At 42.9% G+C, this 72,024-nt stretch overlaps 1 protein-coding gene across 3 annotated transcripts; it reads right to left on the bottom strand.

Annotated features, from left to right (window-relative positions):
- Positions 1–26,294: 26,294 nt before the first annotated feature.
- Positions 26,295–29,020, bottom strand: LOC123066909 (zinc finger MYM-type protein 1-like). Of its 3 annotated transcripts, none has more exons than XM_044489893.1 (3): positions 28,110–29,020; positions 27,115–28,011; positions 26,505–26,633 (listed from the first exon to the last, which is right to left on the bottom strand). In XM_044489893.1, exons 1-3 carry the CDS (start codon positions 28,410–28,412, stop codon positions 26,604–26,606), a joined length of 1,230 nt encoding a protein of 409 aa, XP_044345828.1. In that variant the 5' UTR covers positions 28,413–29,020; the 3' UTR covers positions 26,505–26,603. The 3 variants fall into 3 exon arrangements, with proteins under 3 accessions (XP_044345826.1, XP_044345828.1, XP_044345827.1); XM_044489892.1 differs by having other exon boundaries at positions 26,506–26,642; XM_044489891.1 differs by having other exon boundaries at positions 26,295–28,011.
- Between the last annotated feature and the right edge of the window lie 43,004 nt (positions 29,021–72,024).

Raw genomic sequence — 72,024 nt, 5'->3', positions numbered from 1 at the left:
ATTTTTGCATTCTTCTAAGTTCATATGAATTTGTTATGAATTTTTAAAGTTTTGGTCAAACAACTTTGACCAGCTGGGAGGGCATTCCTGTGACTTAAAATGCTTTTTAGGGGCAAATTTGAGCACATCAAAAAGTTAGGAGTAAATTTGAGTAGTGGGTTCGAGTTAGAGGCACAAATGTGAATGTCCCTTTTATTTAGCCCCTCGCGCGTCGGATAAAAAAAGGTTTCCATGTTCTGTATAGCGCTGAGCCCCCACAAAATTGACACGTCTTGCTATGGGTTAGTTTTTGTAAGCTATATGAAAATGACTAAATGTCTATTTTGCCTCCATACAGAGCTATTCTAGTACCACAGTTCTACTGGTTATGAAAAACACGACTACGCTAGGTCAAGACGAGACACATCATGCATCAGTCTAGCTCAGGCAGGAGTCCATCAATGTAGTTTGCTCAGCAAAAATTATTTTGTTGTGGCGCCTTAGGAAATCAAGTCGTGAGGAGACCATCACATTTTCAGTTTTTGAAATGACCTTTTGAAAGTCCCTTCTTATCATGACATCACTCAGACATACTTTGTGAAATGACATTGAAAATCCTTATCTCATCCTGGCATTTGATTCCGACTTTTTTATCTCTACCACATTTGCATAATCTGATTGTGTTTCTCCCCTTGTAACGCACGGGCATATTTGCTAGTATTATTAATGAGTGTTGTATTCGACACAAGGCTGTTTGTATGTCGCAATCTTATGGACTTTCAACCACAATCAGATAGTTTTACAACCGATGATTTATGTACGAATCTTAGTACTGAGCATATGTTATCGCAGCAACGCGCGGGCTATTATCTAGTTACACCAATACTATTCCTCTCTTCTCCCCATTGTGACACTTTCTAGAGGCAGTCTATTATTAAATTAATGCCCGTCTGTAAAGAAATCTCTAATCATCTAGTTGAAAGAGGGACAGAAGTATCGATGTGGCTTGACCAATGGAATGGAACCATTATCTCTGAACAGTTTGCATGCTCGTATTCTTACACGAAGTTTGAGGATATCTTTGTTCATTCCTCCTATACTATTGAGGCCCCCAGCTTGATATTTATCATGCCACTATGCCCGCAAGCTCGCGCTGAGTTGGAACAACTTATAACCATCTGACCCACCCATCTATAATGTAAAGAGAAAAGAGAGGACGAGAGAATGATGGAATGAACAATCTTCTCATTGATTGAAAATTAGGGGTATATATGTTGGAAATATGCCCTAGAGGCAATAATAAAAGCATTATTATTATATTTCCTTGTTCATGGTAATTGTCTTTTATTCATGCTATAATTGTGTTATCCGGAAATCGTAATACACATGTGAATACATAGACCACAATACGTCCCTAGTGAGCCTCTAGTTGACTAGCTCGTTGGTCAACAGATAGTCATGGTTTCCTGACTATGGACATTAGATGTCATTGACAACGGGATCACGTCATTAGGAGAATGACGTGATGGACAAGACCCAATCCTAAGCTAGCACAAGATCGTGTAGTTCGTTTTGCTAGAGCTTTTCCAATGTCAAGTATCTTTTCCTTAGACCATGAGATCGTGTAACTCCCGGATACCGTAGGAGTGCTTTGGGTGTACCAAACGTCACAACGTAACTGGGTGACTATAAAGGTGCACTACAGGTATCTCCGAAAGTATCTGTTGGGTTGACACGGATCGAGACTGGGATTTGTCACTCCGGATAACGGAGAGGTATCACTGGGCCCACTCGATAGTGCATCATCATAATGAGCTCAAGGTGACCAAGTGTTTGGTCACGGGATCATGCATTACGGTACGAGTAAAGTGACTTGCCAGTAACGAGACTGAACAAGGTATTGGGATACCGACGATCGAGTCTCGGGCAAGTAACGTACCGATTGACAAAGGGAATTGTATATGGGGTTGATTGAATCCTCGACATCGTGGTTCATCCGATGACTTCATCAAGGAGCATGTGGGAGCCAACATGGGTATCCAGATCCCGCTGTTGGTTATTGACCGGAGAGCCATCTCGGTCATGTCTGCATGTCTCCCGAACCCGTAGGGTCTACACACTTAAGGTTCGGCGACGCTAGGGTTATTAGGAAGACTTGTATGTGATTACCGAAAGTTGTTCGGAGTCCCGGATGGGATCCCGGACGTCACGAGGAATTCCGGAATGGTCCGGAGGTGAAGATTTATATATGGGAAGTTGTCATACGGACACCGAAAGGTTTCGGGGGCATATCGGTATTGTACCGGGGCCACCGGAAGGGTTCTGAGGGTCCACCGGGAGGGGCCACCCTTCCCGGGGGGGCCACATGGGCCGCATGGGGCAGAAGCCAGCCCCTGGAGGGCTAGGCGCCCCCCCTTGGGCCCATGCGCCTAGGGTTGGGGGGGGGACCCTAGAGGGGGCGCCCCCTTGCTTGGGGGGCAAGTTCCCCCTCCCTGGTCGCCCCCCCTCTAGATCCCATCTAGAGGGGCCGGCCCCCCTTGCCCCTTCCCCTATAAATAGAGGGGTGAGGGGAGGGCTGCATACACAAGCCAAGGCGCAGCCCCTCCCCTCCCCAACACCTCTCCTCCTCCGTCACGAGCTTGGCGAAGCCCTGCCGGAGTACTGCTTCTCCACCAACACCACGCCGTCGTGCTGCCGTTGGAGCTGTCTTCCTCAACCTCTCCTTCCTCCTTGCTGGATCAAGACGGAGGAGACGTCGTCCGTTCCGTACGTGTGTTGAACGCGGAGGTGTTGTCCGTTCGGCACTTGGTCATCGGCGATCTGAATCACGTCGAGTACGACTCCATCATCACGGTTCCCTCGAACGCTTCCGCACGCGATCTACAAGTGGTATGTAGATGCAAACTCACTCCCTTGACTCGTTGCTTAGATGAACTCATAGATGGATCTTGGTGAAACCGTAGGAAAATTTTTAATTTTCTGCAACGTTCCCCAACAGTGGCATCATGAGCTAGGTCTATGCGTAGTTCTCTATTGCATGAGTAGAACACAATTTTTGTTGTGGGCGTAGATCTTGTCAACTTGCTTGCCGCTACTAGTCTTATCTTGCTTCAGCGGTATTGTGGGATGAAGCGGCCCGGACCAACCTTACACGTACGCTTACGTGAGACCGGTTCCACTGACTGACATGCACTAGTTGCATAAGGTGGCTGGCGGGTGTCTGTCTCTCCCACTTTAGTTGGAGCGGATTCGACGAAAAGGGTCCTTATGAAGGGTAAATAGAAGTTGACAAAATCACGTTGTGGTTATTCGTAGGTAAGAAAACGTTCTTGCTAGAACCCAATTGCAGCCACGTAAAAGATGCAACAACAATTAGAGGACGCCTAACTTGTTTTTGCGGCAATTGTCATGTGATGTGATATGGCCAGAAGTTGTGATGAATGATGAATGATATATTGTGATGTATGAGATCATGTTCTTGTAATAGGAATCACGACTTGCATGTCGATGAGTATGACAACCGGCAGGAGCCATAGGAGTTGTCTTTATTTTTGTATGACCTGCGTGTCATTGAAGAACGCCATGTAAATTACTTTACTTTATTGCTAAACGTGTTAGCCATAGAAGTAGAAGTAGTCGTTGGCGTGACAACTTCATGAAGACACAATGATAGAGATCATGATGATGGAGATCATGGTGTCATGCCGGTGACAAAGATGATCATGGAGCCCCGAAGATGAAGATCGAAGGAGTTGTATGATATTGGCCATATCATGTCACTACTATATAATTGCATGTGATGTTTATTATGTCTTATGCATCTTGTTTACTTAGAACGACGGTAGTAAATAAGATGATCCCTTATAATAATCTCAAGAAAGTGTTCCCTCTAACTGTGCACCGTTGCTAAAGTTCGTCGTTTCGAAGCACCACATGATGATCGGGTGTGATAGATCCTTACGTTCACATACAACGGGTGTAAGCCAGATTTACACACGCGAAACACTTAGGGTTAACTTGACGAGCCTAGCATGTACATACATGGCCTCGGAACACAAGAGACCGAAAGGTCGAAAATGAGTCGTATGGAAGATACGATCAACATGGAGATGTTCACCGATGATGACTAGTCCGTCTCACGTGATGATCGGACACGGCCTAGTCGACTCGGATCGTGTAACACTTAGATGACTAGAGGGATGTCAAATCTGAGTGGGAGTTCATTCAATAATTTGATTAGATGAACTTAATTATCATGAACTTAGTCTAAAACTTTTGCAAAATATGTCTTGTAGATCAATGGCCAACGCTCATGTCAACATGAACTTCAACGCGTTCCTAGAGAAAACCAAGCTGAAAGATGATGGCAGCAACTATACGGACTGGGTCCGGAACCTGAGGATCATCCTCATAGCTGCCAAGAAAGCGTATGTCCTTGAAGCACCATTAGGTGACCCACCTGCTCTCCCAGGACTGCAAGACAATTTGAACGTTTGGCAGACACGTGCTGATGATTACTCCCTCGTTCAGTGTGGCATGATTTACAGCTTAGAACCGGGGCTCCAAAAGTGTTTTGAGCAACACGGAGCATATGAGATGTTCGAGGAGCTGAAACTAGTTTTCCAAGCTCATGCCCGAGTCGAGAGATATGAAGTCTCCGACAAGTTCTATAGTTGTAAGATGGAGGAAAACAGTTCTGTCAGTGAGCACATACTCAAAATGTCTGGGTTGCACAACCGCCTGTCCCAGTTGGAGATCAACCTCCCAGACGAGGCGGTCATTGACAGAATCCTTCAGTCACTCCCACCAAGCTACAAGAGCTTTGTGATGAACTACAATATGCGGGGGATGGTGAAGACCATTCCTGAAGTATTTTCAATGCTGAAGTCAGCAGAGGTTGAAATCAAGAAAGAACATCAAGTGTTGATGGTCAATAAGACCACTAAGTTCAAGAAGGGCAAGGGTAAGAAGAACTTCAAGAAGGACGGCAAAGATGTTGCCGCGCCCGGTAAGCCAGTTGCCGGGAAGAAGTCAAAGAATGGACCCAAGCCTGAAACTGAGTGCTTTTATTGCAAGGGGAAGGGTCACTGGAAGCGGAACTGCCCCAAATACTTAGCGGACAAGAAGGCCGGCAACACTAAAGGTATATTTGATATACATGTAATTGATGTGTATCTTACCAGTACTCGTAGTAACTCCTGGGTATTTGATACCGGTGCCGTTGCTCACATTTGTAACTCGCAGCAGGAGCTGCGGAATAAGCGGAGACTGGCGAAGGACGAGGTGACGATGCGCGTCGGGAATGGTTCCAAGGTCGATGTGATCGCCGTCGGCCCGCTACCTCTACATTTACCTACGGGATTAGTTTTAAACCTCAATAATTGTTATTTAGTGCCGAGGTTGAGCATGAACATTGTATCTGGATCTCGTTTAATACGAGATGGCTACTCATTTAAATTCGAGAATAGTGGTTGTTCTATTTATATGAGAGATATGTTTTATGGTCATGCCCTGATGGTCAATGGTTTATTCTTGATGAATCTCGAACGTAATGTTACACATATTCATAGCGTGAATACCAAAAGATGTAAAGTTGATAACGATAGTCCCACATACTTGTGGCACTGCCGCCTTGGTCACATTGGTGTCAAGCGCATGAAGAAGCTCCATACTGATGGACTTTTAGAGTCTCTCGATTATGAATCATTTGACACATGCGAACCATGCCTCATGGGCAAAATGACCAAGACCCCGTTCTCCGGAACAATGGAGCGAGCAACCAACTTGTTGGAAATCATACATACCGATGTGTGCGGTCCAATGAGTGTTGAGGCTCGCGGAGGATATCGTTATGTTCTCACTCTCACTGATGACTTGAGTAGATATGGGTATGTCTACTTGATGAAACACAAGTCTGAGACCTTTGAAAAGTTCAAGGAATTTCAGAATGAAGTAGAGAATCAACGTGACCGAAAGATAAAATTCTTACGATCGGATCGTGGAGGAGAATATTTAAGTCACGAATTTGGTACACACTTAAGAAAATGTGGAATCGTTTCACAACTCACGCTGCCTGGAACACCTCAGCGAAACGGTGTGTCCGAACGTCGTAATCGCACTCTATTGGATATGGTGCGGTCTATGATGTCTCTTACCGATTTACCGCTGTTATTTTGGGGATACGCTCTAGAGACAGCTACATTCACTTTAAATAGGGCACCGTCTAAATCCGTTGAGACGACACCGTATGAATTATGGTTTGGGAAGAAACCTAAGCTGTCGTTTCTAAAAGTTTGGGGATGCGATGCTTGTGTCAAGAAACTTCAACCTGAAAAGCTCGAACCCAAGTCGGAAAAATGCGTCTTCATAGGATACCCTAAAGAAACCATTGGGTATACCTTCTACTTAAGATCCAAGGGCAAGATCTTTGTTGCCAAGAACGGATCCTTTCTGGAAAAGGAGTTTCTCTCGAAAGAATTAAGTGGGAGGAAAGTAGAACTCGATGAAGTACTACCTCTTGAACAGGATAGTAGTGCAGCTCAGGAAAATGTTCCTGTGATGCCTACACCAACTGAAGAGGAAAATAATGATGATGATCAAGGTACTTCGGATCAAGTTGCTACTGAACTTCGTAGGTCCACAAGGACACGTTCCGCACCAGAGTGGTACGGCAACCTTGTCCTGGAAATCATGTTGTTGGACAACGGTGAACCTTCGAACTATGAAGAAGCACTGGCGGGCCCAGATTCCAACAAATGGCTAGAAGCCATGAAATCCGAGATAGAATCCATGTATGAAAACAAAGTATGGACTTTGACTGACTTGCCCGATGATCGGCGAGCGATAGAAAACAAAATGGATCTTTAAGAAGAAGACGGATGCGGATGGAAATGTCACCATTTATAAAGCTCGACTTGTCGCTAAGGGTTATCGGCAAGTTCAAGGGATTGACTACGATGAGACTTTCTCTCCCGTAGCGAAGCTTAAGTCCGTCCGAATCATGTTAGCAATTGCCGCATACTATGATTATGAGATATGGCAAATGGACGTCAAAACAACATTCCTTAACGGGCATCTTAAGGAAGATCTGTATATGATGCAGCTGGAGGGTTTTGTAGATCCTAAGAATGCTAACAAAGTATGCAAGCTCCAGCGATCCATTTATGGGCTGGTGCAAGCATCTCGGAGTTGGAACATTCGCTTTGATGAGATGATCAAAGCGTTTGGGTTTTCGCAGACTTATGGAGAAGCCTGCGTTTACAAGAAAGTGAGTGGGAGCTCTATAGCATTTCTCATATTATATGTAGATGACATACTTTTGATGGGAAATGATACAAAATTCTTGGACAGCATTAAGGCCTACTTGAATAAGTGTTTTTCAATGAAGGACCTTGGAGAAGCTGCTTATATATTAGGCATCAAGATCTATAGAGATAGATCGAGACGCCTCATAGGTCTTTCACAAAGCACATACCTTGATAAGATTTTGAAGAAGTTCAAAATGGATCAGTCAAAGAAGGGGTTCTTGCCTGTATTGCAAGGTGTGAGATTGAGCTCGGCTCAATGCCCGGCCACGGCAAAAGATAAAGAAGAGATGAGTGTCATCCCCTATGCTTCAGCCATAGGATCTATTATGTATGCCATGCTGTGTACCAGACCTGATGTAAACCTTGCCGTAAGTTTGGTAGGAAGGTACCAAAGTAATCCCGGCAAGGAACACTGGACAGCGGTCAAGAATATCCTGAAGTACCTGAAAAGGACGAAGGACATGTTTCTTGTTTATGGAGGTGACGAAGAGCTCGTCGTAAAGGGTTACGTTGACGCTAGCTTCGACATAGATCTGGATGACTCTAAGTCACAAACCGGATACGTGTATATGTTGAATGGTGGAGCAGTAAGCTGGTGCAGCTGCAAGCAGAGCATCGTGGCGGGATCTACATGTGAAGCGGAGTACATGGCAGCCTCGGAGGCAGCGCATGAAGCTATTTGGGTGAAGGAGTTCATCACCGACCTAGGGGTCATACCCAATGCGTCGGGGCCGATCAAACTCTTCTGTGACAACACTGGAGCTATTGCCCTTGCCAAGGAGCCCAGGTTTCACAAGAAGACCAGGCACATCAAGCATCGTTTCAACTCCATTCGTGAAAATGTTCAAGATGGAGACATAGATATTTGCAAAGTACATACGGATCTGAATGTCGCAGATCCGTTGACTAAACCTCTCTCGCGAGCAAAACATGATCAACACCAGAACTCTATGGGTGTTCGATTCATCATAATGTAACTAGATTATTGACTCTAGTGCAAGTGGGAGACTGCTGGAAATATGCCCTAGAGGCAATAATAAAAGCATTATTATTATATTTCCTTGTTCATGGTAATTGTCTTTTATTCATGCTATAATTGTGTTATCCGTAAATCGTAATACACGTGTGAATACATAGACCACAATACGTCCCTAGTGAGCCTCTAGTTGACTAGCTCGTTGGTCAACAGATAGTCATGGTTTCCTGACTATGGACATTAGATGTCATTGACAACGGGATCACGTCATTAGGAGAATGACGTGATGGACAAGACCCAATCCTAAGCTAGCACAAGATCGTGTAGTTCGTTTTGCTAGAGCTTTTCCAATGTCAAGTATCTTTTCCTTAGACCATGAGATCGTGTAACTCCCGGATACCGTAGGAGTGCTTTGGGTGTACCAAACGTCACAATGTAACTGGGTGACTATAAAGGTGCACTACAGGTATCTCCGAAAGTATCTGTTGGGTTGACACGGATCGAGACTGGGATTTGTCACTCCGGATAACGGAGAGGTATCACTAGGCCCACTCGATAGTGCATCATCATAATGAGCTCAAGGTGACCAAGTGTTTGGTCACGGGATCATGCATTACGGTACGAGTAAAGTGACTTGCCGGTAACGAGACTGAACAAGGTATTGGGATACCGACGATCGAGTCTCGGGCAAGTAACGTACCGATTGACAAAGGGAATTGTATATGGGGTTGATTGAATCCTCGACATCGTGGTTCATCCGATGACTTCATCGAGGAGCATGTGGGAGCCAACATGGGTATCCAGATCCCGCTGTTGGTTATTGACCGGAGAGCCATCTCGGCCATGTCTGCATGTCTCCCGAACCCGTAGGGTCTACACACTTAAGGTTCAGCGACACTAGGGTTATTAGGAAGACTTGTATGTGATTACCGAAAGTTGTTCGGAGTCCCGGATGGGATCCTGGACGTCACGAGGAGTTCCGGAATGGTCCAGAGGTGAAGATTTATATATGGGAAGTTGTCATACGGACACCGGAAGGTTTCGGGGGCATATCGGTATTGTACCGGGGCCACCGGAAGGGTTCTGAGGGTCCACCGGGAGGGGCCACCCTTCCCGGGGGGCCACATGGGCCGCATGGGGCAGAAGCCAGCCCCTGGAGGGCTGGGCGCCCCCCCCCCTTGGGCCCATGCGCCTAGGGTTGGGGGGGGGGGAACCCTAGAGGGCGCGCCCCCTTGCTTGGGGGGCAAGTTCCCCCTCCCTGGCCGCCGCCCCCCCTCTAGATCCCATCTAGAGGGGCCGGCCCCCCTTGCCCCTTCCCCTATAAATAAAGGGGTGAGGGGAGGGCTGCATACACAAGCCAAGGCGCAGCCCCTCCCCTCCCCAACACCTCTCCTCCTCCGTCACGAGCTTGGCGAAGCCCTGCCGGAGTACTGCTTCTCCACCAACACCACGCCATCGTGCTGCCGTGGGAGCTGTCTTCCTCAACCTCTCCTTCCTCCTTGCTGGATCAAGACGGAGGAGACGTCGTCCGTTCCGTATGTGTGTTGAACGCGGAGGTGCTGTTCGTTCGGCACTTGGTCATCGGTGATCTGAATCACGTCGAGTACGACTCCATCATCATCGTTCCCTCGAACGCTTCCGCATGCGATCTACAAGTGGTATGTAGATGCAAACTCACTCCCTTGACTCGTTGCTTAGATGAACTCATAGATGGATCTTGGTGAAACCGTAGGAAAAATTTTAATTTTCTGCAACGTTCCCCAACAATATATACCCTGTACAAGGGTGGTTTACAAAAAGAGGCAGTTGTCAAAGAGACAACCGACATAGCAGGGATTAACATATTAATTAACTTAATTAATTAATTCCTAACACTCCCCCTAATCAATGCTTGTCCTTGTGAGTATGCATCATCTTGATAAATAATACTCCTTGTATGTCTTTGCCTTTGAGAATGCTCATCATCTTCATCTTGAGAAATCCATGTATAATCTTTAAAGTCTCCTCCAAAAACCCTATGGGAAAAATATGAGGAGACTAGTGTAGATATGTTGCTAAAACTCCTTTAAACCCAGTGGGAAAAATAATAAGGAGAGATGCAACATATAATGATTATTGTCTCTTCATAACTCATATGAGGAAAACCTTTGAAGAAGGAGAAAACTCATTGGTGAGTTTAGAGAACAATAAATATGCTTTCTATACTTTCCTTTAAAAATCCGATGGGAAAAAAACTTGAAAGTATAGCATATAACCTTAAAAAGATATTACCTCATTAAATTCCATTATGAGAAACTTTGAGAGAAAACTCATAGAGGAAAAGAGTGCGATCTGATATGTCATTGAAAACTCCTTTAAAACCCAACGGGGAAATATAAGGAGAAAATGATGTGACATATGTAAACACTTGTATCAATATTGTCTCATTAAAAACCTTTTATGAGAAACCATGAGGGAAAACTCATGAAGGGAAAAAGAGTACAATATATGCAATCTGATGATTGTTAACAGGTTATAGTTTGGGAGATTACTCCCCCTGAACTTTGCAAATCTCGAGGATGTCTCATACCAATTGCATTGACATGATAATGCCATTGTGAATAATCTGTTGGATTTTCACAGTATTTTCTTTGAAAATTGTTTCCTCACTTTTCTATAATTCATGAGGATAAGTGATCTTCGAGCAATGTGATTTATGATATTGCTCTTCATATAACCTGTAGGTATTGAGTAACACAAGTGGTAGCATCTTGATAAAATCAAGTTATGTGATTGTTATGAATCTCAACCACATGATTTTGAGTGTGGTTAATCATTCTACCGAGACATGCATATTATGCGATTCTTTTAGATAAAGCAATTATGTCAGAATGATAAGTGGAAATAGTCATCAAAGTTTATTTGGATGACTTTCATGAAAAGACTATTTATAGTGAATCCAGTCATTGAGATGGCATTATTGGGATCAAATAAAGAGCCAATATCATTACATCATATCATGGTCATATCTTGATTTCGTGATGGAAATGCCCAAGATGTATTGTGAGCATGAGATATAAGTTCTTATTTCTTATATCTACCATATACCTTTTGTTGGGGGGTTGCACTCTGGACAAAGATAGCAAATATAGTGTCAGGCTTGACGTAATATGCAATTATATGAGTACGTTGGTGTTAGTGAGACGTAGAACTTTAGGTTCTGATATCACTACATTATCACCCCTAGGTATGAATGGATTTGTAGCCTATTAGGGGTAGTATGACCATATTGCATGTCTTTTATTGGTATGATATATCCACATTAAACTTCTCGTATATGTATTGGATATATGGAGACTGATATGTATTCTTGAGAGAATGCTCAAGTTGTAAACTTAAGTTAAATTTGGTTGAATCAAAATTTTCCTTCTTGAGATGATTTTGTGTATGTTTAGGTCTTGTATAGACATTGATGATGAGGTCATCAATATACACTGAGGTGATGAAAGGAAATCAAATTTGAGATTCCTTTATTAAACATGTAACTAATCATCATTATCGAGTAATCCTTTTGAAGAAGGAACTCATCTCGTCCGTAGTACCATATGATTTCTGACTATTTCAAGTCATAGAGTGACTTATGAAGTTTTACACAAAACTTGTTGCGATTTGCTTTTGGATTCGGAAGTATAAACCCTTGAGGGACTTCAATAGAGATTTCTTAAATGAGTGACTCATATGAGTATGTAGCCACTTCATCCATCAACTGCATGGATAATATTATCATTTTTATTGCCAATGATATTTAGTATTGAAACATAATTCCACTCATACCAAGAGGTTATGTTACATCATAATCGATGTCGGGTCTCTGCGTGAACCCTTTTTGCTACAAGCCTCGCTTTCGCACCACCTCATTGACTTTGTCTATGAATGAGAAGTTTTTAGTATTCCATATGGAAGATCCTTAGAGGGTATCTTTGGTGAACCTAGGTGTATCCTTCAATACAAACGGTACAACACTTTCTCAACAAATTCGCCCTCCGACCTATTTGGTTCGACTATCAAATCTGTCACCGGTGTGAGTCGCCGCCCCGCGCTCACCATTCCACACCAAAATTGATCACTGAGACGGACTTGATATTGTTGCTGATGTGATCCTCCTGCCGATCAACATGGCGTGCCTCGTCGGCAGGTAGGCAGTGCAGGTTGCCGAGCTACAACCGCGGAGAGGAAGGGGTCGTCTGCCTCTCGGGCACGCTGTGGGGCAAGGATGCTGTCCACCGCTGTGGACCATGCCGAAGAGCACCGTGGGAGATCGGGAGGGACAACTTCAGTTCAGGCTCTTTCTCCCTCACCTTCTTTCTTTGGTTCATACATCTTTTTTTCAGTGTATGACTGCCTATGTTTGATTATGTGTAGATATTCAAGTAACAATTCCTTCTTAGAGTTACATTCAGACTATTGGACCTGCGAGGTACATGCAATAGTGTTGAATATGAAGAGGTATGTATCTTTTATATACTGAATTATTCTGCACATAATCCTGACAACTGATCAGACCGCTTCACGATGTTTTCGGCAGACCACCATACACTGCGATTTATTGATTTAGATTCTTATCCTTCAGCTCTGTCAGTACTCTTTGGTTCATTTTAAAGCTAACACAAAACCCAATATATCCACTAAGTATAGCACGCACACTACCTTTACAATTTGACAGTTTGGGTATGTCAATCTTGCATGAATCAGACCTACTTCTTTCTGATGATTTCTTCGAACAGATTGTGGACCGGGTACACCACATCTAGAAGAATGTTGTTGCACAAGAAGCATTAAAATTATCCATATGTTTATGCTAACTTAAATTCCAACAGACATTCAACGAGGCAGACTTGAACAACAATTAATGGGAGGATAGATCCTGACGAATGGGAAGCATTCCGAAGTAAAAAAAATAAAACCTCGCTGAAGAACATGACTCTCTCATACCCAGAATAAGTACCTCTATATTTCCAGCTTTGGTAAAACAAGGCTTGAGAATATGACTCTTAGTGTTAGCTAACATCTCAACATGTTTTGGTGCAGGGTCATAACTCATAACTATGTCTTTCACTCTTAACCCGCGCTACAAAATTATTGGTATATGCAATTTATGGTAAGAATTATTCACTGATATTCAGAGAGAAAATATTGAGATATATGAATCAGCTAAGCACCTAAAATTTGATTCGATATGTACCTCTTGGCGCTTGAATTTAGGTTCTTTATGTATGCTCCTCAGGCCCATGCATGACAATCAATTTGTCCTAATCAACCTCTATTTTTTGAATAAAACATAAACCTAATGTTCTTATGCTTAAATAGATAGAATTGTTGCTGCTTATAAGAAGAAAATCGCCACTTTGTGAAACATGGATACATTATACGTCTTTATTTCTCTGCACGTAGGCTTCCAAATTACTTATATGCAGGATACACTTGGGCTTCTATAAACAGCTACATCATGTTCAGTTTACTTTTCATCAATTCTCCGTTTACTAGGTTGTGTTTATTTTTGTACAGACTTATTGGAGGCTTTTCTCAAAAGCTAATATATATGCATGCCTATTGGCAACCTATGATATTTTTTGTGGCCTATGCTAAAATCGAAGATCACAGCAGCATTAAAATATGAAGAGGTCATATCTTAATGTCAATATATATGCATGCATGTTGGCATCCTATGACATTTTTTCGCAGCTACTCGTATTAGTACACAAGCTCCCATATCTAATTTTATTTTTGATAAACTTATCATATGCACATTGTGTTAATCTCCATACTTATTTATAGAGCACAAGCTCCCATATCTGAATTTAATTTTTGCACTGAATTATTAGATACACATTCCCTTAGTTTGCGTACTTATTTAGAGAGCATGGGCATATGATTCTGATAGCTTCTATCTATTACATGTTACAGTCGACAACTGTGATACCATATATGATGATAAGCTTATTTTCAGATTTGGTCAGATCCCACCTGCTGCAAGTGCCGGATGATTTTCCGCTGATGGCAGGGATCTAAGACTATTTAGTAGTCCTTACTGCATAGCATGGTTGCTGCTCCTATTAATATACAAGTACCTGACGAGACAAAATCCCGCGGGTGGCTCAAACGGGGCTGCTGGCACACTATACATGGATACAACAGTCATGCCCTACCCTCCCTGTTCCATTGTTCGGCTAGGTACATTTTGTTTCATCCTTTGTTTAGCTTTTAAGTTGAAGCAATTGAATTTACCATTTTTACGGTATAAGCATGGATGAGTTTATTGGCTTAGTTCACTTTGTTTCTCCTATGGATAGGACATCTATGGTTTTAAGCATGCTACCAGTTACCTGGCACTTGATGAGAGACCTATGTCATATTATTCTTTCATGGAACCTCATTTTAAGCACCTCTATTCAGGTTGCTACTCAATTTATTCTTACAAAATGTCCCGCAGCAACGCTATCTCCTGAGAGCCTTCTTATTGAATTTGAATATCAAGATTTAGATGAAACTTAAGGTTTTCATGTGGCTTAGCTGATAGATCAAATACCAGAAATATGATTAGGCACGCCAGTTCAATGTGGGTAATGAATTCATGTGTGTGCTGCTAGTGGAGAGGAACCTACTAAACAACTGATTCCCTTCCCCGTTCTTCTTTGTCTCCCTTCTTACTCTTCTTATATGATCTAACAACGGCAAAATTCTCCCCCTACCGCCCCCACTACTTCCTCTTCATGCGTGATTTAAAAACGTCAAAATCCCATGTGCTATTTGAGTGTTATCTCTTGTAAGGTAATACTACTCGGGCCAAGGTACTCCTCCCAAAGATGCTTCATTGTTTCCATGCAATCAAACTACAACTAGGACTGACTAATATATGATGAGTCTGGTTGGAGGAAGGGCAACTTAGTCGCGACCTAGGGTGAGGGGAGGAGAGGAATAACCACTACAAATTTGTTTCTTTCCTAACAAGTCCATGTGTTCATAAAATATGATCAGATAAGTATACAAAAAACTTTATTTCTCACTATAGTCCATAAGCTTCCAGACAAGTAGAACACATGAAAACAAAACAAAACAAAATGAAAAGAACAACCAACACCGATACTTTTAAGAGAAATTATTTTTCCTTAAACTAACCATACACTACTACAGATCCAAACAATACTGACCCCTAATCACTGATCGGCCGGCTAGGCACGTGTCACTGATGATTCATCACTGATCGGCCATGAAATGCAGTCACTATGATTGTTTGTAAAAGTCATCACTGATAGGCCAATTGGCAGACACCTCATTATTGATCGACTTGTCTTGTGGGGATCACTATTGAGTTGTCACTAGTTAGAGATGATTCAGAGACTGGGGTTGTCCCCCTTTTTGGAGGAAAAAGGTTGGCAACACTACTAAATATCTACCACTTGGAAAGTGTGAAAATAACTAGTAAATAAAAAAACACAGTCATCACAAATAGAAGTAAATGAAAACCACATAAGCCATTTGTGCCAGCAGAAATAACTGGATATGAACAACAATTCCCAAGATCCGGGGTGAAATATTTTTCATTTAGTTTAAAACGTGCCTATAATTGGGAACAACAACTACACTCTAGAGACACAAAGGGGCATGTATTTACTCTTACAAAAGGGACATGAATCATCAAAAAAAGACTCGAGTCGAGCAGAAAATCCACAATAAAAATGAATACCAATGAGAAGCTGGCATCTTAGGAGGTTAGGACACAAAAAGTGAACAACCCACTTGTCTCTCCCTACAACTGAATGAAGGCACTTCTCACACTACTAAAAAGTAATTAACACAAGCAACTATCATCTAGCACCATTTTGGTGACCTATCAAACTATATATAAGATATTACATATCAATAGCAATTCCTAAAAGGCCTCCATTAATCCCAATTCACACCCAGACTACATGATGATAGATAGGTCGGAACTTTATAATTGCATTAGACAAAATTCTTCTATCTTTCTTGTCCAATTCTGGAAACGCTAAAGTACAGTGCAATACAGGTTTATGTTCACAATGATAATATTCATTGCCGCTTATAATGTGGTCGAATGCTTGTATAAAATCTTCAGGAATTATAAAAATGATACCTTGCAGGATTGAGATTAGTCTAGTATAACTATATAAATGACGCCTAACACATTTTACGTTCGTATGGTCCGCAGTGACTACTTACGAAGTGTGTTTGTTGATGCCATTACTAAAGTGGACGATGTTTCACGTTTGTCATGGCAAATAAAATGCTTCTTGGAAGGATCTGCTGGTGATAGAAGGGTCATTCTACTATCACAACCATTATTCTCCTTGTTCTCCAAATAATCAACTTCACCAGTGTATTTAGGAAAGAATGTCACATACATAATATTTGCATCAACCTGCATAGTCAAGCTAAAAATATAACATGTGTTAGTTAAATTCTTCTGTACTAAAAATCATAAAAATGTTAGAAGCACAATGGATCCAAGAACATACCACTCGCGGGAGTTGAAAACCACAAGATCTGGATGGCATTCTCGTATTTATAACATGCTTCTGCAAAGTTCGATAGTTTCTTTATCCTCTCATGAAAGCACCTTGAAATTCAAGAAGTGTACTGTTAGGCACCAAGAAATAAGAAATATAATATGCTATTTTAAGTAGAAATTTGCTAACCTACATACCACCTTCCTCTAGTTTAGTGAATGGAAGTGTTGGTTTGGGCTGTTATTTGTAGCATTTTGTGTGGTTGTATGTTGAAAATTATGTGGTAAGTTTAAATGTTTAATTGATAATATTGAATTTTGAGATTTTGTAGGTTTGGATGCATCATGATTATCAATTTTGCTTCCTTTTTATGTTTTTTTATATGCCTACAGTGGAATATTTTGGTATATTACATTGCTGGGAGCATTGAAGTATTGTATAATAAATAAATAAAACTGAATATGTCGGCAGGTTCCTATTTAATCTAACGATTAATGATCAACCAATTAATCCAGTTAATAGGCCAATGCACAGATTAATAGCTACTCGCAAGCCGACTGAGCAGCTACCAGTTACCGATTTCTTTAACATTGATGCTATTTTAGGTAGAAATTTGCTTACTCGCATACCACCTTCCTCAAGTTTTGCCTGATTGGCATATTTAAGGGGCATACTAGGCACACGAGTCAGCACATTACTGAACTCCATTTTTTAAGATGACAATGCAATGGCTGTAGAAGCTATCTATCAATAGATATAAGTCAGCCACTACAGGCATATTGAAACCACATTTACATATGCAAAAACAATAGAGCTACTTATTCATAGAAGAGAGAGACATGGGCACATATGTACTCCTAGATAAAGGGACATGAATCCCTGAAGTCGAAAATGATCTGATTGTTATTTGGTTGAGTTCCAAAATCTGAGATTTTGGGAAATACTTTAAAGGTTGAAACTAGTAAATTTGAAGTTCTGAAAGGTCAAAATCTCCCAAAATGTTAAACCTGAAAGCTGAATTCCAGTAGTAGAAAGTTTGAAAAATTGTGTTCAAAGTTTCTAAGAGATTAAAATCATGGATTCTAAAATTCCTAGAGCTAGACGGAGAAGTTTCGAAGCTGGTATTATGATATTTGGCAGTGCTAACACAAAAGCACCAAAAATGGGAAACGCCAAAATTAAACCCTCCATTTTCATGCCATTGGAATTGCGTTTTAGGCTGGTCATAGTGGAATGTAACTTGGACTAGTTATATGCATATATTACTAGTTCAGGTTACCACCTCTATAATTTTTTTGAGAGCTCGTTACCACGTCTATAATTGGTAGTAACATATGTGTGCTATCATGTAATTTTCATTTATTTAGATGTAGACCCATTTTTCCTCGGGATGTGTTATGTTACGGTAACATATTATGTTACCAAAAAATATCTCTCTCCTCACTAAAAGCATGTCACATAAGAAAATATTTTTCGGGTGCATTATGTTACTAGCTAAGTTACTCTCACTATGGCAAGCACCCTCTGCTCAGAAGTTGGCAAACTTTCAAAGAAAGAAAGAAACGTGGTAGTGCTGGTTGGTGCGTGCAATTAATGCACACGCCGTAGGTCGAAACCCAGCTGCGCATAGATCAGAACGAAGCGAGCCCCGGGGAAACCTTTCCCTTTCCAACCCCATTCATTGTTCCAATCCAGTGAAATCCGGCACGACGCGATCACGGATCTTCAAGCTCAATCTGAAAAATTCTGCCAGAAGCAATGGCGAGCGGCATAGGACTACACTGAGAGGCGCAAGGGCCCGGACCATACACCCATGTTCCACGCCACCGTCTCTATCGGTGGTGCGGAGTTCAGCTCATCAACGTCCAGGTCCAGTATGCACAACAAGGCACATAACCTCCTACCAGGGCACCCATAGAAGACCTCGCCACCAGGGCAACATTAGGATGCTTCTCCACTCCTTTGCAACTAATTCCTAGTGCGTATGTATGTCACCTAGCTTGCTAGATCCCATTTTCTTCAAGATTCTAGGTCTCTAGCCGGTTTGTGATAGATGTGTGCGTTTTCATTGCTCCTCAGGACTGCTATGCTCCAGTGCAGCGCCGCCGAAGCAGATGGCAGATGGGCCCCAAGATCGTGACCCATGCTCGACAAGATCACAAGAAGATCGACATGTGTTACCATTACATCTGGACTCTATACATACCTATATAAGTGGGTTTCCAAGCTATTGCAACAGACTCCACCAAGATCAGTACATGGCATGATAGGGCAACATTGGAACCAATATTTAGAGAAATCTGAGCACCCGGGAGATGTTGATCAGCAAAATCTACAACACCTGCACATAGCAAGGCAGCATAAAACAAAGTCCTTAAAAATCAACACCTTGAAGAAGTGTCCGGAAGTCAGTTTCATTAGTCTTAGGTGGGAGGAGCCCTTTCAGGAGTGAACACCACCACTACTAAGAGAAGGTTGTTAGTATTTATAGTTCATAGACTTTGTCATGTACATGTTGTACTCTTGTTCCTAGTCTTTAGGAGGAGCCCAGGAGTGATATCGTTGATGATGAAGTCAACCCCATCATATCAATCTAGCCCGGGTTCATTTTTGTGTGATTAGTCAAGTGCTTCAACCTATTTTTATAGTGCGGTGCTACCAGTGTATATGCCATTTTTTCTAGTGGTGACCTCAGTGTGTATATGGCATTTTTTCCAGCGGTGCCCTCCAGCACCATCGCCTGCATAGAAGCATTAGGATCAAAGATAGTGTGCACTTCTGCACTTGCATTGTTTTTTTGCATCTACTTACTGAGAAGATATTTCCATCTGGACAATTGTGACAGGTACAGATGCAAAGCCATTTGCACATTCATGCCTGATATTGTTGATGAACCAATTTCAAGCCTTGTTTCTACTGCTTGGGCACTTGTGGAATTCATAAATATTGCAAATCTATTGCTCCACAAAACATGTGTCATTGTTTCTTGCAAGTTGGTTAGATAAAGCACCACCAACACCCACCGGTGTCTCCACAATAGATCCACGGTATGGTCCTTGTGAAGCTTTAACTGAAACACATGCAACTTGCCTAGAAGGTTCTCCTAGGCGGGATTGGCTCCGTTCTTCACTTTCGAGATCATATCCTCAACTCTCTTCCTCATGCCAGTGAGGCCGAGATTAGGTGTATTACACATCAGGTACATCGTCTTTTTGGTCCTATTCCTATCGTGACATTGTAGGTGCATGCAGCTGAATAACGTAGGGTCACTGACCGCATGAGAACTTTTCTCCATCTTCTTCACCTTTATAGAAAAACCATGCTTATCTTTTGTGGGAGCAACATAGGGATACCTCATGAATAGCTTACGCAAAATACCTATTTTCCAGCACTGGACACTGATAGGAATTATGATGAGCATCCCTGATGAACGCTGAACTTCAGTGCATCAGTAACAAGTAGCGAAACTATTTTCTCATATAAGGTGTTGTATTTTATTGGATGTCAAATGGTATCCGGTTATATTCCCCTAGAAAAGGTACATCAGGTAAGACACTGGAAAGTGTGGAAATAGTTTCACTAGATGTGCTATCGCCGTTGATGAGCATGAGAATCCAAGAACTTTGAGGACATCAACATAGCAGACATAAAACCAATAAGAACTGCAAAATTTCATCCCAAAGTGGAAGCACCATCGGGAGTGTCATCGTTGAGTGATAGGTGGTGTAGGAAAGACAAAGTTATTTTCTCTTCTTCGGCTTCCACTTGCCAGGCAGCCCTACCCCGGTACTCTTGACGTTTCTCTGGCCATTTCCATCCAGGTCGTCCATCTTGTAGGACACATTGGGCTTCCTGTCCTGCATTACTGCACAACCTTGTAATCCTCCAAGGCAGAAGTAGTAGCACGACTAGCCTCATCACCATGGGGTAGAATGTCGATGTCAAGTTGACTGAGCGGCACTGGTAACGTCCTGGGCTAGCGGGCCAAGCCCCGAGCAAACACACAGAATTAGCTCATGAGACTAACACAATGGAACATGATGCAAGTGTCAACAGCTATGTGGTGGAGGGTGGCAAAGAACCATTCAGGCGGCAGGTTGGCATCGGCGGGGTTGGCAACAGAGGTAGGAGGCGTGTCTTCGTAGGCGCAAGTGAGGTAACAACAGATGATCCCGACGATGCATGCCTCGGCGGCTGCCATTTGGCGGTCCCTGGAGGTTGGCATCATGGCGGCTGGGGAGTGGGGGAGGTAATGGTAGGAAATAAATGCATCGGACTGGAATGGATGTGCAATGTAGGAGGTAACTATAATGCGGGAGATAGGGGCGCCTAGCGGGTAGGGTTTTGTGCTCCGCTGGAATTCTCCGGCGACTGATCTTTGGCCCTCTGTTAGGATTCCTATCGTGTTCAGTATCAGCGCAATGGGCAGTGCCAGCGGGGTAATGGATGATGACAAGAAAGGCAACATTATTAAGTATAGAAAGACTGAACTAGACAATGGTCGAAGAAGATTTAATATGATTTTAAGCGAAGAGCATATTGTTGTGAAACAAACTAACATATATATTTTTTTGTGTTAGGAGCATATATGCGCCCACCACTTCTTGTGTCAAGAGCACAAAGTAACACATTTATGGCTGCAAACATAAAAATGTTAAGAGAGTAATGGATTCAAGAACATAACTATTTTAGTTGGCGTGCCCTTAGAAGATTATGTGGATGAGCTACGTAATTTTGTTTCTAACCGGTTTGGCCGTGTTTTGTTGTAAATCTTATACTCAGTGAATTGGACCTCGTTTTCCTAACAAATGGCTGCATACGATGCAGAGGCCGGGGTTGTCCCTTTTTGGAATATTAAAAATAAGTTAACAACACTGTTGAATATCTCCCAATTGGAAAGTGTGAAAATAACTAGTAAATAAAAAATAACGTAGGCATAGAAAATACAAGTAAATAAAAACCACAGAAGCTACACTTGTGCCAGTAGAACTTTATATTAACAACAGTTCCTAGGATACGGGGTAACATATTTGTCATCCATTTTAAAATGTGCCTCTAATTGGGAACAGCAACTAATCTATAGATACAGAGGACATGTATTCACACTTATAAAAGGGACATGAATCACCGAAAAAGATTTGAGTCAAGCAAAAAATTCGCAATAAAAATGAATATCAATGAGAAGCTGGCATCTTGGGAGGCACAGAGACAAAAAAGTGAAGATCCCACTTGTATCTCCCTACAAATGAATCGAGACACTTCTCTCACTACTAAAAAGTAATTAACACCAGGATCTGTCATCTTGCGCCATTGGGTGACCTATAAAACTATATATAAGTTATTAGATATCAGTGGCAATTCTGAATAGGCCGTCATTAATCCTTATTCTCACCCAGACTCCTTGTCGATGGAAAGGTCAGAACCAGAGTTGCATTAGAGAAAATTCGTCTAACTTTTTTCTAGTTTTGAAAGGGATAAACTACAGTGCAATACATTTTTTTGAAAAGGGACGCTTTATTACTTAAAAGGTTTATGCATTACACCCGGCCTCTGCATAACTAAGATGCACACAACTAACAAAGTCCTCACACCAAGCCAAAATAAAAGAATAAGGCGATATACAAGGAAAATGAATTCTGTATAACGCCTAAACTGAAGGTGGCCCAATCCTAAGATCATGCTGCCACCCAAGTTGGATAAAAATATCCCTCGCCATAGGCTCCAATCGTGTACATACCTCCATAAACAGGTCTCGATTCTCCACTCGTTGTAGAGAGGACCATAAACGAAGAGTCCCGGTACATATGTAGATAACCTGCATAAGAGAAGTACTTTTATCACTAAAAACCTTATCATTTCTACATAGCCAAAGCGACCAAATCACAGCAAGCGCTCCCACCCTCATAAGAATTCTAAACTTGTGATCAATCCCATGTAGCCAGTTGCCAAATATATTAACAACACTACAAGGAGGATACAAATCAGACGCTATTTGGACGACTGACCATATAGAATGAGCCAATTTACATTGGAAGAATAAATGTTTTATTGTCTCATCATGCGGACAAAAGACACATTGTCCAAAGTGATCATATTTGTTGGCAATTATAATGTGGTCAATGCTTTTAGAAAATCTTTAGGAACTATATAAATTATTCCTAACAGGAGTTAGATGAGATTAGACTAGTATAACTATATATAAGTGATTCCTTCATAAGGTCCGCAGTGACCACTTACGAAGTGCGGTTGTTGATGCAATTAGAAAAGCGGGTGATGTTTCCACGTTTGTAAAGGCAAATAACAAGCTTCTTGGAATGATCCGCTGGTGATAGAAGGGTCAATATACTATCACAACCATCATTCTCCTTGTTCTCGAAATAATCAAGTTCACCAGTGTATTTAGTTAAGAATGTCAGATCCTTAATATCTGCATCAACCTGCATCGTCAATCTAAAAATATAACCTATGTTAGTTTAATTATTCTGTACTGAAAATCATAAAAATGTGAGAAGCATAATGGATCCAAGAACAAATCCCACACGGGAATAAAAAATGATAAGAAGTAGATGGCATTCTCGTCTTTCCCGCATGCTTCTGCAAAGTTTGTTGGTTTCTTTGTTCTCACATGAAAGAACGTTGATAATAAAGGAGTGTACTATTAGGCACCAGAAATAAGAAATACAATATGCTATTTTAAGTAGAAATTTGCTAACTTGCATACCAAGTTCCTTCCGTTTTGCCTAAGAGGTAGATTTAGGGTCCGTAATATATAGGCACACAAGTCAGTTCACTACTGAACTCCATTTTTTAATATGGCAATGCAATGGCTGCAGAAGCCATCTATCCATACACATAAGTCAGCCAGGACAGGCATATATGGAAACCACATTTGCACATGTAGAAACAATAGAGCTACTTATCCATTGACAGATAGAGACATGGGCACATATGTACTCCTAGATAAACGGACATGAATCCTTGAAGCCGAAAGTTACCTACTAGATTTTTTTGGGTTGAATTCCAAAATTTGGGAGTTTGATAAAATCTTAAAAAAGGTTGAAACTCATAAAATTTGAGGTTCTAAAAGGTCAAAAAATCACAAAACGTTCAAACCTGAAAGCTGAATTACAAAAGAAGAAAGATTTAATAGAGTGCCCAAAGTTAAGAAGAGATTAAAATCATGAAATTTTAAAATTCTTAGAGCTAGACGGAGAAGTTTTGGAGCCGGTACTTTGATTTTTGGGTTTGCTAACAGAGAAGCACTACAAATGGGGAACACCAGAAATAACAACCTTCCATTTTTACGCAATTGGGATTGCGTTCAATTAAGCTGGTCATAGTAGAAAGTAACTTAGACTAGTAACATGCATATGTTACTAGTCGATGTTACTACCTCCATAATAGGTAGTAATATATGTGTGGTATCATGCAAACTTTCATTTATTTAGATGTAGACTCATTTTGCCTTGGGATGCACTATGTTATAATAAAATATTATGTTCCCACAAATATCTCTCTCCAATCTAAATACTCCTCACATCAGCAAATTTGCTTTGGGATGTGTTATGTTACTAGCTAAGTTACTCCCACTATGGCAAGCACCCTCTGCTCCGAAGTTAGCAAACTTCCAATAGAAAGCTGTTGGCAGGTGCGTGCAATTAATGCCCACAACGCCGGTCGGAACCCAACGACGTGTAGATCAGATCGAAGCGAGCCTCAGGGAAACCCTTCCCTTCCCAACATCCCCATTCCCCATTCCAATCCAGTAGAATCCTACGTGACGTGATCACGAATGTTCAAGCTTAATCTAAACAATTTTTCCAGAAGAAACATCGAGCGGCACCGGCCTACACCGAGCGACGCGAGGGCCCGGATCAGACACCCATGTTCTATGCCACCGTTGCCGTTGGCGGCGCTGAGTTCAAGTCGTTGGTGTCTAGCTATAGCACGTGCAAAAAGGCATGCAATGTCTCACCAGGGCAACCTACGAAGACCTTGCCGCCAGGGAAACATTTGAGCGCTTCGCCCCTCCGCAACTAATGCTGGTGCGTATGTATGAGATCTAGATAGGTAGATCTTGTTTTGTTCAAGATTCTAGGTCTCCATTCGGTTAGCGCTATATGCATGCGTCATCGCTGCCCCTTAGTATTGCTCTGCTCCAGTGTCGCACTGCCAAACCAGATGGCAGAGGATCCCTAAGATTCTGACCAATTATCAACAACATCACAAGAATATCGACATGTGTTACCACTACATCTGGACTCTATACATACATATATAAGTGGGTTGCTGAGCGATTGCAATAGAGTCCACCGAGATCAATACATGGCATCATAGGGCCACATTGGGACCAACTTTCGGCAAAATCCGAGGCACTTGGGAGATGTATCCTAGCAAAATGTACAACACCTGCAGTGCAAAGCACCACTACAATGGCGACATTACACATCATAGCAAAGCAGCAAAAAAACAATGTTCTTAACATTATGGAACTTGAAGCAATGTCCGAAAGCCAGTTTCAGTAGACTTAGGTGAGCGGGTCCTTTCAGGAGTGAACCCAACATTGCTAAGAGAAGAGTGTTAATATTTGTAGTTCATAGACTTAGTCATGTACACATTGTACACTTGTTCCTAGTCTTTAGGAGGAGCACCTTCAGGAGTGATATCATCGATGATGAAGTCAACCCTAGCATACCAATCTAGCTCGGGTTTATTTTTTTGTGTCATTGGTCAACTGCTTCAGGCTCTTTTGATAGTACGGGGTACCAGTGTATATGCCGTTTTTTCTAGCGGTGACCTCAATGTGTGTATATGATGGTTTTTCCAGCAGTGCCCTCCAGCACCATCGCCCACATATATAGAAGCATTAGGATCTTGGATAAGTTGCACATCTGCACTTGCAATTCTAGTTTCCATCTACTGACGATAGATGTTTCCATCTGCAACAACACTTTGCACATTCATACATGATACTGTTGATGTACCCATTTCAAGTACTGCCTCGCTAGGCACTTGTGGCATTCACATAAGAATTCAAACATATTGCTCCATAGTATACATGCGTCAATGTTTCTTGCAGGTTAGTCAGATAAAGCACCACCAGCAGTCAATGGTGTCTCCACAATAGATCCACCTTCTGGTCGGTCCTTTCAACCTTTAACTAAAACGCATGCAACTTGCATAGAAGGTTCTCTTGGGAGGGCTTAGTTTTGTTTTTTTACTTTCAGGATCAAATCCTCAACTCTCTTCCACATGTCAGCGAGGACGAGATGAGGTGTACTACACATCACATACATCGTCCTTTTCAGGGACGAAGCTAGAAAAAATGGGCACTGGTGTCAACCACTGCCCACGCTAAGCCTCTAGCACAAATTATAGTGGTGCAACGACATTGATAATGGCCGAGAGCGGTACAAAAGGCAACAATATGCAGGTGATATTATTATTACATAAAAAAAATCATACCGAGTAGCGAGTATTGGCTGAGCAAAGCATAAAATAACACTTCTTTACATGTTCCATAAATAATAGGCAAAAGGATGACTTCGAACGTTTCATTTTTAAATTTCTGGAAAGGATGAACAAAATAACATATTAAATTCACAACAATAGTAAGAAACAAATAATGCAGAAAATAAGTATCGTTAAGGAGAAAATAAAGTGATACGAGACTCACATTTCATAACTTCCCTTCTCGATCTTTCATCTTCTTAAACAGATCAATCACATCATCATTCGTTATTGTAGAAAATATGTCTTTCTCCACATAGCAAATCAAGCAATCACTCATGAACTCGTCACCCATTTTGTTCCGCAAAACACTCTTGACAATATTCATTGCTGAAAAACATCTCTCCACGGACGCTGTGGCAACTAGCAGAATTAGCACCAACTTGAGAAGTTGATACACCAAAGGAAAAGCAAGATGCTTTTTAGTTTCCACCAACACTTTAGCAAGATCGGCAATGCCATCCAAATTGGCAAATCTTTGGTCCGCTCGGACATTGTCTATGAAAATCCGAAGTTCATGACCAAGATTCATCAATTGTGTTGAATTGAAATCATCAGGATAAAACTCAGCTAGCTTCAATAAACTATCCAAGTTAAAAGCAGCGAAGGAGTTTTTTGGGTTGAAAGAAGCCATGTGGATAAGCAATGCAGAATTCACTTCATTGAATCTATCATCGAACTCTCGAAGTTGCCAATCAATAACAGAATCAAGGCACTCTATTTGGTAATGATGAAGATTTGTAATATTGGTTCTTTTTCTTGGCTTATGCCGATCGACATATTCATCATGCATGTTTAGCTTAGGAATGTCATGTTCTTCACAGAATGAATATACCTTCTCTAGAAGTGATTCCCATCCATCATCTCTTAGTTGTTGTAGATCATTCCGTGTTGACTTCACACATGACATGGCATTCAAGATATCTTGATCCTTTTGTTGCAATGCATGTGACAAAGTATTGGCACTCCCTAATATATGGAACATCATGTGCAAATAGAACACAAAATCAAAGGTTCCAAAATATGATAGAAGGCCACGTGCTTCACTTTTCTTGGAATCCTTCTTGCCTTCTTTTGCTACATAATTCAAGACACTAACAATTGATGGGAACAGCTGGATTAAGCTTGAGAGGGTTCTATAGTGAGAACCCCAACGGGTGTCTCCAGCCCTTTGAAGTGATTGGTCTTGATTTAGCCCTGTGCCAGTACTAATTCGTCCACTACTTATGGATTTTTTTACATTTTCTCGGTTACTCTCTCTGATCATGTCTTTTCTTTTGCAAGAAGCTCCGACCACATTAAATAGAAGAGAGATCATATAAAAGAAATCCGCAATATCTTCATTCTTCTTTGAAATCGCCACTATAACCAATTGAAGTTGGTGAGCAAAACAATGCACATAATATGCTGACTTATTCTCTTCCAGAATTTTGGCTTTCAATCCATTGAACTCACCGCGCATGTTGCTTGCGCCGTCATAACATTGCCCTCTAACTTGTTTGAAGCTTAATCCAATTTTAGCAAGCAATTTTTCGAGAGCTGACTTGAGACACATTGCAGATGTTTCACTCACATGTACAACTCCAACTAAACGTTCCAGGATCAGTCCAAGCTTGTCAACATATCTCAAGACAACAGCCATCTGTTCTTTATCTGACACATCCGAAGCCTCATCAATCAATAAACTGAAAACATCACCACCAATCTCTTCAAGAATATAATCCAACGTTATCTGTGCAAAACAAGAGAGAGTGTCATTTTGAGTGCTCACAACAATATAAACTGCATGAAATAAATATATAGTAGTGAATAGTGATGGTTGTTATTCACCTTGGCAAAATAACTCACAAGATCTTTTTGAATATCTGGACACACCCATTTGCAATTTTGTGGAGCATTCTGAAGGACTACCTTTCTTACATCCTCATTCTGATTTGCTAATGTTTGTACCAACTCTTGAAAATTCCCCTTATTTTTTGAATCCTCCGATTCATCATTGCCACGGAAAGCTAAACCTTGATGTAGCAAGTATCTAACCGATTCAACAGAGGTATTCAGCCGAATGCGGTTTTGCTTCTTTGTGATATCAGTTTGCTTGTCGAGGTCAACCTTAATGGAATGATTTTGATTCATTAAAGCATCGCATCTTTTAACAGCTACATTGTGAAAGCTATTAACTTCATCCTCATGAGTATCTAGTCTTTGCTTCTTATTCCAACAAGAGAAACCTTTAACAACAAATGCATCATTACCACCTTGGCCATCGATGCAATCTCTAAATAGATAGCAACACAAGCAAAATGCCTTATGCACCTTATCACTGTACTCTAGCCAATGATAGTCTTTAAACCATTTTGGACTAAATCTCTGTTCAGCTCCTGCGATGGTTTTCTGAGGATATTTAAAGCCTTCTTGTGGTCTGTAAGGTCCTCTATTTAAATATATTATTCTAATCTCATCTTGCTTCTTAGGATTCTTTGTGTACTGCCCTATTCTTTTTCGATCAGCTGGATCATGAGGAAGTGCATCTAAGTTAATTTCTACCGGAGGCGGAGGAGTAGTACCAATATTTGATGCAAGATCTTGTCTTGGTCTAACTGGCCTTGAAGTCCCTGCCACGTTACTATCTGGTGTTGGTCGTTTCCCTTTCAACAAAAAATTATCTATATCCTCCTGGTCCTAGGCAAATCAAAGAAAAGAAACTAAAAAAATTACTTAGTCGATAGCCATCATGAAATCAATGGACATGTAGAATTGTAGTCTTGTAGATAGTCTAGAGAGTAGAGACCGAGAGGCGAGAGAGAAGGTGCAGATTACCTGGGATGGGAAGCCAACACTTGCAAATTAAAGATTATGCACTGGCGGACGGTCGGCCGATGTCAACATTCACCCGATGAAACAGCGTCGAGTTCGCCGTCGTTCGTCGCCGATTCGCTGCGGCGGCTGCGGAGTTAGGGATCGAGATGAGGAGGCGAAGAGACGAGGGCGTCCGTCTGTTCGCGTACAGGTACAGGCGTACACAGCAGCCGGGTAGCGTACATCGATTAATTGATACATATATAGAGACGTGCGTAACAGCGTAAGAATTGGGCCTGGCCTTGTATCGTTGTTTGCTGCCGCAGGTTGTTGATTATTTTAGTACTTGATGGATTTTATGGGCTAAGGCTTTAGAGATTAGCTGGTCTGCTGCTGGGCTGGGGTCAATGGAATTTTTGGGCTGGGGTCATACGCACATTTTGTTAATACTTATTACCTGAAAAGCCAGAAGGCACTGGTGTCAATTGACACCAGTGAATACATGGGAGCTCCGTCCCTCCTTTTGGTCCTGCTCCTCTCCTGACATTGTAGGTGCATGCAGCTGATAATAACATATGGTCAAGGACCGCATGAGAGCTTTTCTGCGTCTTCTTCAACTTGATAGCAAAACTGGGCTTACCTTGTGTGGGAGCATCACTGTCTACCTAGTCAACAACTTTTGGAAAAATACCTATTCTCAAGCAACCGGACACTTGTAGAAGTTATGATGAGGATCCTCGATTAATTTTTAAGATTCAATGCATCAGTAACAAGTAACAACACTCGTTTCTTGTATAAGGCGTTCTATTTTGTTGGATGTCAAATGGTATCTGATGACCCACAAGTGTAGGGAATGGCAACAGTCATGGAGGGTAGTATTTCACCAAAATTTATCGATTTACACAAGGGGCCAAAGAATATTTATAAGTCTTAACAGTTGAGTTATCAGTTCAAACACACCTGAGAATCACTTCCTTTAGCAATTTATTAGTAGCACAGTAGTATGATAGTAGTGATAGCAAAGTAATAATAGTAATAACGCCAGTAGTAGCAGATTCATAACCAGCAGAGTAATAGTAACATGAGAAAAAGCAATAATATTAAAGATTAGGCATGGAGTAGCGATGGATATTTAGATGAGAATATGTAACAGTCGGAACCTAGAGCGACACACTAATCGGTACTCCATTCATCAATCATATGTAGGCAGGTATTCCGTATATAGTCATATGTGCTTGCATAACATCTTTTGTCCTACCCTCCCGTGGCAACTTTTGCCTAATGAAAACTAATGGCAACCAAGGCGTTCAATAGAGAACTGGATAAAATCATTAACACATGGTGAATACATGAACTCGTCAAGTTAAAATCACCCCCTTTGATATCCCAATTCATGGTCACCTTGGGGGTCTCGGAACGATAGCAGGTGCATACAACTTGCTGGTAAGATCAACATCTCAAATATACTCATGAAAACATATATGTTTAGATCTGGAATCATGCCACTCGGGCCCTAGTGACTAGCATTAAGCACAACAAAGTCATAACAACATCATCTTAGAACATAGTGGATACTAGGGATCAAGCCCTAACAAATTGACTTGATTACATAAGAAATCTCATTCAACTCCATGTACCTCCAGTATGCCTACACGGGAATTACTCACACATGATTGTGGGCGTCATGAAATTGTTGATGGAGAAGGATTGACAATGATGATGTCGACGAATCTTCGCTCTGGAGCAACAAACAGACTCCATATTAGGGCTCCCAACGAAGAACAAGAGGTGGCGGCGGCTCTTTATCATAAAATGCGATGAAACTTTCTCTCTGATTTTTTTCTTGGGAAGACGGAAATTATAGCGCTGGAATTAGGTTAGATGAGGGTCCAAGGGGCCCACATGGACAGGTGGCACGGCTTGGGGGGGGGGGGGTGGACGTGCCACCAGCCCAGGTGGCCACCACCTGGCTCCTTTCCGGTCGCTTCTGGCTCCAGTATTTTTCATATTTTCTAAAACAATTCTCTCTAAATTTTCGTCCAATTCCAAAAACTTTTTATTTTTGCACAAAAATAACACCAAAGTAGTTCTGTTGGAAACAATTTCAATCTGGGTTATTTTAACTCAAATCGTGCAAATTAGGGACGAAACAAGAGGAAAAGTGTTTGGAAAAGTAAATACGACGGAGACGTATCGGTATCCGGTTCTCTTCTCCCAGAAAAGGTACATCAGGTAAGATCCTAGAAAGTGTGAAAACAATTTCACTACATGAGTCATTCTATTGCGGTAGATGAGTATAATGACTGGTGGGTTGAGCATGACCATTCAACAACTTCGAGGAGATCAACATAGCACACATGAAATAGATTAGAACTGCATAGTTTCACTCCAAGGCGGAAGCACCATCAGTAGCATTGTCGTCGTCAGGATAGGTGTTGTAGGGAGGATAAAGATATTTGCTCTTCTTAGGTTTCCAATTGCTAGGCAGCCCTACCTCGTTACTCTTATCGTTTCTCTGGCCGTTGCCATCAAGGTCATCCATATTTTAGGACACACCATGCTTCATCTCCTGTGCGAGCGCGCAACCCTGCCCTCCTCCAAGGCGGAAACACAAGCACGACCGACATCGTCATCGCGGGGAAGAATATGGACGTCAAGCTTTTCAACGAGCTCGTGGACTGAGCGGCGCTGGCAACGTCCTGGGCTGAACAGGTGCCCAATCTTGAGCGAACGCACGGACCCAGCTCATGAGCATAACACAATTGGAACAGGCTGCGAATGCTTCAGGTCGAAGCCCACCACTGCACGGCGGAGGCTAACAGAGAACCAGCCAAGCCACTAGTTGGCATCTGTAGGGTTGCCAACGGTGGGAGGAGGGGTATTGTCAAAGGTGCAAGTGAGGTCACTAAAGGGGATCCCGATGATGCCCGTTTCGGCTCGCTGCGATTTGGCGGTCCCTGCAAGTTGGCACCACGTTAGCCAGGGAGTGGGAGAGGTGATGGTAGGAAAGAAATGCACCGGACTAGAATGGATGCGTAATGTAGGAGGAAAATATAATGCAGGAGATAGAGTTCTCCGACAACTAGGGTTTCACCCTCCGCTGGGGTTCCTATCGCGTTCAAGGGAAGCGCAATGGGCAGTGCGAGCGGGGTAATGAATGACGAGAGGAAAGGAAACATTATTACGTACAGAAAGACTGAACTGGACAACGCCTGAAGAAAGATTAATACTATTTTAATTGAAGAGCATATTGTTATGACACATACTAACACATGTATTTGTTTTGTATTAAGAGCATATATGTGCCCACGACTTCTTGTGTCAAGAACACAAACAAACACATTTATGGCTGAATGTATGCTTTTAATACACAACGGCAAAGACAAATAAATCCGTAAGGAAAATGACAAATAAATCGCGTTCAAGGAAAACTGAAGAAAAAATAAAGAAAACCTGGGAAAAGAGGTGAAAACCGAAAGAAAAAATGAAAAAGAAAAGACAAATAAATCCGTAAGGGAAAAAATATTAATGAAAAAAATGGACCGAAACCTACCCCTAATTGGCCTGGCGCATTCGCGACCCGCTCTGTGGGATTAATCCTTCTAGGGTGGCGCGTTGACATAGTTTGGCGGGGTTGAATATGGCAGAATCCAAACAACCCCTAAAAGATTTCAATGTTGTTAATTTGACTCTCAAGGGGTATATTGAGAAACAGTATAACGAGGCTAGCTAGGAGCCACCACGGCGATTTGACGTTCTCGACCGTCCGATCGCACTGCTGGATGACCCAGATCCTCTTAACTTCCCGCAGTTGCTTCTTTCCCTCGTCACAACGCAACTCTGCGACAATCAGATACACGTAAACGGGCTGCTGCTCCGCAAACCTACCTAGAGACATTTTCGTTAACCGGGCCGAGAGGCTGTGGGCCGCATAGCCACGAGAGGACGACTTTTTAGCGAACCGACCTCTCAGAGTACCACGTTCTCTCTCCCCGAAGCGTCGCTTCCCAGCGCGGCCGGCGGCGGCGGACCATGGCGATGGAGCTCCTGGTTCGATCGCTTTTGCCCTTTTGCCTCGCTTTGCCTATTGTGATGCTGGAGATTGGTTGCTTCTCCTTTCATCTCCCTTTGTTGTCTTTCTTCAGGTCCTCCTCCACCTTTCCGACAACATAGATCGGCGCCGCGGCAACTCCCTGCCGTCCTCCAGCGAGGCTCGATGGAAAGAACAACGTCTTTCTCGGCGACCTTCTGGCTGCAAAACGGAGCACCTCGGAAGATCGGGAACGAGGAAAGGAGCCGCCCATTTTTACTTCCATTTTTATTGATGGAAAGGTGAGTTCAGTTTTAAATCCTATGTAGGAAGATCCTTATGAGGAAGACGACCAACCTGTAGTAAAATGATGTATATGCATAGCTATCTCCATCCGGTGGCCGGTTCTTGCTCTGGTTTGATTTGTACTCCCTGTGTAAAGAAATATACAGAGGGAGTAGTTGACATGCGCCCTCCGTCATCAGCAATTCATCTGCACATGTGTAACCCAGACAACTTGCTTGATATTTTTGTTTCGGGAACTGAGCATGTGCTCACTGGTACGAATCTCTCTGCTGGTGATGGCCACATGATGTCCATTTGAGAGAATGGCTTACCGATCTGTGGTATTGACATGAACGCCATCAGAACTTTGATGCCCACTATTACAAAATTACCCCTTATGATGGGTGGTCTTTCAGTTTATTATCTTCCTCTGTTTATCAATTGGATTATTCCTCCCTGATATACATGGGTGTTTTCTTGTGCTTCTACAATATATGTTTTCTATATGCTGCGCTCAATGTTCAGTATTGATGTGTGTAGCAGGTTATTTATATTCATTGTCGATGGATGCGAAGGTTATGCAACAAGGTTTGACATGACCTGGTGATGAAGGAGAGGAAGCAGCGATGTTGGTTAGGCAGAAGAGGCCATTATGTTCGTGATTTAGTTAAGATAAATTTGTACTAACATCAGAAAGAAATTTTGCAGCATGGTCATTAGAAAAGCTTGGTATAAGTAAGGAGGTAGTGGAATCATAACCTTAGGACTAGCAACACGTGCTCAATAAGGCTATGTTGGTGGAAGGTACCTTCGAACCTGATACGGTATTTCATTAAATTCTACTATTATGTAGTGGTTGTAGAACTGAAGCTTTCGGCACAGTATGAGAACAACTACCAGAGCGCCCGATGCATGCGATTTAAGAGTTTCAACATCAACATTAGAGAATGAAGAGTTGGGTGCTAAAATTAGATAGGTAGAAGTTACAGAGGTACTTCTCTTGCAGTCATGTGTGTTGCTAGGCTGGAGCATTATGTTCTGTGGACAATAGGTGCTAGCGATTTTTGGTTTCCCTATGAATATTTGATATGATTATGAAATCTGTCTTCAGATGTAAACCTGGCAATAAGGAGGACCTACAGAGGGGAAAGTAAATTGCATTTCTATTAATATGATAAGCCCTAATTGGAGTTCTTTTTGTCAGCATCCATGCTTCTAATGCTTTTTGAAAAAGGTTTTATACTGTAAGATTTTTCTTCTCTGTCTTTGGCGTACCTGTAGTTATTTGCAGTTTCAGGTTAATCTAGCTAATCAACTAGGTGTCGTCGCAATTCAGATACAATTTTGATGGGGTTTCTCAGGATACCTTATCTTTAGACATGTAAGCTGTGGTATTATAGGTATATGCTAGCAAGTTGTACAATGGAATAAGTTGGTTCAGTGCACTGCACTAGGACTGAGAGGTTGATGGATCATGTAATAAAGCTGAGTGCACCTTTTGAAGAGGTACATAAACTACTCTCTTGTTTTCATGTATGGCAAGTTCAAAATTGGGCTTACTTTCACATTCTTGGTATACTCCGTGCAAACTTTATTGATGCAAATCAAGCAATTTAGTCTGGCTGTATTGTCTTTGCGGTTGTCAACTAAATGTCATGAGTAATTGTTGATATGTCTTACTATTAAAAAAGTAGATCAATTTTGCGTTTAATATGAGTATCTTAATTCGGTAATCCATTATTTTGATTGTCATGAGAGTAGGTTCTTCTCTCAGCATGAACGGGCGCGGCAATGCGCGCAATTATGATCTAGTAAAGAGTATAACCGGGGGGGGGGGGGGGGGACTTGGAGCATACGACATGTTGTACTTTGTCAAAATCTACTTTATTTTTATTTCTTAGCCATAGACCTTCAACATATTTGTCGTGCGTAGTTTAGAAAAAAAAACTTTGTAACTTCTTGTTGTCAAATTAAATTGATAGCATGACACATTTTATTTCTATGGTGTCAAATCAATTATACATTTGGTAACTTTTTAGTTGACATGTTATAGCTTCGTAGGAGAGTATGATCTAAACACATACACAGTAGCACATGATACATTCTCTGCAAAAAAAAATCTAAGCGAAATAAGCAGCATTGGATTTCATTTCATTAAGAATTTATATAGTCCCGAAGTTAGTTGGGGATCAATTTCAAAGAGGTTACAAAGGCAAGGAAATTCAAGATCACTGCTGGTAGCTTGCCACAGCTTCTGAAAGTTAGGAAGTGTCAAAAGAACAAGTAAATAAAATACCCAGCAGCCACAGGGCAATAACAGAGTAAACAAAAAGCCACAACACCAATAGGTAAACCACAGTTCACCAGCTGAAATAACTGAACATGGAGAACAATTCCCCAACAAATGGGGTGAAACATTTCTCTTCCAGTTTCAAATGTACCACTAATTGGGACACAACAGCTACTTAATCATGAGAGAGAGAGAGAGAGAGAGAGAGAGAGAGAGAGAGAGAGAGAGAGAGAGAGAGAGAGAGAGAGAGAGAGAGAGAGAGAGAGAGAGAGAGAGAGAGAGAGAGAGAGAGAGAGAGAGAGAGAGAGAGAGAGAGAGAGAGAGAGAGAGAGAGAGAGAGAGAGAGAGAGAGAGAGAGAGAGAGAGAGAGAGAGAGAGAGAGAGAGAGAGAGAGAGAGAGAGAGAGAGAGAGAGAGAGAGAGAGAGAGAGAGAGAGAGAGAGAGAGAGAGAGAGAGAGAGAGAGAGAGAGAGAGAGAGAGAGAGAGAGAGAGAGAGAGAGAGAGAGAGAGAGAGAGAGAGAGAGAGAGAGAGAGAGAGAGAGAGAGAGAGAGAGAGAGAGAGAGAGAGAGAGAGAGAGAGAGAGAGAGAGAGAGAGAGAGAGAGAGAGAGAGAGAGAGAGAGAGAGAGAGAGAGAGAGAGAGAGAGAGAGAGAGAGAGAGAGAGAGAGATGTACTCCTATTGAAGGGGGCATGAATACCCGAAAAAGGCTCAAGTTGAGCAGGAACTCCGCAACAATAATGAATATGAATCAGAAGATGGCATCTTGGTAGGTCAGGAGAAAAAGAAAATGAAGATCCCACTTGTCTCTCTGCACTGCTGAGTGAAGACTGTTTACACTACTAGGTACTAACAAGATCAACATGTAGCATTGTTCTCTACCGGGTACCTCTTCTGGCAATTGAACTGTATATAAGTTATTGGCTTTCAGCGGCAATGCTGAAAATGCCGCCATTAATCGCCCGGACTCCTTCATGCTGGGTAGGTCAGAACTATTGGGGGAGTTAGACGAAATGATACGTTGGGTACGCATGCTCATGCCCGTTATAGTCGCAGTACAACTTCTCACCACGAGCTATATCATGGCAGGTAACCAGCAAGACATGGCACTCGCCGTCGATGTTGTCTCTCACACATTTGATGTTCTACTTATCTTTTCCATCACTTCAGGAGTTGGACAATATTAGAGTGGCATAAGTGATGCCTAACACATTTACATTCATATGGATAGGCAGCGACTACTTACAGAGTGTGGTTTTGATGCCATTAATAAAGCGGGCGATTTTTCCACGTTTGTTAGGGTAGATAACAAGCTTCTGGGAAGGATCCGCTGGTGATAGAAGGATCATTACACAATCACATCCATCGTTTTCCCTATTTTACACAATCACTCTACGGCTCCCCCGCTGCCGGCGTCGGAATGGGACACAGGGGAAGGGAGAGCGAGTATTGAGTAAAGGCAGAACGTACGTGAGAACTCGCGTCGGCTGCTGCATCACCGGCGGCATTGAAGCCCGCCGAGCTGTGGACTAAGGAGGAAGGAGCCATAACCCTGAACGAATCCGAGATTTGCATTGCAGAGGTGGAGCTTTGTCTCCTTGGAGAATCTATTGTTCTTCGCATCCAACCATGAAAAACAATGGGATTGATTTTTATTTGGATGGTTTCATCAAATTATACATTGATCAGATTGTGGATGGCTTGACATGATCAGATTGTAAATTTTTCAGAGATTATCGTACTTCTTTTTTGATGGTATAAAGGCTTCAAAATTAAGTTTGTCTCCCTTATTCTAAAAAAAATGAAATATGGAATTGCATATACTTCAAACTGTGATTTCAGGAACGACACTGACTTCAGCCGAGATTAGGAAGATTTGTTTCTCTTATTAATGACGGATACTTGTTAAAGAAAAAATATCTTGCATATATTGTACAGAGTACAAAGAGATCTGCATTTACTTGCAACTTGACTAATACAATCCTTGCAAGCTCTCAGATTACAAAGGAATGTCAGAAAAATTGAACTACAAGTCTTTCAATTTATATACACATTTCTTTTTTGCTGAAATAAATTTATATACACATGTTGGAGCATTTGTCATGAAAATGTCCTAGTATCATCTTTGTAGGTGGGTGTATGTCCAGCTTCTGCTCTTGTCTTGGCATCCTCATTTCGGATACAACAAAGAGCATGTTTACATTCCAGAGTCAATTTTGACAGTGGATTGATTATGCTCCACAGGAAGAACCATTGAAGACATATATTTTCAAAACTATGTCTTTTTTTTTTCACACCCACCACATGGCAGATTTCAGAACGTCCATATGTATTTTAGATAAAAGAATAATACATTGTGCATTATTAATCCTTTGAAACCATCTATAACTAGCTCAATGGGCACATCACCCATTCACACTTGATTCTGTCAATCCCACACCTGTACAGCTCCACTGCCCCTGCACCAAAAAAGTTAGAATCGTCAATCCCACACCTAACAACTCCACTGACCTGCCAGCAAAGAATCGTCAGTTTGACTCAGTTTTCAACAATAAAGTTAGAATCTCCAGCCTCACTTTGCTCCTAAGATCACTTTCAGTTTCTGAAAGCCACATGCCAACTCCAGTGCATTGCACTACAGAGTACAGATAACAGCACTCGATGCATGGTGCAATTGTTCACCATGTGTGATCAATGAAACACAAATTAATTCATCGTGGCAACAAAATCTTAACACACCTCATTTTAAATCTCAATTCAGGATCAAAATCACAAAATTGATGCTTTGAATTAAGCATTAGGACCAAATCCAGGTTCTGAAAATTGGATTAGCAAACATCGCGAGGAGGAGAACTAGACTGTGCTAGTTGCTCACCATGTAGTTCATGGTCAAGGTTTCCCGACCACGGGGATCATCTCCGACGCAATCAACGCCTCCCGGCGACGGACGAGAGAGGCCGTGGGATTGGGGACCATTGGGGACCGAGATAGGCTGGGGCGGCGGCAGCAAGCCAGAGAGGCGAAGAAGATCTGGAGCCGAGCTTCGTTCATCGTCGTCGGACTGAGCGAGATGAAGAGCAGGCCTACTGCCGACTCCGTCGTGCTGTTTGTCTAGACGGCGCCATCATCGTATGATACTGTTTGACGGCCGTATCCTTCACTTATCTATACGATTGCATTCAATACATGCACACATGCGTCTTTGTCCCATTCGTACACTTTCCAGGAGCAGGCGAGCCCGTCCTCTCCATCGCCGCCTCCCCTCATCACGTCCAAACGAAGCAAAGTTGATCAAGTGCGTCATGCACGACGCAAAATCGGTGCGCTCTGATTGGTCCATCCGGTGCTGCCACGGACCGACCCCCCTCCCGCGAAGCTCCCACCCTGCCCGATAAAACCCGCGCCTCCGGTGCCGTCCCAGCCCACAGACTCAGAGCAGAGCAGCGCGCAGCATCCCGATCCAGCACCCCCGCTCCCCGCACCTCGAGTAGCGTTCCCCGCCCGCCGGAAAAGCAGCAAGATGGCCGGCAGGAAGGGCGTCGCGAGGAAGAAGGCGGTCACCCGCTCCGTCAGGGCCGGGCTCCAGTTCCCCGTCGGCCGCATCGGGCGCTACCTGAAGAAGGGCCGCTACACGCAGCGCGTCGGCTCCGGCGCCCCTGTCTACCTCGCCGCCGTCCTCAAGTACCTCGCCACCGGGAAGGAGCCCAAGAAGAAGGCCGCTGCTACCAAGTCCCCCAAGAAGAAGGCCGCAGCCACAAATTAAGGAGTAGTTGTCTGCAATTGATCTTGTGAATGATCGCCACCTGCTTTTGCTTCTGAACATTTGTCATCTGTATGAACTTCTCTCTTCCATCATCTGAAAATCCCCCCGCTCTTTGCTCACCGAAACAAACAGGGTAGTACTCAATTTCAGCCCCTCATCTTATGTTATGTCAATCACACAAATCATAGACCTATCATGCTGCAGGAAACTGAATCTTTGAATGAATCATGCCTGACTGACGGTATATTATCATCTTTCACCGCCCTGCTGGGGAAGCTTATGAGTTTGCATATTTCCATCTTCTACGTTCTGAAACTAAGAAATGTTGGTGGCGCTAAATTGGACCAGGAATAGTTGAAAGGTAATACTATCAAGAGCAAATTGGACCAGGAATAATCTGCTCTGGTTCATTTTGTGTGATATTGGTCAATTGCTTCAAGCTCTTTTGATAGTACGGGGCTACAAGTGTATATACCATTTTTACTAGCGGTGACCTCAATGTGTGTGTATGACATTTTTTATAATACTATTAAGAGCAAATGGAAATGGTAAACAAAACTATCATCATTATGAATAACAAAGACTCCTAATTGATAATATTTTGTCATATTTTTAGAGAATAACACATCTGTAATATTTTGCAGAACACACGTTGGTGCGGGAATTCATAAGCACATGATATAAAACTGTGACGCTAAATCATAGATGTGATCATATATTTGGGGTAGTTATGGATTACTGTTGTCTAGTTATAAAATTTATTACATATACTAACGGATAAACAATTCTCTGAGATTGAGAAGACGTAATATGTACGTTTATATAACAGAATTAGCAAAAGATCGAATCTGACGTGTAACCCTTCTGTCGTTGGAAGTGCTTCTACCAAGCCATTCCTTCTTATGACTGACAAATAACAAAAACATAAGAAGGAATGCACGATTAGTAAAATAAGATGCTACAGGTTCCAATGTCATGATGCATACCTCTGTTGTTCTCCGTTGGTTTGAATTTGGTCCACAGTAAAATCTGGATCATAGATAGCAAAAAAAAATTTAGAATCAGCAGATGCAACCTTTTGGTTATGAATAATGACATTCATTTTCACTACAACACCCTATATATGAAGAACTTGTTATCATAGCTGAGTTGTAAAGATAATGGTAAGAATCAGACTATATTGTTTGTATATATACATACACGCCAGAGGAGCATTCATCACGAAGGCACAAAAGGGATTGTGGCATCAACAAGAACCGCAGTGGGGAAGATGAATAAATAAATGATTTATTGTGTCGTGTAAGCAGTACTAGGAGAAAGCTTATAGATAGAGCCTTAACAGTAGCGTTGGTAAGGTGAGCGGCGCTACTGCTACTTAGTAGTAGTGTGTGGTTCACTCCAGGGCAACAGGTAGGAAGTTAGCAGTAGCACGGACCTGCGGGCCCACGGACTGGCGCTACTGCTAAGTGGTCACACACCATGGTGTCGTCGTGTTACACGGGCTTGCCATAGCAGCAGAGCGGGTCAAGAACCCACACTACTGCTAAACACGTTAGCAGTAGCATGGGCCCTTGGCCTGCGCTGCTGCTATGGCCAGCCCGGGCCCAGCTGCCTGTCCCTACTTAGTAGTAGCGTTGAGCCAGGACCGGTACAACTAATGTGTTTAGCAGTAGCATTGGGCCGTAACCCGCGCTACTGCTAGGGTAAACATTATCCGACCTCCTGCCCGTTCATCAGTCTTCCTATGCCACTCTCACCGCCGCGACCGTCCTCCTCCTCCTACCGCGCGTCGCCGCCATCGCCGCATTGCCGCTCACGTCGCCGCCATCCCCCGGCCTCGGTAAGCCTCCTCCTCCCTCGCCCCTGCTCCTCCCTCCTCTAGCCGCGCCTCCTCCCTCCCCTTGCTCCTCCTCCTCTAGCCGCCCCACCTCCCTCCTCCCTCCCCCTCCTCTCTCCTCCCTCCCGCCTCCATTCTCCAGCCGTCGTCGGCCCTCGTCCCTCCTCCTCCCTCCTCTTCCTCCCTCCTAGCTAGCTCCCTCATTTTACTAAATTAGTTTCTTGTTTGTAGTGCATAAAAAATATATGAATATTTTTGGGGAATTATTGGGAGAAGTAAAATCCAACAATGTTGAATTGAAAATGTGAGGCTTGTATTTCATGAAATGAAAATGTGAGGCTTGTATTAATTTTTTTTAAATGAAAATGTGAAGCTAGGATTTTTTTTCTTTTCAAATGAAAATGTAAGGAACTTGACTCTGTTTGAACATGTGAAGAAATGAAGCTAGTATTTTTTAAATGAAAACGTGAAGAAATGAAAATGTCAATAGTGTTTACATTCTCATGTGTGACTCCTTATGTGGTGCAGGGTAGATCACACCGACGAGCCGCTCGACGACACCCATAAGATCCTCTACAGCCGTCTAGTGAGTAAAGATGATCTATTTGGACATGTGATATGTGGAGTAGTGTTGTGTAGTACTAGAATGTGTATGTGCTTGCCAAGTGCTATCTTGGATTTTATTGTTTGCAGGGAACACCTTCGAGTGGCCTATGTTTTGCCGGAATGTTGATTCATTTTCGTTCCAGTAAATTTCAGGCGCTCGATATATCCTATTTTAGCAAAGGTCATCGCAAATTTTTTTTTGTGAATTTTGCCTTGACTTTTAGTGTCGTGATTTGCCGGAATGGGAATTAATCAACATTCCGGAAGAACATAGCCCATTTTTTATGTCATTGCTCCATATATGTAACGGGTTGACTTTCAGTCTATTGATGCTACTTGAGTGACTTTCAATCTGTTCTTGAAGCAGGATGTCGACTGTTGTTGTAGGGGTCGCTTCTCTTGCTTCTTCTCGTGATATACCTTGGTATTGCAAGAGAAGGATGGGAAGCGACCATCACCAATGGTCGAAATAACTGTGAAGGAGTGTCCAACATATACTGTCGAAATATAAGAGAGGAAGAATTCCGACTGTTGTCGTGGGGGTCGATTCCTTTTCTTCTGCTCGTGATATACCTTGGTAATGCACGAGAGAAGGAGGGGAAGCGACCATCACCGACGGTCGAAATAACTGTGAGGGAGTGTCCATATACTGTCGAAATATAAGAAAGGAAGAATTAATTCCGACTATTGTCGTGGGGGTTGCTTCTCCTTCTTTCCGTGTGCTAGACATTTTTGCGTAATGCACTCGAGAATGCAGGGAGGAGCGACCATCACCGACGGTCGAATATATCAGAGAGGGAGTACCCACCATATACACCACATGAGATGAGAGTTTTCAAGAAAAGACTCGACAGACCGACAATCAAGCTGTGATGAATAACTTATGTTACTACCCACTATAAAGGTAGTACCATAGACTAGTCTAAGTTACGTCTCACTATAACTAGCCTAATCACCCGTAATCTTTGTATCTAGATTTCAACTGAAAGAAATTAACAGGTGCGAGACGCATCATATCGCGTGTCCAGTGTCGATTGTGTCACCGCCAGATAGCCGTGCTGTGCGTGTAGCCAGCTAGTGCAATGTTAGCTTCATGTACATGAAGGAACTAATCCAACTGCTTCCTGCCCTGTTTGCGTGCATTGTGTGCATTTCGCCGGAAAATCGATCCGATTTAGTTGCTTGCCTAGCCTAGCTTTGCTTAGCTACCTGTACGATTTGTCAAGGGCTACTCTCCAAGTGAAAGCACTTCGTTTGGAGGAGCTAGCATCGACGGATTGGGACTACGTCGACGCGTCTACTTGTTGTGTGTATGTCGACAGGGCCAACAGCGGCATGGTTGATAGGGCCTTAATCGTCCAATGAAGTGTGCTTGGAACGTCCGAAGAAAACATGGTCACACCAACTTGAAAGAAGTACAAAGAAGAACCCAAATAGGGCCAGGCGAAAGAAGAACCCAGCAGCAGCTGACGTACAAAAACTTGGCTTGGGCAGCCCAGACGCGAGGAGTTAATTCGTGAAGGCGCCATGCAAGTTTGAAGTTGCTGATGTGAAAAGTTGCTGAGTTGGATAGGCTGCATGTTGAGATAAATACCTATAGTGGGGATGGATCTCTTAGGTATATAGGATACATATATATTCTCAAGCAACAGGGCACCTGTAGAAGTTAAGATGAGCATCCTCGATGAACATTGAGATTCAATTCATCAGTAACAAGTTAACAAGACTCTTTTCTTGTATAAGGTGCTGTATTTTATTGGATGTCAAATGGTATCTGGTTCTCTTCTCCCAAAAAAGGTACATGTAAGATCATGGAAAGTGTGGAAACAATTTCACTAGATGTGTCATTCTATTGTTGTTGATGAGCGCGTACAATGACCCGTGGGTTCAACATGACCATCCAACTACTTCGAGGACATCAGCATAGCAGACATAAAATAGATCAGAACAACATAATTTCACCGCCAAGGCGGAAGAACCATCGATAGGGTCATCATCGTCATCGTGATAGGTGGTATAGTGAGGACAAAGATATTTGCTCTTCTTCGGCTTCCAACTGCCAGGCAGCCCTAACAGTAGGCAACTTGAAGCAGTGTCCAATAGTCAGTTTCGTTAGTGAACCTCAACACTACTAATAGAAGAGTGTTAACAAGTATAGTTCACATACTTAGTGATGTACACGTTGTACTCTTGTTCCTAGTCTTTAAGAGGACCCCCCTCAGGAATGATATCATCGATGATGAAGTCAACCTTAGCATATCAATCTTGCTCAGGTTCATTTTTCTGTGATTAGTCAAGTGCTTTAACCTCTTTTGATAGTACGGTGCTACCAGTGTATATGTCATTTTTTCCAGCGGTGGCCTCATTGTGTGTATAAGACATTCTAATCACCAGTGCTGTCGAGCACCATCGCCTGCATAGAAGCATTAGGATCTTGAATAGTGTGCACTTCCACACTAACAGCAAAACACCAAAAATGGGAAACACCAGACAAAAAAGTGAAGATACCACTTGTCTCTCCCAACAACTGAATGAAGACACTTCTCTCACAACTAAAAAGTAATTAACACCAGCAACTATCATCTTGCGTTGTTCGGTGACCTATCAAACTATATATAGGTTATTAGATATAAGTGGCAATTCTGAAGAGGCCACTATTAATCCTTATTATCACCCAAAGTCCTTGATGCTGGACAGGTTAGAACTATGGAAATAGGTTAGACAAAATCTGTCTAACATTCGTGTCTATTTCCCGAAAGGATAAACTACAATGCAATACGAGTTTAGTTCCACACTGATAATATTTGTTTGCACTTATAATGTGGTCGAATGTTTTTACAAAATATTTAGGAATTATATATTACTGATAGGTGAGCCTTTATATCGTCGATATTCTTCCTGTCTGTTACAAAAAGGATCTTACTACCCATAGGGACTTAACTATAAAGTAGGTGATTAATCAGATTGCCACATTAAAATCATCACTGAATTACCAGTGAGTTCACACAGCTTGTTTGTAGCTTACTATGTATACGATCCACTGAGCATTTTCACTAAGTTCATTGTTTATAGCATTAACAAAATTTTACCTTACGATTCAGATTGCTAGCATGTGATTTCATTTCGGGCAGGCTATGGTTGTCGGTTGTTCCTGTCGGTTGGTCGACAAGAATGATTTTCCTGGCGGCCTTACTTCTTTTCCTGTCAGCTATTGCCCCATATGCTTAGTCGCGTTTCTGGTAGTGACTCAATAATGCGCCCCCAACCTAAACTCCCCATCGCCCATCTATGTGGCGATGAGGGAATTGAAATCTAGGGTTCTCCCTACCGGCCCCCAGGATTTTCCGTGACTCTCCATAACAGCGCGACCAGGACTTGGTGGACGACCTCGAAAGCAACAAGGATGACGACGACATTGGCGACTAAGGTGAGGGCACGAACGGATAGACCAATGTTCCCCCTTAGCCTCTGGGCGAATCTTTTTTTAAGATTATGTGTGTGATCTTGTATGGTGACCTTGGAGTAATGCGTGCATGTTTGGTCCGGTGGTCGGTACGATCTAGTTTACGCAATCCATGGCGGACAAGAAACTAAAGGCCCTCCTAACATTCAAGAACTAAGTTGTATTGTGAACAAGTAATCATGGTCCATAGAAGGACAAGACTTATGGACGGTGATTACATGTTATAAACAGCGATATTTATCCATTCACAACACAACTTAATTCTTGAATGTTAGGCAGCCTTTAGTTTCTTGTCCGCCATGTATAACGTAAACTAGATCCTACCAACTACCGAACCAAACATGCACGCATTACTTCGAGGTCATCATCTGATGTCAACCATAGAATAGTGACAAACAAAACGCTAGAGACGAAGGGGGGAAATCGGTCTGTCTGTTCTTGCTCACATTGGTGGCCGACATCGCCGCCATCCTTGTCGCTTCTGAGGTCATGGCGACCAAGTCCTGGTCGCGGCTACTACAGAGGGACGCGGAGGAGAACCCAGGGGGCAGTAGGGATAACCCTAGATTTTGATTGCCTCATCGCCAGGAAAATGGGCGATGGGGAGTTTAGGCTAGGGGGACAATTATTGAGTTACACTACCGGAAATTTTGTATACGCCGGGTGCCAGACTCTACGTTGAGAGCTAAATCACAGACACTCGGCAAACTCACAAACGCCGAGAGTACCTTTCGGCAGCAGGCGCATCTCGGTAAACACATGATATTGCCGAGAGTAGTACTCGGCAAAAGGGTCACACTCGGCAAAGGCACTATTTGCCGAGAGCCAAGCAGTCGTCGCACGGCAAAGTTTTGCCACGTGGCTCATCTGGCAGCGGATAACGGCACGGTCACGGCGGCACTACTTTGTCGAGAGCTGCTCATGACAAAGACTTAATCCCACCTCGCCCCGACAAGCAGAAGGACCTATTCAAATAGTCGGATAGTCCAGATACAGTAAGCTTCGGTCTTCATTACACTCCTTTTAAGGAGATGGACCATCACATTGAATCTTCACCTCTTCCAGGCAGAGAAGATTCACAATGACAGGCCATCTTCCTAATGATGGATGCCCGCACTTTTTATTAATTCAACTATTATTATTATTTAGCCATATTCCTAATCTCCACCTATTCAAACAGATTGCTATAGGCTAAGGGGGGAATCGATCTTTCCATTCTTACGCTCACCTTGGTCGCCAACGTCACCGTCATCCTTGTCGCTTCCGAGGTCATTGACCAAGTCCTGGCCGCGGCTGCTGTAGAGGGGCACGGAGAACCCGGGGTGCGGTAGGGAGAACCCTAGATTTTTTATTGCCTCAACGTCAGGCAAATGGGCAATGGGGAGTTTAGGCTAGGGGTGCATTATTGAGTTTACTATCAGAAATTTGAATAAGCCTGTGGGTCAATAGTTGACTGGAAAAGAAGTAAGACCGTCATGAAAATCATTCATGTCGGCCAACCAGTAGGAACAACCGACAGCCATAGCCTACTAGGAATGAAATCATGTGCCTGGTGGAGAGTCCACACGAAGCTTCGGACTCTGATTGCTAGCTACAGGAAAAATGGATGTCCTTGAGATACCATTAACAATACCAAATCAAATGATGTGGCGGTGATGGTGAGTGCATCTATGTGCAGATATGAATGTTTTTACCCCTACCCGTGCATAAAATGTAGCACCATTTATATTTGTCTGTAATGATAGTAATAACAGTAAGGTACTGGTTCAATTCAATACTAGTGTTAGTATAGCCAATTAAACTCTTCATTTCTACAAGAATCTCTATCAATAGTTAGCTATCAAAATGGATCAGACATTTGCGCAGTTGTTCAGGCCCAGATGAAAATACAAGTAAATTTATGTGGACAAGAAAACTACATGGGCTATGCTAGATTTACATGTTTCATTGGGTTTGGTGAAATTACATGTGGACGATACTATTCAGTGTTGGTGATGCCATCCCCGGATTTAGTTCGTTTTACTATATTTTCTCTGGACTGTGATGTCAGAGATGTGGAGTCTTGGAAGCTTGTGTGAATGAAAACCATGATTCAACACTAACGCAAGTTCTTTGCTCATAAAGTGATGATATAATTGAATTTTTCTCATATATTTGAATAGCGTGCTATCTCGGCCCTATAGCATTTGGAGGGGAATCACACCTAAGCCGTTTATCGCCATTTAGCAAGCTAACACTTCAGCCAGAATTTGCCATAGCATGCTATTTAAAACTTTGTTTTTTTGTTCAAGTAACCTCTTTAAAGGGCACGGAATTCCCACACATCTGCTAATAAAACTAGGCCCAGTTCAGAAAGGCAACTAGGCCTAATCCATACAGCCTGGGCAAAAAAATTACAACGGTGGAGTGATGTACTAACTGCGATGGTTCTTCTTCCTGAGAATTTGTGACACTCATAAGTTTCCAGCTCTGCTACTTCAACAATACCCTCGCCATCCTATTTTGTTACATGTGCTTTCTTGACAGTAGATTCACCTTCTTCTTGGTTATACTCCTCTCCTAACATTGCAACTGAAAATGAACTAGGATCAGGAATCATCGAAGAGGTACGTTGTCCCCATGTACTTCCTCCTCTAGAAAGAAGAATCACTCTTATTTACCTTGTGTGGGAGGAGAAGCCTCAACCTCGGCAGGAGTTTTATCAAAAATTATGTGCAGGCCAATAAGAGTCGCCCCGGTGGCGGAGCCAGAATCTCAACTCAGAGGGGGCCAAACATGTCATATAATAATGTTATTAGAAGGGGCTAAATCATCAAAATATAGCTAATTTTCTCAGTTAAGTAGAGAACTAGGAGGATCAACGTCCATTTGAACACGCTCTTCAACATCCTCCACAGTAATCACTTCTTCAGTGGCTACAAACAATGCAAAGCAACAGTTCATCGGTCCTTGCTCTATCTTTTCTATTCGGTTGATTGTACAAGAAATATAATACCTTTCAAAGTGACAACATCAACGTCGGGTTGTTCTTGGCCTTTGCTCGCGGTCTGCTCGGTAGCTTGGCTGTTATGACTTATAGAAGTAGCAACCCTGCATCGGAAGAGGATATAAGATGGTTATAACATCCGAATGATCAAAGCAAGATTCAATTACAATACTTACTTGGAGACAACTGGCACCACATTATTTATGTTACAGCTAGGGTGGGCTGGCAACAACTGCTCGTCAGAGGGCCTTGGTAGATCTCCTGCAGGCAAGTCCATAGAACCCAAGTCTGGTGCTATTGCAACATCATCCTGAGATACCGCAGCAATATTATTAGCAGACAGGTTCATATCAGATCAAGCCATGGGAGGTCCAGACAGAACTGCAGCAGATGTGGGGATGGGCCAGGAGCTCTATAGCAAATCTTAAAGATCTGATCAAGCTCTGTAAATACCCACGGGCATGCAATACCCCTATAATAACAGCATAAAATTTGAGTGGCTAGTGAATCCTAGGAAACCATGTCCATTTCCAAGAAGAAATCATGTAATACAATTAGGCGCATCCGAGCGGCGTTCGGCCTGAGATGGAATAACACTTCTCGCCTGCTCTCGATCTCCTCTCTCTATTCTCCACTCATCAGATATTTTCTTCACCACGAGCAGCATTCAGCAGTGCCGGAGATCTTCTTTCGACCCGTCGGCAAGAACTCCAACGGCCGGCCTTCTCCCTTCTCCCTCATGGGCAACCACACCGGCGAACTCCCTCCGCCGTGAATACGTTACCAGTGTCCCAACCAAACACGTTGTGGGTGTAGCCATTAACTGGCAGAAGAATGGAGATTTACGAATTGGTGCTCACCTTGGTTGCCGTTGTTGTCCTTGTCACTTCCGGGGCCGCCGACCAAGTCCTGGCCGCGGATGCCGTGAAGGGGCGCGGAGGAGAACCCGGCAGACGGGCGACGGAGAGTTGAGGCTGGGGGGACGCAATATGGAGTATGATCTCACTGGCGACGGCGAGTTGGAATGCGGACTGGCTATGGAGTATGGACCAAGACGACTTTCCTTTTGTGGAGTGCCAAGACGAGGACGGTGGTAATGCTCCAGCCCATCTCTATCTCTATCCTTCCATCGCTGGCCAGCATTAAGTGCGCCCAATTAATGAGCATGCCGGCGCATAAATCCATTCACGGCGCGTAGTGGCTGCGCGCGGGAAGGATGAGGAAGCTGCGCGCGTTGGGCCGGGCAGCGATTTCCTGGTCGTGCTTTGCACTATTCCATCAACATGTGCGTTTTCCTCAAGGGAAACGTTTCCCCACGGTGCGCCGGCCGAATCATTGGGCCGGTCGCACCGCTCGCTGCGAGACTCGCTACATCTACAAGTACGCGCACCATTGAACGTTATCTTAACTTCTCAGGAACAACGCCGTCCGCTCATATCGCATCTCCCCATTTTCTTCCTCTCTCTGTAGATGCTCGCGCCTCCCCACCGCCGACTGGCTGTGCCGCCAGCCATGACCACCGCGCCTCCCCCACCGGCGACTTGTATGCCGCTAGCCATGGCCACCGCGCCTTCCCACCGTGGTTGCCCCCACCCCGCCCCTTCATTCCCCACCAGCGAGCAGTGCTGCAAACCAATCCCCACCAGTGCTGCCGATGGCGACGACAGGTGATGGAGAGCCGCGGCGGCCGGCGTTGGAGCGTTGCAACCACGGCGAGAAGTGATAGAGAACGGGTCTTTCTTTTCTTGGAAGCAGCCCCAGTTTTTGCTGCCAACGCCCTTGCCTTTTGCTGGAACTAGTGTAACATTTTGCTACCACCATGTTTGCTTTTTGATGGAACCAATCCAAAATTTTGCTGCCATGTCATTTGCTTTTTGGTACAACCAGTGTACAATTTTGCTACCACCATCTTCAGTTTTTGGTGGAACCAATCAATTATTTTGCTGCCATCATGTTCCTTTTTTTATGGAACCAACCCAAATTTTTGCTACCATGTCATTTGCTTTTGGTACAACCAGTGCACAATTTTGCTACCATCATCTTTGGTTTTTGCTGGAACCAATCAATTTTTTTGCTACCATGTTTTTTTGATGGAACGAGTGCATCACTTTTTTGCTACCACCGTTTGAGTTTTTGCTACAACTAATGTTCTCAATTGCTACATCCATTTTACATGACACACATCACGGCGTCATGTAATTCGCTGGAACCAGCAAAAAAATTGTTCGAAACGGCATGCTTTTTTGTACGAACCAGCGTTTCTTCTTGGTGGAACTAGCTAATTTGTTTGCTACAAACGACTGCTGAAGTTTTTCTGCTGCTGAGATTTTTTTTCTGCTCCTGAGATTTTTGGTGGAACCATCATTATTTTTGCTGGAACCGGCAAGTCTTTTTGCTTCAACCCTCCTGTATTCGAGTTGCAACCATGGCGAGCAGAGGCAGCCGAGGCAAGTGCCGGGCACGAGCGACAGCAAGCGGCAGGCAAGCGCGGGTGACGGGCGCGGTGGCAAGGGTGGCAAGCAACCTCAGGAAGACGAGGACAAGTGTGGGCCGCCGGCGAGCCCATGGGATCTGGCATGTGCGCACGTTGCCTTTTTTCTTGTTTTCTTGTGCTTGTTTGACTTTTCAAACAAAGCAATCAGACGGTTGGAAAAGTTTATCGGGTGGCTGGGGCTCGACCGGCCCAACTGTTCGGCCGGTGCGCCGGCGCCTATCAGCGCCCTTTCCTCAAAAAAAAAAAAAAATCTGCGTGTGCGTGAGTTATCAAAAATAAGACATGTAGGAGTACGTAACAATGTCCTATGTTCAAAAAAATGCACGTACACCATGTTTGTATGTAACATTTACATCTTTAAATCTTAACCGTTAATCCCTAAAATTAAAGGTTTATATAATTTAATATATGTGGTCAACGTGGTGCTAGTCAGGCATGCAGAAGTGCATCATACACCCAAAAGGTCCCATATGGTCTCTGAAAACAAACGAAATCTGTGATCAGAATCAGATATCTCACGAAAAACAAAATGTCGGCCATCTGATATGTGCTAAAAGGGTACTGTGTTGTTTTGTTTGTTCTTTCCCGCTTCCACTCTGCATATTCCTATATAAAAGGGACATGAATGGAAGACGAAAGTGGCGTACTTTATCTTTTTCACGAAAGCGTCTTTCAAAGGGAAGGGGGTCCCCAAAATTATACGACCAAGCAAAATTTACAAAAAAAAATAGATTTATAAAGTTCTTATGCTTCCACTTGATCTTATAGTATGGTCCTTCAAGTGTACTTACCATTTGTTTAGGGGTGACCTCAGTGTGTGTAGATGACATTTTTCAAGCAATGCCCTCCAGCACTATCATCTGTAGAGAAGCATTAGGTTCTTGGACAGTGTGCCCTTCTACAATTGCATTGTTAGTTTCCATCTAGTGACTTAGGAGATATTTCCATGAGAACACTTGTGACAGGTACATCTACAACACACTTTGCACATTTGTACATGATATTGTTGATGTCGCAATTTGAGGCCTTGGTTCTTCTTCTGCCTGGGCACTTATGGCATTCATATAAGATTGTAACTCCTTCGCTCCATAGTACCTGCAGGATAAACGTAACCATGCTTTCGCTTTGGTGGTTAGAGTACATCAAATAGCTTTAATTTCATTTTATCATAAGTGGAAGCATTCAATTTAAATGTCCCGCACATCTCGAGCGTGTGTATATGGTTGCAGGTGAAACATCCCTAGCATATTTCTTTATTATTTTTCTTAATATAAATCGTGCGAATTGATCTGGGAAAACAACAACTATTTTATAACAAAGTCTTGCAGAAATCACCGTCCCAAGGCATGTTTGTCAAGGAAAATAACTAGCTTCTTGGAAGGATCCGCTGGTGATAGAAGGGTCATTAAACTATCATGACCATCATTCTCCTTGTTCTCCAACTAATCAACGTGACCAGTGTATTTAGTAAAGAATGTCAGATCCTTAATATCTGAATCAACCATGCATAGTCAAGCTAAAAAGATAACTTGTGTTAGTTTAATTCTTCTGTACTGAAAATCTTAAAAATGTTAGAAGCATAATGGATCCAAGAACATACCCTCGCGGCGATCGAAAACCACAAGAGCTAGAGGGCACCATCGTCTTTTCAACATGCTTATGTAAAGTTAGATGGTTTCTTTATCCTCTCATGAAAGAATCTTGAAAGTCAAAGAGTGTACTGTTAGGGACCAAGAAATAAGAAATAAAATATGCTATTTTAAGTTAAAATTTGATAACATGCATACCACCTTCCCCCATTTAAGGGTGGCATACTGGACACATAAGTCAACTCATTACTGAACTCCATTTTTGAAGATGTCAGTGCAGTGGCCGTAGCAGTCATCTGTCCATAGACATAAGTCAGCCACAATAGGCATATGGAAACCACATTTGCATAGGCAGAAACGATAGAATACTTATCAATAGGAAGAAAGAGACATGGGCACATATGTACTCCTATATAAAGGAACATGAATCCGTGAAGCCGAAAGTAACCTACTTGATTTCTTTTCTTCAAAAAAGCCTCTTAGAGAGGGCAGGGTGTACCTCCGCAACCATTAAGTAGATAGGTCCAGTTTACGAGGGAAACTAGGCCAAAAATTATCAAGAGTACAGTGCTACTAGTAGCAAAAACTGGAAGACCGGAGGTGATCTAATTAATTCGAATTGATATTTTTTTGTTAGACTGGTCAACTGCTTCCATCTCTTTTGATAGTATGGTGCTACCAGTTTATATGCCATTTGTTCTAGCGGTGACCTCAGTTTGTGTATATGACATTTTGTTAGCAGTGCCCTCAAGCACCATCGCCCGCAGAGAAGCATTAGGTTCTTGGAAAGTGTGCACTTCCGCACTTGCAATTTTAGTTTTGATCTGCTAGCTGAGAAGATAGTTCCATCTAGACACTTATGATAAACACATCTACAACAAAACTTTGCACATTCATACCTAATATTGTTGACGTACCAATTTTAGGCCTTTTTTTCTTCTGCCTCGGCACTTGCCTCATTTATACAAGATTGCAACTCTGGTGCTCCATCGCACATACTTCATTGTTTCTTATAGGTTGGTCAAATAAAGCACCTCCAACGCTCACTGGTGTCTCCAAAGCAAATCCACTATCTGCTTGGTCCATCTCAAGCTTCAACTAAAATTCGTGCAACTTTCCTAGGAGGTTCTCCTGGATGGGCTTGGCTCCATTTTTCACTTTCTAGATCAAGTTCTCAACTCTCTTCCTCCTGTCAGCGAGGCCAAGATGAGGTGTACTATTCACAACAGGTATATCGTCTTTTCGGTTCTGCTCCCCTGACATTGTAGGTGTACCTGAAAGTAACATAAGTTCAAGAACCGTAGGGTATCCTTTTTCCATCTTCTTCAACTTGATAGAAGAACTGCGTTTACCTTGTGCTCGAGCAACACCATCGACCTCGGCAGCAACTTTTGCACACAAAAAAACTATTCTCCTATGCTGGAGACTTGTAAGAGTTATGATGAGCACCCTCGATGAACGCTGAGCTTATTATGTGCATTAGTGATAAGACTCTTTTCTCATATAAGTTTGATTGTATGTCAAATGAGATTAGGTTCTCTTCTCCAAGAAAAGGTACATCAAGTAAGATCCTGGAAAGTGTGGAAACCATTTTACTAGTGGTATCATTCTATTGTCATGATGAGCACAATCACCAGTGGGTTCAGGATGACAATCCACCCACTCTTGCATGCTTGCATTCATCCCCAAAGTCGTATTATATGTAGTATATTGTAAACTAAAACCACAAGATACTATAAAAATACATGATTGATTCTCATGGTAATATTATGAGGCAGAGAAAGGTACCACATGCAATTAGGTATATGGTGCACAAAAGCATGCAGTGCCACAATAATAATTTCTACAATTTGCATCGAGCTCAAAAACACATCTAGTTCATCATCACGGGAAATAGGCAACAGCTCCAATTAACGAAAGACAGGTAGAATGCATGGAACAATAAGATCACTATTCTCTAACTAACTAGGGAGAAACCAAATACACAGATCCAGCCAGTGGGCGTGAGCTCCGGAGGAGCGCACACAGAGCTACATGCCCAGGTTGCATCTTGTCATGCTCCGATAGATCTGCAGCTTGCCTTCTAGGACGGAGTTGGCTCCGTTTTTTGACATCCCTCCTCATGCGAACAAGGGCAAGCCAACGTTTAGAGGCAGGCTACGGTATGAGCAACCTCACCTGTAGTGAAGCATTAGAGTTTGGCACAATGTGAACTTCCGCACCTACATTGTCTTCATCTCAAGAATACATGCCCCATCTCAATGCATAGGAAGCAAACCACGTGTACTAAGAATATTAGCTTCAACTCACATTTGTGAAAGGCACATTCATACCTGAAACTATGGATGTACCATTTCCAGGCCTTGTTTCTCTTGCATGGAAAATTGTGGATATAACCTTTTCAACTTATATACTACCTCTTTTTTATGGGTCAACTTGCCTATTACCTAATAATAAATGACGGTATGTTTCTCTGATCTTTTGTCTATCCAACTACCCTAAGCTACCCATCAAGTTGAAGTAAATTACCTACCAATGCCACCCATAAGTAAAAAAACTCTTCGTTAATTGTTTCGCTGTTTTTCCTTCTCGTCATAATTGAAACTGCCTCTCAAGTTGAGGTAAATTATCCATCCCATCACCTGTAAGTGAAAAAAATCTTGGTTAATTGTTTTTTAATTGTCTGTCATTGAAATTGCATCTAAGTTTGAAGTAAATTAACCATCCCGCCACCCGTAAAAGTGGGAAAAAAATAAGCATTCCTCCGAATTATTCGTAGGCCCTTCGGTTTTTCATCTATCGTGAGACTGACATTATTTTTCTTCTCATACACGCAGCGAGGATGTACTAAAAAAATTACACGCATTAAGGATCAAGTCCAACATCAATCCATTGTGAGCATGTTAGAATGCATGTGTATTACGTTCGCATGTGCGTCGGTTGGTACACATATATTCAAATACATGTATATACAGGAGTGCAAATATTTAAAACTTGATTTGGAGACCATGACTTTATTATCCCGTTGCAAACGCACGGGCCCTTTTGCAAGTATGTATTCATTTAAACTTCCACAATATCCTCATTCTGTTGGTTGGTCGTGTAATTTTCCTACAACTTTCAAACTGATCCACCGTTTGCTAGGTCCTCGTCCTATTCTGATATAAGAACTGTAAATAAAATAGCGTCAGGAAACTCATGGGAGAGTTTGCTATCAAGAGTTCATCCTCTTGATAGAAGTACCAAACTTACCATGTTTCGGAGTGGCACCCTCAGCCACGACAGCAGCTTTTGCAAAAGTACTCTCCAGATTTGTTAGACATTTGTGTGGGAGTTAATATGAGAACCCTCAGCGAATCTTGAGCTTCTATGCAGCCCAAGAAACCCCTCTACAGCCTTAGGAAAGTGCCCCTCATGGAAAGATGTCTGTCATGAAGAAGTGCACGAACAGCAAGGCTACCCAAGCGCCAACATCCTCCTGCTCCTTGTCGAGATCGGTGTACGACGCCGAAAGGTACTTGCCCTTCTTCCGCTCCAGCATTCCCCAGTATCGACTCGTCGATATCAATGTGTCATGGAGAGAGGTACTTTCTCTTTTTCCACCCCCGCCTTGCTCTAGTGTGGTAGAGTGTGCATACCTGAGCAGACGGAAAGAGATTTGTCCTTTTCTCAAAATCTTTCAATTATAAAATTGACTCATAATGCAACCTCCACACTAAGCCATGCCATTATTGATGAAAAAACAGACTGCGGAACAATATGCGGACGCTTTTCTTCTGCCGAGCGCTCATAAATAAGTCCAAGCTAGTGAAAAGTGATTCCGGAGCACGAGCTCCATGGGGCCATTTATTTTTGTACTTCAATTTCGTTTGGCACTTCACAAATTTCTGAAAAAAGTACACAATAGTTTTTCCACACTTACAAAAACAAATTATTTTTGTGTGCAGTAGATACATATGAAAGTTTATGTGTATGCATAAAAGACAAATACGTAGATAAAATGGGCTTGTATATACTCACTTTTGATATGAAACATTGGCGTGTGGTGTTGGGTTTTAGCCCTCTCACTCTCTGTCTCTCTAGGGGTAGAAGATGGACGAGGAGACAGTAGACTCGGTGCTTTTCCGGCGACGAGTGCACGCGCGCTTTTCCGGCAAAGAATGCCCGCTGCATGCACGGCGATTTTTCTTTCAGCACGAACTGAATGCACACTGCCAGCATGTGGTAGATACATTTTGTATCAGCTAAACATATAAATGTTAGTGCTGGAATATGTACTGCTGCTATATTTTCCGGCAAGCACTATAATTGCAAGTAGCCAAAACCTTGGATGAAGTGCCTCCCAATTTACAGGCAATCCAAAGACGGTGCAGAAAAAAGGGTAGAGAGCTGAAGATTTTTTTTTAGATCAAAAGGCTTTCGCTCCGTTTCATTTAATAATGAAATGATTTCTCAACCTTAAGGTTCGTTGTCACATCACCCTACGGGGTGCAAAACTGAAGCTAACATGGGAAAGACAGCTCTAGCTGATACATCAACATAGCAGAGGAAGAAAACATATCAGAACAAGAGCTTGCATAATTCTTAGGCCAGAGCTGAAGAACCATCAATGTCATTGTCTTCGTCCATATAGGCAGTGTACAGCAGAGAGAGATACTTGCTCTTCTTCTGTTCCTGTCTGTCGAGCAGCCCTGCCCCACTCTCATCCTTCTTCTGGACATTGTCAATGCTCAAGGACTTACCTCACTTCTGTTGGCTTAATCCAAACAATGTTAGGTTTGCTAGCTTGATTAAGCGTAATAGTGATCAAGCTGGCCGCGTGATTAACTAGTAAGTTTGATGTACGTGGGGTGTGGCTGATTTGCACGCCGCGTACTAGTTTGAGTAGTCTGTTTAGTAGTCCTAGTCTGTTTAGTAGTACACCGTGTGGGGTTTGAGTCCGTATAGGTTTAGGTTAGTATGCTTGGTCGGCTGGCTGTGTGTATATATATGTACGTCACGTTATGAGTTTTGTAACATAGAGAAAACCAGAAAATCAATAACGGCACAAAAAAAGACGGTGAGAAAGGAGAAAAAGAAATAAAGAGGAATTTAGAGGGTATGAGACGTACCATTGGCTATCAATTTTGTGTGCGCGTGTGTTTGTACAATTTTATGTGATTGATCCTGTGGGTGAATTTCTAACAATTGGTATCTGAGCTAGGTCGATTGAAGCCGCGCTTGCCCCGGGGTGACGACCCGACTAGCACCTCGGGGCGGGCGATATGGTCGCTGGGTGGTGCAGCGACGAGGAGGGGCAGCCATATAGTCGCTGAGTGGTGTAGCGATAAGGAGAAGCGGGCAATATAGTTGCCGGGTGGTGCAACGGCGTGGAGGATTGGGTTGATTGCCGTTCGCCAGAGTGACGGCAAGGAGGCGGCGATGACGCTGTCGCAAGCGAGGCAACGGGTAATTGTCATTCGACGGGATAACCTGGAGAAGAGTGACAAGGCTGTCGTCTACAAGGCGTTGGTGATCGTTGATGGTTATGGAGGTGCGGAAGTTGCGACACCGAGGAAATCATCGACATCATCGTTCGGGGGAGCGAGGAAGAGGCGACAAAGTTGTGAGCTGTTGTCAAGGTGTGCACACGAGTTCTTGTAAGGTGCGTCCAAGAGCTCAGGTGTGTGAATCTTCTGCTGCAGTTGAGATACGTCAGTGGCAGAGGAGAATTGCGAGCAAGAGCGGACGGAAAAAGGAACTTGTGCCTTGCGTTTTCATTCGTGGTCGTGGAGTTCCAGCGAGTTCATATACGGTGGAGATGAGTTGCAAGTATATGACGAGTTGTGTTGCTGCTGGATAGGAGGTGTCGTTTGGTAAGTCGCGTCACCAACGACAAAGGAAAAAGATGTAACGGGTGAATAGATGTGTCTCCCCGTGTGCAAGAAACCGATGCGAAGATGAAGATCAACGTGAAGATGGACGCGAACCGGTTAAGTTGAGTTCCTGCATGAGGCTATGCGTTTAGTCTGCATGTAGCACGCTAAGATGTGGCAGCGTGGCTGGTAGTCCGGGTAATCGTTGGTTTCAGTTTTCAAGTCGGCACAAAAAAAGACGGTGATAAAGGAGAAAAAGAAATAAAGAGAAATTTAGAGGGTATGAGACGTACCCTTGGTTATCAATTTTGTGTGCGCGTGTGTTCGTACAATTTTATGTGATTGATCCTGTGGGTGAATTTCCAACAACTTCCTCTCCTGCGCTAGCTCCTAACCCGCACCCTCTTCGGGGCAGAAGAATGAGCACGACTGGCATCGTCGTCAGGCAGCATGTTTACGAACTCCGTAGCCCCTGATCTGTAGCTATGGCTTCTCCCTAGCTTGTTTGTTAGTGATCTTGTTGGTCTGGTCTATATACTCTAGCTATCTTTTGTTAATAGGAGTTTCTATTTGTTTCTCTAGTCAATGATAAACTAGATGTCTTTGCAAACTCGAATGTGAATGTTAGACATTTTTATTATGCCACTACTTGCTTCTGTGCATCGTACCCTATGCGGGAGCGAAAGAAGTCGAAGTAGCTCTCGTCACCAAACATCGATCTCGTAGAGGAGCAGTAGCAGATCTTGATACTGGCATTTAATATCCTGATGATATTTCAAAAATCAAAAATAATATTCAGGTCGTTTAAAAAATAAAAAACATATTACAAGCTTCCAAAAAATCTTGTGAATAGTTACACATATTAATATGTCTGTATATTGAATATATAGAAAGTTGTACGATGAAATGCATCGACATTTGAGCTACGCAGAAAGGAAAAATCTTGGATTTTTAATATTGAATAGTGTGTGAACTCTTCACCCTATCGGAATTCATAATTTGGTTATCTTTTTATGTATCTCACACATATTTTAAATAGCACACTATATCTCTGCGCTATAGCGCCACTGTAGTGTTGGAAGGGCATCAAGCTAAATTAGTTAGTGTCATTTCGTATGCTATAGCGTAATTTAGCGCGCTAATGGTTTTGCCGTTATTTAAAACTTTGATCGCACATGTTAATATATATCATCATGGAACTTTACACACATGTTGTATAAATCCATATGAATATGCAAAATTCTAACTTCCAAATATGTGTTTTATAAATTTCAAAAAATAAAAGCTCCATGTGGCCTGAGATGTAAACCCCTTTTCCATAGGAAAAGTCTTTGCTTGGTTGATCAAAATTTTACATAAGATTTATGTTGCATACTAGAAAAAGATTGTGGCTTAGACAGCCCATGAAGCTTCATTAAGCCATCAGGGACACTCGAACTCAGGCGGGTGAGCAGGTATCATCACTCCTAGAATTATGTGTATGAGCTACATAGTCTTGCTTGTGACCAGTTTGGTTGTGTTTTGTTGTAAATATTTTGGTACTCAGTGACTTGGACTTAGTTTTATTAATAAAGTGGATATGTCCATCGTATGATTCAGATGATGGGGTTGTCCCTTTTTGGAAGAAAAAAATTAAGTTGACAACAATGCTGAATATCTACCAACTGGAAAGTGTGAAAATAACTAGTAAATATAAAACAACTCCTTTTGGTAATACAACTCCTTTTGGTAAGGATATTAGAGCAATCATATGTACTGCAAGAGAGAAGTATTTTCTTTTTGTTGGATATTTTCCACGCCTTTTATGCACTGTAACTTTTTAGACAACAATTGGTTGTCCTAACCATCAAGAACAACTTCTGCTTGCCCCCATGTTCAGTGCATGTGTGGCCACTTAGGCATGCTATGTGTTTATCCATAAACAGAAATTTAATTCCAGTTCCAAAAAATTATGGTTCCTGCTACCGTTTTGAAGCTATAGCCGTCTAGTCTCTAAAGTAACTATTGACCATCATTGGTGGTGCATCTTATAATAATCCACTTCTTGATATCATGTTGCAGATGGGAATCACTTTATGCCAGCATTTGGTCTTCCTCTTTGTTTTAACATGAGACAACAATTTCCTCCTGTGGATCAAAATTTCATTGCTGAGAGAAACATAGAACAGAGCTCAAATCATACATGCTGCAGGAGAAGAGATTTTCCACAAAAATCAGCATTTCGCAAGTTTTCTGAGAAGCACAAGTTTAGAAGTTCCAGTACTTTTATGGAGCCATCATTTTTTACGAAAGCAACAGACCTGAGTCGTAAAGAAGAAAGAAATCCACCAAAGCCTCCAAAAATTCTTGCGGAAAATTGCAACCGTCAATCACATCACGGCTGCGTGAGTATCTCATTACCTGTTTCGGATTCTGTTCCTTCATCCAATATCCATTTTAGATGTTATTGTTTCCCACTAGTACAACCTTTGTACTCTTATACTACAGTTCTTTTATCTTACATTCACTTTGGCACTGATTTTGATAACACTGCTTTTTTGTGTTGTTACTCTAGGTTGACCTACCTATTCAATATCAAGATTTCTTTATAACTAGCTTGGGAGAAATCGATAACAGGCAAGCTACCACAATTGCCATCAGATATGACTAGTGGGTTTTACATCTTACTGGCATGATAGAGTCACCGGTTCACTGTTTGAGTGTGAGGTGTGTGATGGAGGGAGTTCTGCGCCTTTGTTTAAGGTCAGAAGGTTACCATGTTCGGCGTTCCCCCTTCCAGAAGCCTCGACCATTCTCTCTCAGAATGGTGCAAGAAAGGCCGCTGAAACAAAGGAAAGTAGCAGTTTTATTGGAGATACGACTAATGATATGGATGATTATCTTTATATGATGCTCGGTATTATTCCCTCTGAGACCAAACAAGATTTCCTATGGACTTCTTTGGGTTGCAATGATGTACAGAGTTCAAATATTATGTCGCAAATACTACCTTCAAATTCTGAGAATATTCCACCAAGTAAAGACGCCAATATTAATGACCAAATTGGTGAGTTTACATTTGAAGGAACATCATCCTCTTCAATGTGGGGGAGGATTTCTTCTGCTATGGTGGAACCTTGTGAAAAAATGTAAAAGGCACATGGGCATCTGGTATTCTCATGCACACACAACAGCGGAAATCATTTATTAAACAAGGGGAGTGGATGTCAGAACTTTGATGGTCCTTGTGCTCCCTTAACTAGATTTTTCTCATCCAATGGCCCCAGTATACCACGAGTTACAGAAAAGAAGAATGATGTGGAATCTACTTATACATTACATAAGAATTGGTTATACCATGATAGAATTGGGCTTGATTTGGAATTTGTTCAAGAAATTGTGGAGTCTCTTCCTAGATCCAGGTCTTGCGTAAACTACCAGTTCTTGTCCAATAGGGCAGAATTTCATTCTTCTGTGACAGTTGCAAGTGGTTTACTTTTATCTGTGTATAAAGACGGACAAAGTAATGGAGATACAACATATGGTAGACATGGTGGGGTGACTGGGCTACATGATCCTTCTTGTTGGATAATGGTTTAAGCGTCTCAATCATCGTAACATGGTGACCCGCATGTATATATATTGATATGAGTTGTAGTACAAGAGTTCATGTAGTTACAATCTAACCATCCAGGAGAGATATACAAGGGGGAGGAGATAAGGATAGATACAAAGATAAATCTCCTAACTATCTCCTAACAATACCCTTGTATAACATAATGCGCTGACATGATAATTGGTTAACACCCTCCCTTAATCTGAACATCTCAAGTTCAGATTACGCTTGAATTCCTCAAACTGTTTGGTAGCTAAGGCTTTTGTAAAGCCATCTGCAATTTGGTCTCTGGAAGGAACAAACCGAATCTCCAGTTCCTTGCTAGCAACCTTTTCTCTAACAAAGTGATAGTCAATTTCAGTGTGCTTGGTTCTTGCATGATAAATAGGGTTAGCAGAAAGATATGTTGTACCAATATTATCACACCAGGAGTTTGTGTATGACATATCCCAAGCTCCTTGAGCATAGACTTATCCCATATAATTTCTGCTGTAGCATTTGCCAATGCCTTATATTCTGCCTCAGTGCTGGAACGTGACACAGTTGCCTGTTTCTTTGCGCAACAAGAAATCAAGTTGGGGCCAAAGAAAATAGCAAAGCCTCTTGTGGACCTCCTGTTATCCAAGCAACCTGCCTAGTCAGAATTAGAGAATGCACTAACAAGAGTAGATGATGACTTGGTGAATGTTAGTCCAACATTCAAACACTGGTAGAAAAGGGACCTTATGTGAGACACATTAGTCCCGGTTCGATTTTGGCCCGGTACTAACGGTACCATTAGTCCCGGTTCGAACGGCTATGCATTAGTGTCGGTTCGTGTTGAACCTTTAGTACCGGTTCATGCCACGAGCCGGTACTAAAGGGGTGGTGGCAGGCTGGTGGCAGGCTGGGGCCCCACGAGCCCCTTTAGTCCCGGTTTGTGGCACAAACTGGTACTAAAGGGCTAACCTTTAGTACCGGTTTGTGCCACGAACCGGCACTAAAGGGGTCTAACCTATAGTCCCGGTTGGAGACACAAACCGGGACTGTAGGGCAATTTTCAAAATCTACCCCCTCCCCCCTCCCCCGTGTATCGCCATTTCAGTTTTGAAAAAAACAAAAGAAAATGATAAAAACGTCAAAAAATAAGATTCTTCGAGATGTAGTTATGTTACTACATCTACAAGTTAGGAAATTTAAAAATTTAAATTTGGACATGTTTTGCAAAAAAGTGTGATGAATAAGTAAAACGACTATATCTTTTGCATACGATGTAAAAAAACGTATAATATATCAAAATGTTCAGCACGAAAATCCGCATCCGATTTTGATGGCCGTAGGCCTGTTTGAATTTTTTTAGAATCGTCAAATTCTAAAAGGAAAAAAAGATATGCTCAAATTTCAGTTTTTTATAATTTGGTTCAAACTGTGGTCAAACCACTTATTCAAGAAATATTAGTGTTATTAAATAATTATTCAAGAATATTAGTGTTACTAAATAATTATTTCAGTTTTTTGAATTTTGGTCAAATCTGGTCAAATTGTGGTCAAACTACTTATTCAAGAAATATTGGTGTTACTAAATAATTATTGTTTTTTAGAATAATTGTTTCAAACTCAAACGGTGAAACGTGTGACCTAATGCTCAAGCTAAACTCCTCAGGGTTATAAGGATTAACATCTTACTATTGTCAGGTAAACAACAAGTGCAGACTTGGAAACTAGGGGGAATAGAACTCCGAAATTAAGCGTGCTCAGGCTAGAGTAGTGAGAGGATGGGTGACCGGTCGTGAAGTTAGACAATTTGAAATGAGTGATCCACACTTGAGCAGTTAAGAAGGGTGATTAGAGACTAAATCATCAAATAATTCAGAAAATTGAAAATAAAATAAAATCAAATAATTTTTCCAAAAAATTCAAAAAAGAACCTTTAGTACCGGTTGGTGTGGTGTTACCAACCGGTACTAAAGGTCCCCCATACCACGGCGCGAGCTCATGCCACGTGGTGGGCCTTTAGTGGCGGTTCGTGCTGAACCAGTACTAAAGGGGGGGGGGGCTTTAGTCTCCACCCTTTAGTGCCGGTTGCAGAACCGGCACTAAAGGCCCTTACGAAGCGGTAATAAAGCTCCGTTTTCTACTAGTGAAAGTATGTTTCACATATCTCAGTATGCGTTTACCAGCAGTCCAGTGAGCTGAGGTAGGTGCATGGAGAAATTGACATACTTTATTTACTGCAAATGAAATATCAGGCCTGGTGATTGTCAGATACTGAAGTGTACCCATCAAACTCCTATACTTAGTGCCATCCTCCTGACTCAAGTCACACCTTCTGCAAGAGATAGTTTTTCTGAACTAGACAAAGGTTTCAATGATGGCTTACAACTCTGCATCCCTGCCTTGCTCAAAAGATCAGTGGTGTACTTTTCATGAGAGAGATGAAGACCACCCTCTCTGTTCCGCCTGACCTCAATTCCAAGAAAATAATGCAAATCACCAAGATCTTTAAGAGCAAATTCAGAATTTAAATCTTTCAAAAGAGCCATGACTACTTCATTAGAGGACTTGTAACAATGATGGCATCAACATAGAGGAGAACAAAGATAACTGTGGCGTGCTGGTTGTAAATGAACAGGGAAGTGTCAAACTTGGAGGGAACAAACCCAAGAGCCTACAACTTAAAACTCAAGTGAGAATACCATGCTCGTGGAGCCTGTTTGAGTCCATATAGAGATTTATTCAGTTGATAGATATGAGATGGCTTGTGTGGATCTACAAACCCTGGAGGTTGTTTCATATATACTTCCTCTTCCAGAACGCCATGAAGAAACACATTATGTACGTCTAGCTGAGGAAGACTCCATCCTCTGGATACAACAATAGACAGAACAAGACGAATAGTGGAAGCTTTAACAACAGGACTAAAGGTGTCCTCATAATCAAACCCATACCTCTGTTTGAACCCTTTTGCAACCAAGTGTGCTTTGTAGCGATCTATGGTGCCATATGACTTTTTCTTGATGTGAAACACTCATTTGCAGTCAATCACATTGATACCTGGACGAGAAGGAACAAGATGCCAGGTACGGTTTTTCTGGAGAGCAGAGAATTCATCATCCATGGCTTGTTTCCACTTGGGATCTGCAACAGCCTCATGAACAGTGCGGGGTTTGCCTGTAGGGACAGCAGCAACTAACCCATATTTTGTTTTATAATTAACAAGTTGTAATGTACCAGTTTGGAGGGGTGTACGCGAAAACACAGAGATGGCAGGAACAAGCGTAGAACATCCCGTAGGCTCAGCCTCCAACGAAGCAGCGGATCCCAGTGATCTCGAGGGGGAGATAGCAATGGCAGGGGGATCTTCTGCGGTGCGCGACGCATCAGGAGAAGGGGAGCCCGACACCGACGATCTAGAGGAGCCGGGTGCAGCCGACTGGATGGGCGCAGCATGAACGGGGTCGGTGCAGTGCGGGTCCCGCCTCATGTAGACGCGGGGGACAGGCACAAAACGGGCGGGAGACTGGTCCCCTATCGTGGGTTGGCTGGTCATGCGGGCGGGGACCGACCCCATAGGAGGGCGACACACGTTGCGAGGAGGTTGGCGCAGGGGGGAATCAGCTGGGGAGGCGCGGCCCTCCTGACAAGGCGGTGATCCCGGCGTAGATACGCCCTGACCTGACGCTGTCGAGCGCGCAGATCCCGAAGCAGATGACCCATGATCTCCCGTGTCAGCGGCAGAACCCGCTAGGCATTGTTTTCTTCAGGAAAAATGTGATTTTCTTCACCATTTGCGCTGCGGTTTGTCCCTGTAACACGAAAATCAGGTAAAGGATTAGGAGAGTTAGTCAAAACTTGATCATCACAATTATCATTACCCATACGATCAACTCTAGAAAGATGGGAAGAAAACAGTAGGATCTCTTTGCGAAGGAGAGTGCCGACATTAGGGTGGTGTGTGGCAAAAGGAAGTTGTGTTTCATCAAATACCACATCACGAGATATATAGACGCGGCCGGTAGCAACATCAAGACATTTAACACCCTTATGTTGAGCACTGTATCCAAGAAAGACACATTGCTTGGAACGAAACATAAGTTTACGAGTGTTATAAGGACGGAGATTGGGCTAACATGCGCAACCAAAAACTCGAAGAGTGGTGTAGTCAGGTGTGACATGCAAAAGACGCTCAGTAGGGGTTTCATTGGAGATGACACGACTAGGCCACATGTTGATAAGATGCACAACAGTAAGAAACGCTTCATCCCAAAATTTTAGTGGCATGGAAGCAGAAGCAAGGAGGGCTAGTCCTACTTCAACAATATGTCGGTGCTTGCGTCCGGCTGACCCATTTTGCTGGTGCGCATGGGGGCATGACACGTGATGGGAAATGCCAATCTTTTAAAAAATAGAATTGAGCTTCTCGTATTCCCCACCCCAATCAGATTGCATAATGATGATTTTACTATCAAACTTGCATTCTACAAGAGCTTGAAAGTTGTGAAACACTTGAAACACATCAGAACGCCTTTTTGAGCAAATAGATCCATGTATACTTACTAAAATCATCAATAAAGCTTACATAGTAAGAATGTCGACCAACAGAAGTAGGGGCTGGACCCCATACATCAGAAAAAGTAAGCTGCAAGGGCTTGGTTGACACACTAGTGGATACAGGATATGGCAATTGATGATTTTTTGCTCGCTGGCATGAATCACAAATAGTCTCTAAATTTCTCTCACCAACAAATGGGAGTTTATTTCTACGTAGGATTTGATGAATAGTAGCAAAAGATGGATGACCTAAGCGACTGTGCCACCTTTCAGCAGAAAGCTTGATGGCACCATAAAATCTTTAATTATATGAGCAATACTTAGGAAGTAATACATAGAGTCCTTCCATAGAGACACCCCTATGGAGAATTTCCTTCGTGGCTTGATCCTTGATCAAAAAGAATAATGGGTGAAATTCTAGAAAAACATTGTTATCAAGGGCAATGTGATGGACAGACAGGAGAGTTTTGGAAGCATTAGGCACATGCAAGATATCCTTTATTTCAAGGTTTTTGTATGGGGTTTTGATATGTGATTGACCAATATGACTTATGTACATACCTGCACTATTTGTCGCGGTGTAGACTTGATCATTGCCACGATACTTCTCATGCATTGTTAGCTTCTCCAATTCACTCGTGATATGATTTGTTGCATCGGTGTCCATATACCAGTTGGTATCGACACCATATGACATATCAGCTGCAGCAGCAATTTTTTCTTTTGGGACGTATCATCGGCATAACGCCAATCACAGTCCTTAGCAATATGATTAGTTTTTTTTGCCGATTTGACATTTACCCTCATGGCCTTCGTAGCCTTGAAAATTTCGGCCCCTCTTGCTGTTGGAGGTGGGGTGCCGACCATTGTTGTTGCTGGAGTTCTCCTGGTGATAGTAGCAGCTGCCACCACCACCATGATAGGAACCGCCACCGCCACCGTAGTTGTTCTGGTGGTAGCCTCCGGCGCCACCGTTCGGGTAGCCGCCGCCGCCGCTGCCACCATAGCCACCTCCACAGTAGCCACTAGAGCCGTCACTTCCGGATCCGCCACCGTTAGGGTGGCCACCGCCACCATAGCCAGGGCCACCACGAGGACCGCCACCGTTGCTATTCTGGTTTTGGTTGCCGCGGTAGCCGCCCTTGTTGCCCGCCTCCGTGGGAGATGGAGTTTGCAGAAGATTTGAAGTCGCCTACTCCATTGCCATGAAACATTTCGACCCTCTGCTCGAAGTTGGCCACAAGAGAGAAGAGGGCGTCGACGGTGGTAGGCTCCATGCACACATCTAGCACGGAGACAATTGGTTTGTTGGAAATATGCCCTAGAGGCAATAATAAAAGCATTATTATTATATTTCCTTGTTCATGATAATTGTCTTTATTCATGCTATAATTGTGTTATCCGGAAATCGTAATACATGTGTGAATAATAGACACCAACATGTCCCTAGTGAGCCTCTAGTTGACTGGCTCGTTGATCAACAGATAGTCATGATTTCCTGACTATGGACACTGGATGTCATTGATAACGAGATCACATCATTAGGAGAATGATGTGATGGACAAGACCCAATCCTAAACATAGCACAAGATCGTATAGTTCGTTTGCTAGAGTTTTGCAATGTCAAAGTATCTTTTCCTTAGACCATGAGATCGTGTAACTCCCGGATACCGTAGGAGTGCTTTGGGTATGCCAAACGTCACAACGTAACTGGGTGACTATAAAGGTAGACTACGGGTATCTCCGAAAGTGTCTGTTGGGTGACATGGATCAAGACTGGGATTTGTCACTCCGTATGACGGAGAGGTATCACTGGGCCCACTCGGTAATGCATCATCATAATGAGCTCAGAGTGACCAAGTGTCTGGTCACGGGATCATGCATTACGGTACGAGTAAAGTGACTTGCCGGTAACGAGATTGAACGAGGTATTGGGATACCGACGATCGAATCTCGGGCAAGTAACATATCGATGGACAAAGGGAATAGTGTACGGGGTTGATTGAATCCTCGACATCGTGGTTCATCCGATGAGATCATCGTGGAGCATGTGGGAGCCAACATGGGTATCCATATCCCGCTGTTGGTTATTGACCGGAGAGTCGTCTCGGTCATGTCTGCTTGTCTCCCGAACCCGTAGGGTCTACACACTTAAGGTTCGGTTACGCTAGGGTTGTAGGGATATGTATATGCAGTAACCCGAATGTTGTTCGGAGTCCCGGATGAGATCCCGGACGTCACGAGGAGTTCCGGAATGGTCCGGAGGTAAAGATTTATATATGGGAAGTCCTGTTTCGGGCATCGGGACAAGTTTCGGGGTTATCGGTATTGTACCGGGACCACCGGAAGGGTCCCGGGGGTCCACCGGGTGGGTCCACCTGTCCCGGGGGGCCACATGGGCTGTAAGGGGGTGCGCCTTGGACTAATGGGCCAAGGGCACCAGCCCCACATAGGCCCATGCGCCTAGGGTTTAAGAGGGCAAGAGTCCTAGGAGGGTAAGGCACCTCCTAGGTGCCTTGGGGGGGAGGGAAACCTCCCCTTGGCCACCGCACCCCCTAGGAGATTGGATCTCCTAGGGCCGGCCACCCCCCCTTGGCCCTCCTATATATAGTGGGGGAGAGGAGGGACTTCATACCTGAACGCCTTGGCCTTTGGTTGCCTCCTTCTCCCTCCCCAACACCTCCTCCACCTCCATAGTGCTTAGCGAAGCTCTGCCGGAGTACTGCAGCTCCATCAACACCACGCCGTCGTGCTGCTGCTGGTGCCATCTCCCTCAACCTCTCCTCCCTCCCTTGCTGGATCAAGAAGGAGGAGACGTGGCTGTTCCGTACGTGTGTTGAACGCGGAGGTGCCGTCCGTTCGGCGCTGGTCATCGGTGATTTGGATCACGTCGTGTTCGACTACATCATCCCCGTTCTTTTGAACGCTTCCGCTCGCGATCTACAAAGGTATGTAGATGCATCCAATGACTCGTTGCTAGATGAACTCCTAGATGATCTTGGTGAAACGAGTAGGAAATTTTTTGTTTTCTGCAACGTTCCCCAACATGGTTGATACTCCATATCGAGTACAGCAACAATGAAGGAGATGAGTTCTGCCTCACCGAGCGGTCTGCCCGCCGCCGTGAGCTCGTCGGGGAGATACCTCATGTACCCGAAGTAGGCCGAAGCCGTCTGGGACCCCTTCTGTGTGTTTTTGATTTTTTCCAAATGAATAAAGCAGTTGGAATTTTGGAAATGACAATGGGTATATTTATTACATTAACTAAAGCTTATTTATTTCTCTTCATTTCTATCACAATAAGATGGACTTTACCGAGGATGAGAATGGATCAGTTATTAAATCTTGGATGGAAATTTCTTTTACCTATTTCCCTGGGCAATCTCTTATTAACAACCTCTTCTCAACTTGTTTCACTATAAATAAGATAATACAATAATAGTAAGAATATTTTCAACACAAAAGCTCTCTCAAACAAGAGAAAGAAACATATCTTTTTCATAGATGTTTAGAATGAATATGTTGCCTATGGTAACTGGGTTCATGAGTTATGGTCAACAAACAATACGTGCTACAGTTTGCCAATGCATCCTAGATTGCATGTGATGTCTCAAGGGAGGCGACTTGGATGAGGACTTCTTTGGATAGGTTTCGGAGAAGATATGCAACTATTTGTTGATCTTGAATAAGCCATGGGGAGAAGGCAGGATTTGGGACAACCTGATCCTTCCCATCGGTGCTCTTGCTTGTGATGGTTTTGGAGGGTTCTTGGATAGTCTGATCGAGATAGCCAAAAAGGCCAGCGCCCATGATCTGTGACCTGGCCTGGGTGCGCCATAGGACATAGTTAGTGCGGGAGAGTGGTTCGGAGCTGTTGTTGTTCAGGCCAGAGAAGATGGTCGAGCTAGAGGAGGACATGGTTTCTGGGATGATCGGTGGAAGGTAGGTTTCTGTCGATGGAGGGTGGATGGGAACGAGCTAAGGATAGCTTTCTGTCGATGGAGGGTGGATGGGAACGAGCTAGACGAGGTGGAAGAGTCCTGCTCTGATACAATGTTGGATAATGGTTTAAGCGTCTCAATCACCGTAACATGGTGACCCGCATGTATATACTTCCTCTGTTCCTTTATATAAGGTGTATTTGTTTTTCCCAAAAAATTCACAATGTAAGGTCTATTTCGCTTTTCCTGTCATATTTCCATGCGTGCCCTTCCACCATCCAGTACATGCCTTCTATAAAAAAGTAGTATGTACTCCTTAATAGGAAGGTACTAAAAAAGAATCTCTCTCCATGATTACATGCACTCGCATTTCTCTCTCTCTCCCCCATCCCACAGACTTATTTTATTTTGGTGCAACGTGATTCACTTGCCTTCTATCAGATTGCAGGTTATTTAGTTGCCTCTAATTAAGTTGCTAACTACCTAATTAGTCAATGGTATTTTGGTCCAAAATTTGTCTCAATTCTATGCCTTGGTCACTTCGCGCAAAAAAATACACCTCACATAAAGGAATGGGGGGAGTATATTGATACGAGTTGTAGTACAACAGTTCAGGTGGTTACAATCTAACCATTCAGGAGAGATATACAAGTGGAAGGAGATAAGGATAGATACAAAGACAAATCAACTAACTATCTCCTAACAATGCCCTTGTATAACATAATGCGCTGACATGATGATTGGTTAACAGATATGTCCATCGTATGATTTAGATGATGGGGTTGTCCCTTTTTAGAATAAAAAAATTAAGTTGACAACAATGCTGAATATCTACCAATTGGAAAATATGAAAATAACTAGTAAATATAAAACAACACAGCCATAGAAAAATACAATTAAATAAAAAACACATAAGTGCCAGTAGATATAACAGTATGGGGTGAAATATTTTTCATCCAGTTTAAAATGTGCCTCTAATTGGGAAAACTACTACTTATCTAGAAACAGATAGAGACATATCGATAGAATCTCGGGCAAGTAACATATCGATAGACAAAGGGAATAGCGTACGGGATTGATTGAATCCTCGACATCGTGGTTCATCCGATGAGATCATCATGGAGCATGTGGGAGCCAACATGGGTATCCAGATCCCACTGTTGGTTATTGACCGGAGAGTTGTCTCGGTCATGTCTGCTTGTCTCCCGAACCCGTAGGGTCTACACACTTAAGGTTCGGTTACGCTAGGGTTGTAGGGATATGTATATGCAGTAACCCGAATGTTGTTCGGAGTCCCGGATGAGATCCCGGACGTCACGAGGAGTTCCGGAATGGTCCAGAGGTAAAGATTTATATATGGGAAGTCCTGTTTCGGGCATCGGGACAAGTTTCGGGGTTATCGGTATTGTACCGGGACCACCGGAAGGGTCCCGGGGGTCCACCGGGTGGGTCCACCTGTCCCGGGGGGCCACATGGGCTGTAAGGGGGTGCGCCTTGGCCTAATGGGCCAAGGGCACCAGCCCCACATAGGCCCATGCGCCTAGGGTTTAAGAGGGCAAGAGTCCTAGGAGGGTAAGGCACCTCCTAGGTGCCTTGGGGGGGAGGGAAACCTCCCCTTGGCCACCGCACCCCCTAGGAGATTGGATCTCCTAGGGCCGGCCACCCCCCCTTGGCCCTCCTATATATA

The sequence above is a fragment of the Triticum aestivum genome, chromosome 3B (genome assembly GCF_018294505.1).
Source record: "Triticum aestivum cultivar Chinese Spring chromosome 3B, IWGSC CS RefSeq v2.1, whole genome shotgun sequence".
NCBI lineage: Eukaryota > Viridiplantae > Streptophyta > Magnoliopsida > Poales > Poaceae > Triticum > Triticum aestivum.
This window is presented reverse-complemented; position numbering and strand designations above follow the sequence as displayed.

Excerpts from the sequence above, each read along its gene's own strand:
- LOC123066909 (XM_044489891.1), bottom strand. The coding sequence starts at position 28,412 with ATGAATCAAAATCATTCCATTAAGGTTGACCTCGACAAGCAAACTGAT. Across the intron at positions 28,012-28,109 it reads TTGTGAGTTATTTTGCCAAG|ATAACGTTGGATTATATTCT; the intron begins GTGAATAACAAC and ends TGTTTTGCACAG.